At 46.3% G+C, this 51,323-nt stretch overlaps 1 protein-coding gene and 1 non-coding gene across 2 annotated transcripts; both read right to left on the reverse strand.

Moving 5' to 3' along the window:
• Positions 1-3,974: 3,974 nt before the first annotated feature.
• Positions 3,975-4,050, reverse strand: TRNAS-GGA (transfer RNA serine (anticodon GGA)). Its single transcript has one exon. It is a non-coding gene; the product is annotated as a tRNA-Ser (tRNA).
• A 13,214-nt stretch (positions 4,051-17,264) lies between these two features.
• Positions 17,265-41,170, reverse strand: LOC136318341 (Wilms tumor protein 1-interacting protein-like). The gene is given in 5 exon segments (XM_066250694.1): positions 17,265-17,356; positions 33,241-33,288; positions 33,291-33,341; positions 40,039-40,689; positions 40,765-41,170. Coding segments are annotated over 5 exon segments (1,248 nt in total).
• Positions 41,171-51,323: the final 10,153 nt, after the last annotated feature.

Genomic DNA, 51,323 nt, shown 5'->3' on the forward strand with positions numbered 1-51,323 from the left:
TTCTTCCCCCGCAGGACTTGGAGTCCCAAAGTCCACACGGAAGACTTGTCTCCAGGCTGCAGTTCAATCTCTCAGCCATTTTCCCACATATTCCCCTTTTTATTTTTGTATAGCCACATAAGCAGTTTTTACAAGCCTCCTTCTGCACCAATTGTCGGAGAGTTTGTTACGAACATCTGAGGACTAAAGAAAAACGTATTAAAATAATACATATCCCAAGGAGACCTCCCAATAATCCAGTAACCACTGTTTTATCCAAGAAATAGGATTAAGGGATTGCAGACCATCAGAATAGTAGTATGGTTGTAATTAGACACACTCCATTGTAAAGCTTCATGGGAATTGCAAGTCTCATTCTCCTTGCTACAGTCTCGAAGTGCATACCCCTTAGGGGACCAGTTCATCACAGTCCAATAGGAACCAGTAAGTAGCAAAATACTATTAGGCCCTCGACAATCTTCCCAATGCATTTTTTCAATGGATGGAGTCCAAAGTGTAGGAATGGGCAGCTGTAGCACTGCATGCAGCTAAGGGTCCTAGAAGATTAGTAAGTGAATGAATGAGTGATATAGAAAAGGAAGTGGCATTGTCAGTTTACTGTAATTGAGAACAATGATTAATAAGAGGTTGTGGTAAAGAAGGTTTTAACAAAGCTGTTTCAATCACACTAGGGTCTCCATGCAAAAGAGAAAGAAGAGAGCTCATGTGTCATAATTTCCATTTTTGAGTGAAGCCAATTAATATCTTCTAATAATTTCCTTAAATCATTTAAGGTCTTAATGCTATCTGTGTATTTGTACTTTTGGGGATTGTATTGTAGTGCAGTCTACGATAGTGCCTAAATAAGAGATTGGGAGTCTGTTGAATCTTTTCAGGTGCTATTTATAAACCAACAATTTGCACCTGTTTCTCTCAAGCAGCATAGACTTAATTCTTAATTCTTCTTGGTTTCTTGCTGCTACAAGAATATCATGATGTAGCCCTGAGGAATAGGTTCCAGGGCTTTAGCTACAAAGTTCAACAAATAGTAGGGCTGTTAAGCATGCCTTGTTGCAATACCTTCCACTGAAATCTTTTCATTGGCTCTTTAGCATTAAGGGAGAGATCAGGAACCTTTTTGGCTGAGAGAGCCATGAACGCCACATATTTTAAAATGTAATTCCATGAGAGTCATACAAAGACCTGTGTACATTACGCATTATCCAATAAAAATTTGGTATTGTCCCGGAGGACAGCTGTGATTGGCTCCAGCCACCTGCAATCATGAACATGAGCAGTAGGAAATGAATGGATTGTAATACATGAGAATGTTTTATATTTTTAACATTATTTTTTTTATTAAAGATTTGTCTGCGAGCCAGATGCAGCCATCAAAAGAGCCACATCTGGCTCGCGAGCCATAGGTCCCCGACCCCTGCATTAAGGGAAGGTACAGAAAAGGCAAATTTTTCTTAATCTTCCTGTGCCAAAGGTATAGTGAAGAAACAATCTTTTAAACCAATCACTATTAATGGTTACTCCTTAGGTAGTAAAGATGGATTTGATAACCCTGGTTGTAAAGCTCCCGTAGGTTGAATTACTGCATTTACTGCATGTAAATCTGTCAAAAACCTCCACTTTCCTGATTTCTTCTTAATCGTAAACACTGGAGAATTCCATGGGCTAAATGATTCCTCTATATGTCCTTTTTCTAATTGCTCTAATATTCTTGAAGAGCCTTCAATTTTTCTTTAGTTAATGGTCACTGTTTAATCCAAACAAGCTTATCTGTTGTCCATTTTAAAGGCACTGCTTGGGGTTTAGAGGAGGCTTTTGTGAACAGTAGCCACTAGAGAAGATGCAATGGATACTCTATTCCTTGTCTATGGCCTTTTATTTTAGGCTGTCTAAAAGTTTCACTTCACTGGCTTTAGCCCCGCCAGCCTTCAACAATTAGTTTAAGAGGCAGATATAGGGACGGCATTCCATAACACTGTCCTCGTTCCCCATTGTTACCTGTATTTTCCCGAGGATGTCCTTACCACTTACCTGTAATGAACTGAACTGAGGCCTCTGTTTCCCCTCGGGGTCCAGCCGTTATTTCCTTACTTTATTGCTCTGGCGAGCCTTCTTCCAATCAGGTCCCTGTTTGGCAGGTCCCTGTTTGGGCACCACTTGCTGAGACCAGCTCAGCCATGGGTGTACATGAAAGGAAGGCACTGCAGGACTTAAGAAAAACATACAAGACACAACATACAGAAAAGATGGGTACAGCAGACTCCCAGCCTCTAGAACTGAGAGCCCAGATTTCTGCAGCCTCATTGTATTTATTGGTGTCTTTGCTCATCAAGCAAATTAGCAGAGCCCAGGTCAAATTAGTTTACAGTGGATTCAGGTGCAGAGAAAGATGACCAACTGGTGCCCCCCAGGCATGTGGGAAATGGCTATAGGGACCAGCTTCTTCTTATAAACAATCATAGTAGTGCTTGCCAGAGCAGTGTTCTGCCCCCGCAGGACCTGGCATCCCGAAGTCCACATGGAAGACTTGTCTCAAGGCTGCAGTTTAATCTCTCAGCCATTTTGCCACACCCTGAGTAAATATAAACAGATTAAATAAACCCCATGTGAACTGAGAATAAAGTAACAGATATTCATAACAGGTAAAGGGAACATCATGTGCAGTTGTATAGCAATGGCACAATAAATAGGAATTATGCAGACTGCAAGAAAATCATATAGAGTTTGGAGTGATAAGCTTAGTAATCAGAAGCAAGATAATGAAGCCTTTGGTGTATCATACAGAGAAATCCAGGCATTATCCAATGGATAATGGAAAAAAAAAAGATTTAAACAGGAAAGTAATTGTTATGGACAGATTTTAGTATTGTGAAATAAGAGTGCTTTGTAAAATAAATAAATAAATAAATAAAAAACCCCAAAATGTGAAAGTAGTTTTGGAATTAAGTGATGAATGGGTAAAGTCTGGAGAAGTTTTTTGATTCATGTTAGAAAAAGCCTTGATTTCATTAAAGGAACTGTTGGTAGAAATCTGAATGTTAAAAAGATAGTTCTGGTCATCTCACACATGGAAATAATGAATATATTATTAGGAACTGAAAAAAAATGATACTTGTTAAAAAGTAACAAAGAACTTGGCTGAACTATCTTCTAGTGTCCCAAGGAAAGTAGAACTTACTAGTGACAACCTTGCATATTTAGCTAAGGATATATTTTTATATATATATTTTTTGTTTTTTTGTATTTTTCTGAAGCTGGAAACAGGGAGAGACAGTCAGACTCCCGCATGCGCCCAACCAGGATCCACCCGGCATGCCCACCAGGGGCGATGCTCTGCCCACCAGGGGGTGATGCTCTGCCTATCCTGGGCGTCGCCATGTTGCAACCAGAGCCACTCTAGCGCCTGAGGCAGAGGCCACAGAGCCATCCCCAGTGCCCGGGCCATCTTTGCTCCAATGGAGCCTTGGCTGCAGGAGGGGAAGAGAGAGACAGAGAGGAAGGCGCGGCGGAGGGGTGGAGAAGCAAATGGGCGCTTCTCCTGTGTGCCCTGGCTGGGAATCGAACCTGGGACTTCTGCACTCCAGGCCGACGCTCTACCACTGAGCCAACCGGCCAGGGTATTTTTATATTTTTTTAATTTTAATTTTTTTTCTTTCTTTTTTTTTTTTTTGTATTTTTCTGAAGCTGGAAATGGGGAGAGACAGTCAGACAGACTCCCGCATGCGCCCGACCGGGATCCACCCGGCACGCCCACCAGGGGCGACGCTCTGCCCACCAGGGGGCGATGCTCTACCCCTCTGGGGAGTCGCTCTGTTGCGACCAGAGCCACTTTAGCGCCTGGGGCAAAGGCCAAGGAGCCATCCCCAGCGTCCGGGCCATCTTTGCTCCAATGGAGCCTCGGCTGTGGGAGGGGAAGAGAGAGACAGAGAGGAAGGAGAGGGGGAGGGGTGGAGAAGCAGATGGGCGCTTCTCCTGTGTGCCCTGGCCGGGAATTGAACCCGGGACTTCTGCACTCCAGGCCGACGCTCTACCACTGAGCCAAACGGCCAGGGCCTAATTTTAATTTTTTAATTTACTGTGTTAATATGGTTTCAACTGTCCCACTCAGTGTGACTCCCTCTACACACTGCATCATGCCCTCAATGCCCCATGCAAAGTCTCTTTCCACCTCCATCCCCCCTACTCCCTCGTACCTTACCTTCACACCCCCTTTCACTTGTTCGTATCTTCCTTAATTTATTTTTTCAATGTCTTGTAATTTTTTGAGTACAAGACTTTTACCACCTTGGTTAAATTTATTCTGAGGTACATTATTTTTATTGTTGTTGCAACAGTAAATAGGATTGCTTCCTTAATTTCTCTTTCTGACTACTCATTATTGGTGTATAAAAATGTCACTGATTTATGAATAGTAATTTTATATCCTGACACTTTGTCAAGTTTTTTTGTTTATCAGGTTTAGTAGTTTTTCAATAGAGACCTTAGGGTTTTCTATGCATTTCATCATGTTAGCAAATGATGGCACTTCTACTTCTTCCTCTTCAACTTGGATGTCTTTTCTGATTGCTGTGGCTAGGACTTCCAGTACTATGTTGAATAAGAGTGGTGAAAGGGGACACCCGTTTTAAGTTCCTGATACTAAGGGGATTGCTTTTAATTTTTGTCCATTGAGTATTATGTTGGGTGTGGGTTTGTCATATGTGGCCTTTAATATGTTGAGGTATGTTCCCTGTATTTCCAGTTAGCTGAGAGTTTTTATCATAAATGGGTGCTGGATTTTATAAAAAAAAAATTTTTGCATCTATTGATATCATGTGACTCAGGGGGTGACACTGACTTAGTTGTCTGGCATTGAAGCCAGAGCTTTTTTCTTCACATTCTTGAGAATATGACTGGTGCTTCTGCCCCAGGGAAGACTCAGTAGAAGCTGTCCAGACTGAGGGCAGACCAAAACTCTGGGTTTCAAAAACCATACCCACTGAATTCCTTATGTCTACCAGGGGTCATCAAACTTTTTATAAAAACCGCCCACTTTTGCAGTGCTGGTCAACCTGGTCCCTACTGCCCACTAGTGGACGTTCCAGCTTTCATTGTGGGCCAATCGTGGTGCCATTTGGTTGCTCTGCTACCACCCACCATGAAAGCTGAAATGCCCACTAGTGGGTGGTAGGGACTGGGTTGACCAGCACTGCAAAAGTGGACAGTTTTTTTTTTTTAATAAATTTTTATTAATGGTAATGGGATGACATTAATAAATCAGGGTACATATATTCAAAGAAAACATGTCTAGGTTATTTTGTCATTAAATTATGTTGCATACCCCTCGCCCAAAGTCAGATTGTCCTCCGCCACCCTCTATCTAGTTCTCTGTGCCCCTCCCCCTCCCCCTAACTCTCTCCCTCCCTCCCTCCCATATCCTCCCTCCCCCCACCCCTGGTAACCACCACACTCTTGTCCATGTCTCTTAGTCTCGTTTTTATGTAAAAGTGGACAGTTTTTATAAAAATGTTTGCTACTGAGGTCAGTGAAAAAACTCAGGACAGACTGATACTGGGGTGCCAGAGTGGGAACCAGTATACTCACCACCTTTCCCAATTCCTGCTTAGCTCCAAGCAGCCAGCAGAGAGAGGCAACGGGAGGTGGATCTAGAAACCTTGGGCCTTTTCCTGACTTGCCCCAGGCCCAGGGCTGGTAAAAGCCAGCCTAGGTGTGCAGCTTAGACCTTCCATGTGCACCTAAGCCCAGCAGAGGCAGCCACAAACTCTGGATTGCTTATAGCTCCAAAAAGGCTGCTGAGGGCCCGCCAGTGGCAATGTTTTACATTGGTCTGCTCGGGGTTCCCTCCCAAAAGACCCAGAATCAACACATTTAGTGGCCAGCTACAGACAACATCAGATAAAAACCCAAATGAGCATTACTAGCAGCATATCCAAAGGGAGAGCTTGTCAGGCATCAAACCCAACTGAGGCAAATTTTGCTTTCTGGGGTCAGCACCTGGACAGCAGCTCATTTGAATCAAATGAGATAGACTCGCAGGGGTCTCAAACTCGCGGCTCACGGGCCGCATGCGGCCCGCCGAACAATTTTGTGCGGCCCGCAGACTAATCCACGAAGTTCAAAATATTTTGGATAAAATTAAGTAAGCCCGTGGATTAGTCTGCGGGCTGCACAAAATTGTTTGGCGGGCCGCATGCGGCCCGTGGGCTGCGAGTTTGAGACCCCTGATAGAGCCTCACAGTTAGCTGGCTAAAGTCCTGGATACCCTGCCCACTAAGCTAAGTTCCACAGGAGGAAGGGAGAGAGGCTGAGATCTCAGACAATCAAAGTGTGTTACTTGGAGCCTTATTGTTGAGACTGTATAAGGGGCTTAGCCACCATTGGAGGAAGAGTCACAATCAGCCCCAGTGAAAGACTCTCTCAATCTTCCTCCCTATGACCAGGGGCTCCTTAGGTAAAAGAACTTTGACAGAGGGGACAGTCAACCCTACCCAACCTGAATCTGCTGCTCACCTCTCTGGGGAGAAATAGAATTGGAGTATCCAGCAATAGCTGACCAAGTAGAAAGTCCCAACCTCAGTTGCCCCAAACCACCTAACTTGCAACTTGTGGGAGACCTGGTGGGGTAAGGTCAGTCTGAGACCACTCTACAGCCTTTGTACAGAAGACTCTGTGAAAATACCAGGCAGCTTTAAAAGGAGGTGGAGCAGCTGAGGCAAATCTTATAGAACTTGAGCCCTTATATAAAGCTGCTGTCAGCCCTAAGCAGGACAATGTCAGTCCTTATACACAGGTTGGCTCTTCCCACACACATGCAGGCACAGAAATTGCAGACACAAACAGTAAACAGAGTGGTATCTCCTGACAGGGAGCCCATGGTGGGTTACAAACAGCATCTGATATCAACCTGTATCTGAGCCCCACCAAAAAGGACCCAGAACCAACACAACCAGTAGTGAGTTGCAGACCATATCAAAGCTTGACTCAACTGGCCACACAAGTGGCACACCCAAAGGAGAAGTTCAGCTGGCACCAGACCCTGCTGATAATAACTACACCACAGAGGACAGACACTACATAGTATCTAATAAATGTAATCAAGGTTGACCTCTAAATCCAGCCAGCCTAAAAGGTTAACTCCACACACAAAAGGACCAACAGCATCCAAGATGCATGTACCATGGGAGGGTAAATATCAAGAAACATTCCTGGCTCAAAAAGTTCAAGTTGCTTGAAGGTTAGTATCACTGGACCCGCCTTCTTCATAAAAACATCACAACAAATTCAAGAGTCAGAACAGAGCTACCTCATAAACAGAAAAAATGAGCAGACAAAGAAGTTTGACCCAAATGAATCAACAAGAGAAATCCCCAGAAAAAGAAGGAAATGAACTGGAAGTAACCAAACTACCAAACACAGAGTTTAAAATAATGGTTACTAAGATGCTCAAGGATCCTAGAGTAAGAATGAATGATCAAAATTAGAACTTAAACTAAGAGATAATAAGCATTAAAAGGACATTGAAACCATAAAAAAGAATCAGTCAGAAATGGCAAATACAACATCTGGAACAGAAACTGCACTAGAAGGAATCAACAGCAGGTTGAATAAAGTAGAGACTTGAATCAGTGATTTAGAGTACAAGATAAACATAAACACAGAAGCAGAGCAGCAAAAAGAAAAGAGGTTCAAGAAGGCTGAGGAAACTCTAATCGACCCCTAAGACAACATGAAGTGAAACATCCACCTCACAGGGGTTTCTGAAAGAAAAGAGAACAAGGGATAGAAAAATTGTTTCAGGACATCATAGCTGAAAACTTCCCTAAATTGATGAAGGAAAAAGTCACACAAGTTCAAGAAACAGAGAGAGTCCCATTAAAAATGAACCCAGAAAGGCCCACATGAAGACACATCATAATTAAAATGCCAGCCTGACTAATGGTGGCACAGTGGATGGAGAGTCGACCTGGGACATAGGTCCCAGGTCAAAAACCCTGAGGTCACCAGCTTGAGTGCAGGCTCATCTGTCTTGAGTGCAGGCTCATCAGCTTTTGCATGGGTTCATCGACATGATCACTGGCTTGAGTAAGGGGCCACTAGCCTGGCTAGAGGCCCCCATCCTGTAATCAAGGCATGTATGAGAAGCAATTAATGAGCAACTAAAGTGCCACAAGTATGAGTTGATGCTTTTTATCTCTCTCCCTTCCTCTCTCACACTAATATGTAAAAATAAAATGCTAAAGACAAGACACACACAAAAAAGAATCCTCAAACCATCAAGAGAAAAGCAATTAATTACCTACAATGAAGCCCCCATTAGGCTGACATCAGATTCTCAACAGAAACACCCAGGCCAGAAGAGATGAGCAAGAAATTTTCAAAGTGGTGCAAAACAAGAACCTACAACCAAATCTACTCTATCCAGCAAAGCTATCATTTAAAATGGAAGGAGAAATAGTTTTCCTGAAAAAAAAGGCTAAAAGAGTTCATTACCACCAAACCAGTATTTCAAGAAATGTTAAAGGACCCCTTATAATAAGATGAAAGGAAAAATAAATAAAGAGAAAGTGGATTATAGGTTTAAAGAATAAAATAGCAATAAATAAGTACATATTAATAATAACCTTAAATGTAACTGGATTAAATCTCCAATCAAAAGACAGAGAGTAGCTGCATGAATAAGAAAACAGGACCCATACATATGCTTTCTACAAGAGATACACCTCAGAACAAAAGATACACATAGACTGAAAGTGAAGGGATGGGAAAAAAAAATCCACGCAATGGAAATGAAACACAAAGCTAAAGTAGAATACTTATTTATGACAAAATAGTCTTTAAAATAGAGGCAAAGAAGATCACCACATAATGATAAAAGGAGCAATCTCAACAAGAGGATATAACCATTATAAATATGGTACTCTTATACCCAATATAAGAGTACCTAAATCAATAAAACAGATTTTCATGGATATAAAAGAAGAGATTGACAGTAATACAGTAATAGTAGGGGATTTTAACTTCCCATTGAGATCAATATATAGAAACTCCAGACAGAAAATCAGCAAAGAAACAGAGTCCTTAAATATCACAATAAGTCAACTGAATTTAATTAATATCTTAAAAACATTACCGCCTTTGACTAACCTGTAGTGGCGCAGTGGATAAAGCATCACCCTGGAATGCTGAGGTCGCCGGTTTAACACCCTGGGCTTGCCTGGTCAAGGCACATATGAGAGTTGATGCTTCCTGCTCCTTCCCCCCTTCTCTCTCTCTCCTCTCTAAAATAAATAAAAATTTTAAAATCTTAAAAACAAAAATAACATTACACTCAAAGCAGCAGAATATACATTCTTTTCAAATGTACATAGTACAGTCTCTAGGATAGGCCACATGTTAGGACACAAAAAAAGTCTCAAATTTAAGAAGACTGAAATCATATTAGTCCTGGCTGGTTTGCTCAGTGGATAGAGCATTGGCCCAGTATGCAAACATCCAAGATCGATCCCCAGTCAGGGCACACATGAAAAGCGACCACTGTTTCTCTTTCCCTCCCTATCGTCCCTCTCTCTTTCCTTCTTACAGCTGGTGGCTTGATTGGTTTCAGTGCCAGCCACAGGCACTGAGGATAGCTCGGTGGATTCAAGCATCAGCCCCAGACAGGGGTTGCCAGTTGAATCCTACTCAGGACACATATGGGAGTCTGTCTCACTATCTCCCCTCCTCTCACTTAAAAAAAAAGAAAAAAGAAATCATATCAAGCATCTCTGACCTCAATGGTATGAAACTAGAAATAAACTACAATAGAAAAACATTCAAATACTTGGACGCTAAATAGTGTATTATTAAATAACAAGTGGGTAACAATGAGATAGGAAAAAAATCTAAAATTTCCTTGAAACAAATGAAAATGAACATACAATAACCAAAAATATATAGGACACAGAGAAAGAAGTCCTTAGAGGGAAGTTTAGCATTACAGGCATAGCTCAAGAAACAAGAAAAATCTTAAATAAACAATCTAACCTTGCACCTAAAATAACTAGGAAAAAAAAAAGCCCAGAAGAAGTAGAAAGAAGAAAATAATAAAGATCAGAGCAGAAATAAAGGACATAGAGGCTAAAAATCAATACAAGAGCTGGTTCTTTGAAAAGGTAAACACCATTGAAAACCTGCTTCACCAGACGATCAAGAAAACAAAAGGACCTAAATAAATGAAATCAGCAATAAAATAAGTAACAACTGACATCACAGAAATACAAAAGATTGCAATAAAACAGTAAAAATACAAAAAAAAAATAGACAACCTGGGCAAAAAGGATAAATTCCTAGAATCATACAATCTGAAAACCTGAGCAGACTGATTAAACAAATGAAATTGAAACAGTTATCAAAAAATACTCGGCAAACAAAAGTCCTGGACCAGATGTATTCACAGGTAAATTTTACCCAACATTTAAAAAAGAACATCTAGGTCCTGGCGGGTTGGCTCAGCGGTAGAGCGTCGGCCTGGCGTGCGGGGGACCCGGGTTCGATTCCTGGCCAGGGCACATTGGAGAAGCGCCCATTTGCTTCTCCACCCCCCCTCCTTCCTCTCTGTTTCTCTCTTCCCCTCCTGCAGCTGAGGCTCCATTGGAGCAAAGATGGCCCGGGCGCTGGGGATGGCTCCTTGGCCTCTGCCCTAGGCGCTAGAGTGGCTCTGGTCACGGCAGAGCGACGCCCCGGAGGGCAGAGCATTGCCCCCTGGTGGGCGTGCCGGGTGGATCCCGGTCGGGCGCATGCGGGAGTCTGTCTGACTGTCTCTTCCCGTTTCCAGCTTCAGAAAAATAAAAAATAAAAAAAAATAATAAAAAAGAACATCTATCCTTCTCATGCAATTCCAAAAAAATCAAGAGAATTAAAGACTTCCAAGATCAATTTACAAGACATGCATTATTCTAATTCCAAAACCCAGGTAAAGACATTATAAATAAAGAAAATAAAAAAAACCCATAGGCCAATATCCCCTATGAACATAGATGCTAAAATTCTCAACAAAATATTAGCAAACTGGTCCAGCAACACACTAAAAAGACTATACACCATAATCAAGTGGGATTTAAACCAGGGAAGCAAGGCTGGTACAATACTTGCAAATCAATAAATGTGATTAATCACAGAAACAAAAATGATAAAAATTACATCATCATATCAATAGATGCAGAAAAAGCATTTGATAAAATGCAGCACTCATTTATGATCAAAACTCTCACCAAAGTGAAAATACAGGGAACATATACCAACATAATAAAGTCTATATGTGACAAACCTACAGCCAACATAATACTCAATGGGCAAAAATTAAATGCAATCCCCTTTAGATTAGGAACAAAACAGAGATGTCTCTTTTTACTACTCTTATTCAACATAGTACTGGAAGTCCTAGCCACAGCAATCAGACAAGAATAAGAAGAAATAAAAGGCATCCAAGTTGGAAAGTAAAACTGTCATTATTTACTGATATACTGTACATAGAAAACCCTAAATTCTCCGCCAAAAAACTAGACCTGTTAAAGAAATTCAGCAAAGTAACAGGATATAAAACTAATATTCAGAAATTAGTGCAAATCAAAACCACAATGAGATACCACTTCCCACCTGTTAGATTGGCCATTATCAACAAGACAGGTAATAACAAATGTTGGAGAGGCTGTGGAGAAAAAGGAGCCCTCATGCACTGTTGGTGGGAATGCAAATTAGTATAAACATTATGGAAGAAAATATGGTGGTTCTTCAAAGTACTAAGAATAGAACTACCATATGATCCAGTAATACCTCTACTGGGTATATATCCCCAAAACTCAAAAACATTGGTACATAAAGACACATGCACCCCTATGTTCATTGCAGCATTGTTCACAGTGGCCAAGACATGGAAACAACCACAGTGCCCCTCGATAGAGAACTGAACAAAGAAGGTGTGGTACATATATACAATGGAATACTACTTAGCTGTAAGAAATGATGACATAGTATCATTTATGACAACACGAATGAAACTCTAGAACATTATACTGAGTGAAATAAGTAAATCAGAAAAAGCTAAGAACTGTATGATTCCACACATATGTGGGACACAAAATTGAGACTCATGGACATAGATAAGAGTGTGGTGGTTACCAGAGGGAGGAGAAGGGGGTGGTGGGGGGAAGGGCATAAAGAGAAACAAATAGGCGTGACGGAGGATAATTTGACTTTGGGTGATGGGTATACAACACAATTGATTGTCTAAATCAGTGGTTCTCAACCTTTCTAATGCCGTGACCCCGCAATACAGTTCCTCATGTTGTGGTGACCCCAAACCAAAAAATAATTTTGGTGGCTACTTCATAACTGTAATTTTGCTACAGTTATGATTCGGAATGTAAATACCTGATATGCATTATGTATTTTCTGATGGCTTTAGGCGACCCCGCTGGGGTCGCGACCCACAGGTTGAGAACCGTTGGTCTAAATGATGTGGAGATGTTTACCCAAAATCTATGCACTCTTGTTGATCAATGTCACCTTGTTAAATTTAATATTCTAAATTAAAAAAGGAGAAAAAAACCACAAGTGTTGGCATGGAAGTGGAGAAAAGAGAATCCTTCTAACCCCTTTTTGGGAATGCAGACACAGGCAGAAACTGTGGAAATCACTATGGAGTTTCCTCAAAAAATTAAAAATAGATCTACCTTTTGATCCAGTGATACCACTCCTGGAAATATATCCCAAGAATCGAGAAATGCTAATTTGAAAGAATATATGTACCCTCATGTTCATTGTAGCTTTATTGATAATAACGAAGGCGTGGGAAAAGCCCAAGTGTTCATCAGTGGATAAGTGGGTCAAGAAGTTGTGGTACATTTACATAGTGGAACATTACTTGGCCATAAAAAAGAGGAAATCTTACCTTTTGCAACAGCATGGATGGACCTGGAGATTATTATATTAAGCCAGTTAGAGGAAGACAGATACCATATGATCTCACTTATATGTGAACAGAATAAACCAATGGGGAAAAAAAGAAATAGAGGCATGGACACATGGAGTGCATGAACAGCAGTCAGAGAGGAGGAAGGGAGAAACTAGATGAAACAGGTGAAAGCATTAGCCAAAATACATATATACATAACACAGAGACACAGACAACAGGGTGGCAGCAGCCAGAGGGAAAGGAGGGGTTGGTGGTAGGTAGAGGTAGTTGAAGGAGGGGAAATGGGGACGGAAAGAATTTTCTTGGGGTGGAGGATGCATGATGAGTGTGCAGATAGTGTTATATTTAGTTGTACACTCGTAACCTGTATGGTTTTGAGAACAAATGTCATCCCAATAAATTCAGAGTGAGAGATAACCTGTGATGCATCTGGAAAACTAAATATTAGTCAGTTCTAAAAAGAATTGAGCTATCAAGCCATAAGCATTCAAGGAAAAACTTAAATGTTTATTACCAAAGGAAAGAAACCAATCTGAAAAAACTACATGCTATATATGATTCCAACCATATTGCTACTGTAGACAGTCACGGAGTGCCGGGGAACCTTCCCCACTGGCCAAGATGGCGTAGGGGGAGGTTCTTACACCGAGCATGCCAAAGCTAGAAAAATGGACCGGGCCCAAACCTGCCAAAACTAGCAAGAAAACTGATAAGTAGAAAAGGCCCTCCTCTCCCTATTCTGATAAAAACCACAGGCTTCAGCAGGAAGGGGAGATGGTCTTTGAGACAGGGGTCCACCATTACCGTAGGTTGTGTACGGCACCTGAATAAACCTCTTTCCTTTCCACCAGTATTTGTCTCACAACTTTGACTTTCGTCGCAGCAGGCAGCTGAACCTGCATTTCATTTATAATTTGACATTCTGGAAAAGGCAGAACTATGGCAACAATATAAGATCAAAACTTGCAGGGTTGGGGGAAGGGGACAGACGAAAAAGGGGAGCATTGTATACTAAAATGAATACTTATTATACATTTGTCCAAACCCATAGATTGTAAAACAAACACAAAAAGTGAACCCTAATGTAAACTAGGGACTTTAGGTGGTTATGACGTAGCAATGTAAGTTTATCAACACCAACAAGGTACCACTCTGAAAGGGGATGTCAGTGGGTGAGAAGCTGTACATGTGTGATGAGAGGGTATCTCTGTGGCTTCCTCTTAGTTTTTCTGAGAACATGCAATCACTTTAAAAAATAAAGTATTTTTTAAAATCTACCTGTGCTTTTAAAAATTGTTTTTAATTGTGAAATTTTTAAAATACACAAAAGAGCAATAAACAAGAACAATCATCACCTGTGTTTAATGATTGTTCACATAGTGACATATTTGATTTATGCATATTTTGCTGAATTACTTTAAATTCGATATGATGGCATTTCAGCCCTATTTCAAGTCACATCATCTTTAAAAAATGACACCTGACAAAATGGCACCACAGCTAACAAAATTAACAGTAAGTCCTTAAAATAATCTAATATCCCATCTATATTCAATTGTAGGTAATTGTTGAACAACTAAATATGATTTATGGCTGTACAAAATTCTAACATACGCACAAATCATAAATTATTTAGCAATGCATTCATTATAGGGTATTGATTTAGGGCAGAATTATTGCAAACACCCTTGCCAGTTCTAAGTCTTGGGATTCTAGTCCAGGGTTTTTTAACATGAAAGGGGCTTTGTTACAATGTTTGTATCTTACAAAAATTCCTACCTTGAAATCTAATTCCTAATATTATGATATTTGGAGTTGGAACTTTTGGAAGTAATTAGGTCATACAAATAGTGCCCTCATGAATGAGATTGTTGCTGTAAGGCCAGTAGTCACGGCCACCATCACAGCTTCCTGGCCCATGCAGGTTCGCATTAGATTCCAACAGATGGTAATGCAACAACGGAGCCAAAAACTGGTGGGCCATTACCTTTAATCCTAGCTTGTACCCGGCGAGCAAGTAAAAACACACACTGGGCTCTAAAACCCACTTATTCAGTGCTCACAAAGCTTATCTGAGTTTCCTAGAATCAAACAAGATTCTTCTCAACAAGTACACAAGAGAAGGGGGGAGGAGCAGGAAGCATCAACTCCCATATGTGCCTTGACCAGGCAGGTCCAGGGTTTCGAACTGGTGACCTCAGTGTTTCCAGGTCGACACTTTATCCACTGCACCACCACAGGTCCCTATGGCTCTTTTGATGGCTGCATCTGGCTTGCAGACAAATCTTTAATAAAAAAAATAATGTTAAAAATATAAAACATTCTCATGTATTACAATCCATTCATTTCCTACCACTCATGTTCATGGTTCGAGTGGCTGGAGCCAATCACAGCTGTCGTCCGGGACAACACCAAATTTTTATTGGATAATGCATAACATACATGGGTTGTTGTATGGCTCTCACAGAATTACATTTTAAAACATGTAGCGTTCATGGCTCTCTCAGCCAAAAAGATTCCCGACCCCTGAGCTAAAGTATCCCATTTCAGGAAGTGTGAACAAATTTTTGTGGACTTTCTTTCCGAAGACAAACACTTTGTTTACTGTCATGACATCAGTAGTCTTCTCAGCCAGCTAGGTGTTACCACTTACAGTCCAACAGAATGGCGGCTATTTCTTGACAGCTCTAAACGGAGTCTGAAATATGTTCTCCTACACAAAGGTAATGCTTATGCAGTGGTTCCAATCCAACTCATCTGCGAGAAGATTATAATGACATAAAAATTGTCCTCAACTTTCTGAAGTGTGAGGAGCATAACTGGATCATTTGTGTGGATCTTAAAATAGTAAATTTCCTGCTAGGACAACAGAGAGATTTCACGAGGTATCCTTGCTTTCTGTGTTTGTGGGACAGCCAAGCTCAAGAAAGAACACTGGACACAGAAGGAGTGGCTGAAACGTGAAGCTCTGGAAGTAGGGATGCAAAATATTGTTAATGAACCTGTAGTTAATTGAGACAGAATCATTTTTCCCCCAACTCACATCAAACTTGGCTTAATGAAGCAGTTTGTTCAGGCTTTGAATAGAGAAAGTGAATGCTTTCAACATACTATTTCTGCTTTTCCTGCCTTGCCTTTCAAGAAGATAAAAGCAGGTGTATTTGATGGACCTCAAATTTGAACCCTTATACCTGACAAAGAATTTGCCAGAATATGAATAAGGAGGAGAAAGCAGCATGGCAGTCTTTTGTGGCAGTTACAAAGAACTTCCTTGGCAACAAAAAGCAGAAAACTATAAACTTCTGGTTCAAAGGATGCTGTTGGCTTTCCATGTCATTGTATGTAACATGAGCGTTAAAATTCCGTTTCTGAACAGTCACCTTGATAAGTTTCCCGAAAATCTTGAAGCTGTTAGTGATGAGCAGACTACTGCTGGAGCATCAAACAAGATTCTTCTCAGCAAGTACACAAACACAAGAGCTACAAACACAAATTTAAAATAAGTGTTTTAATATGTTCTATTTCAAAATTGTAGACAAATTCTGATGCAGTCATATCTTTCAGTGTATTAGTGTATTTACTGCATTATATAAGTTATTATATTTTCACAAAGATGATGCCCAAGAAGACATTCTACTTCATTATGTTAAACTAAATGTTGAAAATTTTACAATAAGATGAAAACCTAAAATCTGGAATTGCAAAAAAAATTGTAGCTTACAGAGAAAAACTAATGTCAGATTTGAGATCAGCACACTCGAATTAGGTAAGAACAAGTGTTTTTGTGGATGCAACAAAAATTTTATTCCCCGGTGTTATTAACGTTCCAGCGCGAAGGATCTGGGGCTCCTAGTTCCAGAGGGAGAAGCCATACTCTCAGGGCAGTAATCGGCTCAAGCGTCCAAGGGGCAGGCTGGATTTGCCCCAGAGCCAAAACCCGGATAGGGCTAGGGCCCAAAGCAGTTCTGCACAGAGAAGGGGGACGGGAGGCATGGAAGGGATAAGCTCCCTAGGGTAAGGGAGGGATGATTCTAAAGACTGCCCGGGCACCAGCACAGCATGAAGGTGCTGTTGTCAGGAAGCTCCAGAGGGGGAGCCTCCTGGGAGAGGAGACCTCTTGTGATGTTTGTCCAAGGGGACCAACAAGCCAAGAAGCTAGCAGTTCACGTTAATCTTGGCAGCTCAATTGCGTTATAACCAGGCTCACAGGCTGAAAGATTACCATACTTCCCCATGTATAAGACGCACCTTAATTTGGGAGCCTGAAATTTGAAAAAAAAAAAAAAGTTTTACATAACTTTCTTGAACTCAAGTTTTATTCATCATAAAATTCATACAACTCCTCATCACTGTCAGAACTCCCATCCATTAGCTTGTCCTCCTCTGTGTTTGGTGTCGAGTCACTGACTTCAACAATGAGCGCAAAAATAAGAGCAAAAAAGCAGGAAATGCAAGTAAAAAAAAATCTGCAACCACTGTATAAGACTCACCCAGTTTTTAGACCCCAAATTTTTTTTAAAAGGGTGTATCTTATACAAGGGGAAATACAGTATACGATTTCACTCATTATGGGATATAAAACTGAGACTCATAGACATAGACAAAAGTGAAGTAGTTACCAAAGAGAGGAGGGGAAGGGGAAGGGAGCAAAGGGGGTCAAATATAAGATGACACCTGACCTGTGGTAGCGCAGTGAATAAAGCATCGACCTGGAAATGCTGAGGTCGCTGGTTCGAAACCCTGGGCTTGCCTGGTCAAGGCACATATGAGAGTTGATGCTTCCTTCTCCTCCCCCCCTTCTCTCTCTATCTCTCCTTTCTAAAATGAATAAATAAAATAAAAATAAAATTTAAAAAAAAGAGGGTAGAGAAAAGGTAAAGAAAAAAATATATAAGATGACAAAGTGGTTTGACTTTGGGTGACGGACATACAACATGATAAATAGTTCATGTGGGCCCTGGCCGGTTGGTTCAGCGGTAGAGCGTCGGACTGGCGTGCAGGGGGACCCGGGTTCGATTCCCGGCCAGGGCACATAGGAGAAGCGCCCATTTGCTTCTCCACCCCCTCCCTCCTTCCTCTCTGTCTCTCTCTTCCCCTCCCGCAGCAGAGGCTCCATTGGAGCAAAGATGGCCCGGGCGCTGGGGATGGCTCCTTGGCCTCTGCTCCAGGCGCTAGAGTGGCTCTGGTCGCAGCAGAGCGACGCCCCGGAGGGGCAGAGCATCGCCCCCTGGTGGGCAGAGCATCGCCCCTGGTGGGCGTGCCGGGTGGATCCCGGTCGGGCGCATGCGGGAGTCTGTCTGACTGTCTCTCCCCGTTTCCAGCTTCAGAAAAATACAAAAAAAAAAAAAAAAAATAGTTCATGTGCTGTGGAGATGTACACCTAAAACATATGTGTTCATGTGGACCAGTGTCGCCTCATTAAATTAAATTTCTAATTTAAAAAATAAAATGGGTTTTTCATAAGCAGTATACAATTGAAATTTTTAAAATTCAGTCTGGAAGTCTTTGCTGTTTAACTGGCAGTGACTGGATCATTCACATTTAAAAAATTATTGAAGTGAAATTCACATAATATGAAATTAGCCATTTTTCAGTGAACAATTTAGGAGCATTTAGTACACTCACAATGTTGTGCAACCACCACCTCTATCTAGTTCTAAAACATTTCCATCATTCCAAAGTAAAACCCCTTACTCAATGAACAATTTCTTCCCTCCCCTCAGCCCCTGGCCGCCACTAATTTCTGTCCCATCTTTATGGATATGTCTATTTTGTATATTTCACATAAATAGAATCATAAAATATGTAACCTTTAGTGTCTGGCTTCTTTAGGATAATGTTTTCAGGTTCACCCATGTAAGCATTATCTGTACTTTATTCCTTTTTACGGTTGAGTAGTATGCCACTGTATCTATTTGTCACAATTAGATTACTTGTTCATCTGTTGATGGACATGTTGAATATGTATACCTTTTGGCTATTTTGAATAATGCTGGTATGACATGCATGTATATGTACTTGCTTTCAGTTTTTTTAGGTGTTTACCTAAGAGAGAAAGTTTTGAGTTGTGTGTTAATTCTATGCTTAACGTTTTTGAGGAACTGCCAACCTGTTTTCTATGGTGGCTGAAGCTTTCCCCTCCCCTCCCCTCACCCTCCCCTCCCCTCCCCTCCCCTCCCCTCCCCCTCCCCTTTCCTTTCCTTCCCTTTCCCTTCCCCTTTCCTTTCCTTCCCTTTCCCTTCCCCTTCCCCTTCTCTTTCCCTTCCCTTTCCCTTCCCCTTCCCCTTCCCCTTCCCTTCCCCTTCCCTTTCCCTTCCCTTTCCCTTCCCTTCCCCTTCCCCTCCCCTTTCCTTCCCCTTCCCCTTCCCCTTCCCCTTCCCCTTCCCCTTCCCCTTCCCCTTCCCCTTTCCTTTCCTTTCCTTTCCTTTCCTTTCCTTTCCTTTCCTTTCCTTTCCTTTCCTTTCCTTTCCTTTCCTTTCCTTTCCTTTCCTTTCCTTTCCTTTCCTTTCCTTTCCTTTCCTTTCCTTTCCTTTCCTTTCCTTTCCTTTCCTTTCCTTTCCTTCCTCCCTTCCAATTGAGAGGGGAGATAGACTCCCACGTGCACCCTGACCAATATCCATCTGGCAACTCCCATCTGAAGCTGATGCTCACATCAACCAAGCTATCCTCAGCACTGGGGGCTGACATTTGAACCAACTGAGTCACTGGCTGCAAGAGGGGAAGAGAGAGAAGGGGGAGTGGGAGAGGAAGAGAAGTAGGTGGTCGTTTCTCATGTGTGCCCTGACTGGGGATCAAACCCAGATGTCTGCATGCTGGGCCAATGCTCTATCCACTGAGCAAACTGGCCAGGTCTGGCTGAAGCATTTTACACTTCTACCAGTAGTGTACAAGGTTTCCAATTTCTCTACATCTTCACTAACACTTATTTTCCTTTTTATTTATAGCCATCCTAGTCAATGTGAAGTGGTACCTCATATGTTTTTTAGATGATGGTAAGCATCTTTTCGTATGCATGCTGGCCATTTGTAATCTTTGGAAAAGTATCTTTTCAAGTCCTTTGCCCAAATTTTCATTGGGTATTTGTCTTTTGGTTGTTGGGTCATAAAGAGGATATAATATATGTCTTTATACATAATTATCCTATACCTAATTTGCAAATATTTTTTTCCTATTCTGTAGGTTATCTCTTCACTTTTTGGTAATGCCCTTGAAGCATAAATTTTAAATTTTTATCAAGTCAAATTTATCTAACCATTGTGATGTGAGCAAAAGAAATGATTATCATTCCTGTGCTTGCTTTCTCTGCACTCCTGACTGGGGAATATTGAGAATTTAACATCCCTTTTTTTTCCCCAAAATGGAAACTACTTGTTCAAGAAGGCAGAGCTATCCCACCAGCCCCGGACTGCTTATATGGGGGAAATAAATATGTAATATTTAGGACACTGTATTTTGAGGTCTTTATTGTAGTAGCTTAATCTGCACCCTAACTTACTTATACAGTGTGTCATACAAATATTACCATTTTTCATTTGTGCCATGACAAAGGTTGGGAAACACCATGATTTGAACCATTTCTTTTTGGTTCTTTTTGCTAGTCCCTCCTCTTCAGTATCATCAAGGGGGAAAATCCGTTCTCTTTCACCTATCCAGGTATTTAGTTTATTCTGGTCCCAAAATATAGATTGAATGCTTTCAATTCTTACAGAAAAAATATTGGCCATCTACTGAGTGCTGGCCATAGGAAGTCATTGCCTTGCCTTTGGGAGCCATCTAAGGTAAGGTTTTGTGGGTCTTAGTACTGGAAGACCCCAGGATGTCCCCCTCCACAAATCCTCCAGTAGCCCAGCACCCATGACAGGCTGTACCTGAATCATGGATTCCTAGATGGGAGATGAGAGTACCACCTCTTTTAAGAAGACGGGCATTTTCATTGTTTCTGCAGTCCTCACAAGTCTTTCTCTCCTAATTGCAGTCTCCCAAACTTACCATATTTCCCTATGTATAAGACATACCCTTTTTTGAAAAAGTTGGGGTTAAAAACTGGGTGTGTCTAATACAGTGGTTGTGGCATTTCAAATGCCATAGATGGAACTGAGGATGAGATAATATATGAAGACACTGATTAGTTATCAGACACAGATGAGGACAAGCTAATGGAGGGGAGTTTTGACAATGATGATGAGTTTTATGAATTTTATGATGAATAAAACTTGAGTTTAATAACTTTATGTAATACATATTATTTTCAAACTTTGGGACCCAAAATTAAGATGCATCTCTTACACAGGAGAGTTTTATACATGGCGAAATATGGTAAATGGTGAAAAACTGAAAAGTTTTCCTCAAAAATCAGGAAGAAGACAAAGCTGCCCACTCTCTCCATTCCTATTCAACATAGTGCTGGAACTTTGAGCCAGAGCAATCAGAAAAGAGAAAGAAATAAAAGTCATTCATAATAGAAAAGGAGGAGTAAAGGTTTTGTTATTGCAGACAACATGACCCTGTATATAGAAAACCCCAAAGACTCCACAGAAAGACTATTAAAAACAACAAACCAATACAGTATGGTCGCAGGATACAAAATCAATATATGGAAGTCTATTGTTTCCATATATACTAAAAATGAAACTTCGGAAAATGAACTAAAAAAATTCCTTTTACAGTTGCAACAAAATAATAAAATACCTAGGAATAAACTTAACAAACAATGTAAAGGATCCATACACTGAAAACTACAAAGCATTCTTAAAAGAAATAAAAAAAAACACAATGAAATGGGAAAATAGTCCATGTTCATGGATAGGAAAGATCAATGTAGTTAAATCAGCCATATTACTCAAAATAATATACACATTTAATGCAATTCCCATGAAAATTCCAGTGTCATGTTTTAAAGAAATGATACAAAAAACCACCCAGTTTGTATTGAACCATAAAAAACTCTGAATAGCCAAAGAAATCCTGAGCAAAAAGAATGAAGCCAGAGGTATTACAACACCTGACTTCAAATTATACTACAGAGCCACAATAATAAAATACCACAGTATTGGCAGAAAAGCGGACATATAGAACAATGGAACAGAATCAAGAGCCCAGAAATAAAACCACATATATATGGATAAATCATCTTTAACAAAGAAGCCAAAAACACACAATGGAGAAAAAAAAGCCTCTTCAATAAATTGTGCTGGGAAAATTAAAAAGCCACATGCAAAAGAATGAAACTTGACTACAATCTGTCCCCCTGCACAAAAATTAATTGAACATGGATTAAAAACCTAAATATAATATCTGAAACAATAAATTAGATAGAAAAAAACATAGGTACTAAACTCATGGACCTTGGCCATAGAGAAAATTTATATATTTGACCCCAAAGGCAAGGGAAGTAAAGGCAAAAATAAATGAATGGGACTATGTCAAAATAAAAAGCTGCTGCACAGCAAAAAAAAAAAAAAACCCTGATAACAAAACAAATAGACATCCAACTAAATAGGAGACGATATTTGCAAACAACAGCTCTGATAAAGGGTTTATATCCAAAATATATAAAGAATTTACAAAGCTCAGCAACAAACAAGCAAGAATTCCAACTAAAAGATGGGGAGAGGACCTGAACAGACACTTCTCCCAAGAAAACATATAAATAGCTAACAGATACATGAAAAAATGCACATCTTCACTAGGAATTTGAGAAATGCTTATCCAAACTACAATGATATACCACCTCACACCAATTAGATGGGCTATTAACAAGACAGGTGAAAACAAGTGTTGGAAAGTGTTGGAGAAAAAGGAACCCTCATTCACTGCTGATGGGAATGCAAATTAGTACAACCATTATGGAAGAAAGTACGGTGGTTCCTCAAAAAGTTAAGAATAGAATTACTATATGACCCAGCAATCCCTCTACTGGGTATCTACCCCCAAAACTCAAAAACATTGGTACATAAAGACATGTACCTCCATGTTCATGGCAGCATTGTTCACAGTGAGCAAGCCATGGAAACAACCAAAGTGTCCCTCAATAGAGGACTGGATAAAGAAGATGTGGTACATATACACAATGAAATACTACTCAGGCACAAGAAATGATGACATAGGGACTCTTACAACATCACTCTAGCTTGAGAACATAATACCTAGTGAAATAAGTAAATCAGAGAAAGCTAAAAACTATAGATTTCACACATAGGTAGGGTATAAAACTGAGACTCATTGATATAGATAAAAGGTTACCAGAAGGAGGGGGGAGGAGACTGAGGAAAGGTGTAAAAAAAACCAAATAAAAGGTGATGGAAAATGGTTTGATTTTTGGATGATGAGTATACAACACAATTGACTGCTCAAATGCTGTGGACATGTTCACCTAAAATCTATGTATTCTTGTTGATCAATGTCACCTGTTAAATTTAATTTTCCAAATTAAAAATAAATACATAAAAAAATTTTAAAATGTTAAGGGTTACCCTGGCCAGCTGGCTCAGTGGATGGGGATTTGGCCTGGCATGAGAACATCCTGGGTTCAATCCTCAGTCAGAGCATACATGAGAAGTGACCTTCTGTTTCTCTTCCTCTTCTTCTCCTCCTTCTCTCTGTCTTACCCTCTTGCAGCCAGTGGCTCAATTGGTCCAATCGTCCTCGGTTGATTCAAGCATCAGCACCAGCATTGCTAGGACATCATGGTCAGGGTGCATGCAAAAGTCTGTGTCCCCTGTTGTTACTTAAAAATTTTTTTAAGGGTGGTACACATATACTTTGGAGAATTTTTTTTTTATTTAGTCATTTTAGAGAGGAGAGGGAGAGACAGAGACAGAGAGAGAGAAGGGGAGGAGGAGCTGGAAGCATCAACTCCCATATGTGCCTTGACCAGGCAAGCCCAGGGTTTTGAACCGGTGACCTCAGCATTTCCAGGTCGACGCTTTATCCACTGCACCACCACAGGTCAGTACTTTGGAATATTATTCACCCAAAAAGATGAAATCTTACCATTTGTGACAGATTTGATGGACATAGAGGAAATTATGCTTAGGGAAATAAGTCAGTCAGAGAAAGACAAATACCACATGATTGCACTTTTATGTGAAATCTAAAGAGCAGTATCAACGAACAAACAAAACAGAATGAGACTCACAGATACAGACAGCAGACTGATGGTTGTCATAGGGGGCAGGGTAGAGTGACTGGATTAAAAAGTGAAGGGATTGAGAAGTACAGAATCAGAGTTACAGAATAGTCCCAGGGATGTAAAGTAAATTACAGAAAATACAGTCAACAATATTGTAATAACCACGCACGCTGCCAGGTGGCAACCGGAAATATCTGGTGAACACTCTGTAAAGTGTACGGTTGTCTAACCACTGCGCCCTACACCTGAAACTAACACAAATCCATATGAAAGGAAAGTGCACTGAATACAGAGAGACCGTGGTTTGCCAGGCCTACAGTGCACACAGATGCGCTCAGACAGGCTTCCCGGACTCTCTCTAGAATTCTCTGGTTATGAGGTCACAAGGGCAGAGGCAGATGCCAGACCCCACGGGTGGATCTTGTCTCACTCTGTGTGAACGTTCACAAGGATGAAGAAGCCTTTCCGCTTTCCTTCTGCCTCCGGCAAACCCCGTCCCCCTCCCACTCCCCATGCCCCTTCCCCCTCAGCTTCTTTCCAATTTCCTACTGTCACCAAAAATCCTCCTCCCCCTCCCACTCCCCATGCCCCTTCCTCCTCAGCTGGTTTCAGATTTCCTACTATCACCAAAAATCCTCCTCCCCCTCCCACTCCCCAAGCCCCTTCCTCCTCAGCTGTGCTCACCCACATCCTTCCACAGGACCACAATCTGGGCTTTTGTCCTCGTCTTCCTCAAGCTCCCCCACCTCACCAAACCAAGTTCCCACTTCTCCCCAGCAGGCCCCCTACTCCCATGAAATGCTACAAGCCCCGCAGCCTCCACAGAACCACTAGGCTTCCCATGAACCCCTTCCCCCCCAATCCTGCTTCCTCTCTTCTCCTCCACCCTGGCCCTGCCCATCACTCCTCCTCTAGCCCACAGCCCCCTTCAGGCCCTTCTGTGGCCTCCAGACCCCTGGGGCGATGGAGCACCCGCCCCTCTACCCCTTTCCCCACCAAAATCCCTGTCCTGAGACACCCTGCAAACTGTGCCCAGGGCCAGGAGCCCCTGCCACTGCTCACACAGCTCTCTCGAAGATCAGCCTGTTGGGCACCTACCAGGAACAGGGATGAGAACATGGCAGAGAGAAGCTCCAGGTAATTCTGGTGGGCCCTCCAGGGACCCAGGAAGCCCCTCTTTCTTTGCAGCAAGTTCTCAGCCATCTGGGCATCAGGCCCATGTCACCCAGGGGATGCCCCCCCTGGGGATTGATCCACAGGCCAAAGAAAATGTAACAAGCTCCTGTGTGTCTACACTTTGTCCTCCACATGCTCTCTAAGCTCCATTAGAAACGGAGAGCTGGGCTGGTAGACTCAGGGCATCTTCCCTGCAGTGGCCAAGCACAGTCCCCCTCATTCAGAAGAGGAGACTTACCCTGTGCCTGGGACACGCCCCACTCCCCTAACCAGCCCCCCAGTAGACAGTGACCAGGGCCTCTGGCAAAGCAAAGACTCTGCATGGGGGATGTGGCAGTGGGAGGAGAGGCGAAAACCTGCTGTAAGGTTTTGGATCTTGGAAGCTGGGGAAGGCAGTGACGCCTCTGGGGCAAGTCACCCTGGTCTCTGAGGTCCTGGACACTCAGAGGGCAGTTGTTGAGCTCTGCAGTATGGCTGGCCTTCAGTGTCTAGCCGGGTGAGGACTGTGGTCCTGCAGTCCTTCTGGGGGCAGCCGTGAGCTTCTGGGGATGTGGGAGAAAAAGCAGCTGAAGGTCAAGGCTCCCTGGAGGGGTCTTTCTGAGGGTTCGTGATCTCCACACCCTCCTTCCTCCCTTCCCTGCAGAATGCAGGGTGGTCAGAGATACTCCCATCTCCCTGCACTAAGAGAAGAGAAGAAAGGCCCAACGGGCCAGAAGTAGGGGAATCCCCACTGAAATACTCCGTTAGCTCTGCTGGGTCAGGCAGCTCAAGACTGGACGGCCACATCCCTCTGCAAGGCCTCCTAGGAAGGTGAGTCTTGGGAGTGCCCACTGAGTGTGGGGAGGCAGACCCCCGAACACTCACAAACAACCTGGGCTGCCTGACCGCCCCAGTGGGGTACATCCTCGGCTGGCCTCCCTGACCACAGCCTGGGGTGCTTACGGTCCAGAATGATACTTTCTTTTGGACCCAGAAGAACTCTGTCTAGATATAGGCCTGGCTGCCCAGTGAATTCATGGCGGAAGACACACCCTGCGACTGGCGCCCCTTCCCCTGGATGCACAGGGTTTGAAGACCAGGTAAGCGGGATTCCTCCTGCTGCTGGCCTTCAGTTTGCAAACAATTAGGAAGTGAATGCAGTCAGCCTGCAAACTGGATCTTTGAGCTCTGACTTCTAATGTCAAAAGCAGGTGGGGAGCCAGGTCCATTTTTCTCCTATGTGCAATGACTAGGGATCAAATCTGTGACCTCTGCAAGCAAGACGACACTGTATCCACGGAGCCACCTGGCCAGCGCACAGCAAGACTTTTTTCATTGGCTTACATATTTACCCAGAATTGACAAAACAGGTAGTCTGTAATTTCCTTTCAGTTTAATGTTAGGTCCTAAGGCCCAAACTAAAATCAGGCTCATCTTCAAGAAACCAATTTAAATGTTTGTTAAATTTGTGTTCAATGTGTTAGCACGTGGTTTAAAACTGACCAAGAAACAGGAACGAGGGAGAAAAAAGGAAGACTAGCGAAACATTCTTGTGGCAGCAAAGAACTAGCTTATTTTAGACCAAAACAGTCACCGCTTCTAAACCTTTACATAGAGGCATAAGACAAATCAGAAAGATTAATTCCCTAACTGCCTCTAGCAAAACAACTTATTAAGCCTAAGATACTTTCAGTGATAACTCAGTAAGAGTCTAGTAATTTATGTTGATATCATGAGAAATCCATCACGGGGGATCCCCTGACTCAAACGCTTGGTTTCCGGGAGCTGAGATCCACCCTCCGATGCTCTCCTGGTCCTCTGAACCACTCCCGCAGGTAGAACCTCTTCAGGAATCGCTGCTGCCCACAGGATGTCCTCGGTGTCCCTTTCCAAGACTCAGTCCCGGACGCTGGCTCACCTTCGAGGCTCCTTCACACACTGCCTGGACCTTCCTTTGGCTTTTGTGACTTGCCCTCCTCCTGCCTCTGACCAGCTCTGCGCCGTCTCCAAGAGTTCCGCTCTTTCTGCCACCTGGTTTCACCGAGCTCTTTCCCAGAGTTCACCTCTCCGTTATTTTCTCACACTGCACATCAGGTCCTGCAGAACCCCGAGCTTCCTCTGCTCTGCACACACAGCTCCTCAGTAATGTTTCCTTATTAGTGAACTGAAGCAGAATTTTAAAGTTGGAATTTATAGATGTGATACACTAGCAAGTGTGTCCTTAAAACCTTATTCAGAAAACTCAACTAGTTCTGCTTTTACAAACAAGCTCTTAAAAGCTTGAGGAGAAAATTTATTCTCTGTGACTAGGTAGATTTTTATTATAGGACACCTCTGTTTGTAACTTGATTTTTATTTGCCCATATACAAAAATATTCACAATGTCATTTTCCTCTCACCTCTAGTATTTGCCTTCCTGCATAATCCCCATTCATGTGTCCAAACCTTGCTTTAGTAAAATTTCCATCAAAATTTCTCTTCTTTTTCAAATTTATTTTCTAAATGTTATGTCTTATGTATTATTCCACATAGTTAAACAAGGGACACAATGCCTTCATGCCAGATACACTGTAATTAACCAGGTTTCATTTTTATAGGCACTATGTTTGCCATTCCTCATATATCATAATCTACAGGATTTCTTCCTTAGAAGCTTTTATTGGGTTTAGGACTTTTTTAAAAATCATTTAAGTAACAACTTTCCAATAAAAGGCTGCAAGTACATATTTAAATTCTTCAATTACACCCACGTTGTTGGGAGCTCAGGGGGCTTCACACTGGCTAGTGGGCTGCGATGAGCCTGAGCACCGCGCCACCCAGAAGGAAGGTGACTCTAAGCCGCTAGCACCCTGGCTCCATCCCCTCTGAGTGTCTGTCTTGAACAGCCTACCACCACCTTTCCTGCTAAGGGCCCCTGGAGGGCCTGGAGGCCAGGATGGGGCCACCGGGATGGACAGGGGCCATGTACGAGATACGAGGTCACGGAGGTGCACAGGGTCGGTGGGAGGTTCAGGGCTGCGCCTATCAGTGTTTAGCTGTGTGCTTGGTTGCCATATGCGGGCAACCAAGAGTGGCGAGGTAATGCACAGCCTGTGTCTGACTGTGGTCAGTAACCTTTCCTTGAACACGTGTTCACTACGGTGATGAACTTGCAGTGCCTGGCAGCCCTCTCTGAGGGAGAGAAGACAGTACAGTACACGTTCCTGACTTCAGCTCTCTTACACCTTGGGTTTGATTTGTCTGTACTGTAAAGACCTGTGTTCTGGGGTATCAGTGTGTTTCTATGAGTGTGTCTGCAGCACCATAATCATGTAGGGGTGTCTTTGGTGCGGTGAGTGTGTCTGTGTGTCCATTCATCTTGGGTGGGTGTACACAATTCCGGCTGTGAGCCCATGAAGGTCTGAGGAGAGACCACAACACACAACACAATTATTCTGGACCAAGGAACTGAACTGATGGGGCCAAGATCCTTTATGGCAAGATGGTCTATTACCCACTGGAGGCCCCTAGAAGCCAGATAAGAAGGAGCAGCTTCCTGGTGGAGAAAGTAATGAGCAGACAGGTGAGTCTCATCATCTTTTGCTGCCTGGGGCCCTCACCTGAACAGGGTCTGATCTGGGCCTGGGTGGCCTGGGCCCGGGACCACACACTCTAGTTTCCTGAGACAGGCCATCTGCGACGTGTTCCAGACATTCCCACATGCGGGCAACCAAGAGCGGCCCGAGGTAATGCACAGCCCGTGTCTGACTGTGGCCGGTAACCTTTCCTTGAACACGTGTTCACTATGGTGATGAACTTGCAGTGCATGGCAGCCCTCTCTGAGGGAGAGAGGACAGTACAGAACCCTCCCCCAGGTGTTTGCTCTGAGACTCGGGCACCCCTGTAACGAAGGGGCATGTGGGTCCCTTTCTCCAGCGGGAAGAAAGAGGTTGCCAAGTGCTTCCCAGGAGCCAGAGAGCAGCCGTGCATCCTGGGCACAGTCAGCTGGAAGCAGGGCCCTGGGCCAGAAACCCAACAGGACAGCGTTCTTCCCTTGAGGGTGGAGTCTGGGAGAGAACCCTCAGACTGACGGAAGGGGCCAGTCCCCAGACCTCCATAACTGACCTGAGGTGGCCGGTCATGCACGTTTGTCTGGGGTCTATGCTGGTTTTAACACCAAAAGTCCAGGGTCCCAAAAATCCCCATGGCCTGGGCACCCACGATACAGGCACAGAAACCCAACCCAAGTACCAAACTGGGGCCTCCTGAGGGAGCACTGCCTCTCGCCCAGGAGGTGACCTCGGGCCCCTCACAGCATTGTGGGGGGGGGGCAGTGACCAAGGGGAAGCCTGACTATCAGGCTCACCCCCGAGACTGGCCAAGGTTGTGTTAGCCCGCGGCTCTGGCCCATGTCCTCCTTCCCTGGCACCAATGGCTCAGGGTTGGGCTTTCTGAGGAGATTCAGCTGTCAGCAGCTTTTGGTCACCTTACCTTTGGCCTCCAGACCTGCATCCTTGAGGTCCTGGAGCAATCCCAGAAACCCAGGGGCAGAGAGTGTGGCTGGGGACCCATGCACAATTCACACCAGCTCATTCACTGCTTCTGGTGAGAGAGGGAGACAGTCCCGGGCCTCATGTAAACCCAACAAACGTGATTCTGGCTGTGTTAGAAACCAGCAAGTTCCATCATGTGTGGAGGGAGGTCACCGGCCTTTTGTGTTACAGTGTGCAGAGAAGGAACAGCCAGGGCAGGGACACCCCTCCCCACTCACCCCCAAAGCAGCACAAGTGCCAAGGCTGGGAGATTAGTGCTGAGGAGAATGTGGAGAAAATAACCCTTGTGTGCTGGTGGTGGGAATGTGAGTTGTTGCAGCCACTATGGAAAACCAAATAACGTTTTTCAAAGAAGTATAAATAAAACTACCTTATGATCTAGCAACTCCACTTCTAGGTACATATCCAAAGCAAATAAAAACTATTTCAAAAATCTATCTGCACCCCATGTTCACAGCATCATTAGTCACAGCACCCAAGACATGGAAATACCTGTGTCCATCGATGATTGAATGGAGTACATATCTACAATGGAGTATGACTCAACCATGAAAAGGTGGAAATCCTGCCATTTGAGGCAACATGAATGATCCTTATGGGCAAAAAACTGAGATCATAAATACTGTATGGGCCCTGGCCATTTGGCTCAGTGGTAGAGTGTCAGCCTGGCGTGTGGATATTCCAGGTTCAATTCCCAGGCAGGACACATAAGAGATGTGACCATCTGCTCTCCACCCCTCCCCCTCTCCCTTCTTTCTTTCTCTCTCAGCCCCCTCCCCTTCCACAGCCATGGCTCAACTGGCTCCAGCAAGTTAGCCTTGGGCACTGAGAATGGCCCCATGGCCTCCACCACAGGCACTAAGAAAATGGCTCAGGTGCAGAGCAACAAAGCAACAGCCCCAGACAGTCGGAGCATCGCCCCCTAGTGGGCTTGCCGAGTGGATCTCAGTGGGGGCACATGCAGGAGTCTGTCTCTGCCTCCCTATCACTAAAAAAAAATTCTCTGTCTTGTTAGAGGTGTGAGTTGTATAAATATGTACACTTATCCAAAATCTTTCTGCTATATGTTTAATATCTGTTTGCTGTACTATATAAAAATTGTGCTTGAAAACAAAAACAAACGTAAAACGTGCAAGAGATAAGAAATGGTCAAAGAACGGTGGGGACACGTCAAAGGGCACAGAAGCCAACTGGAAGAGACTTCCACTGGCCAAAGTTTAGACAATTTGTGCATCAGAAAGAATAATGACCATATTGTAACATCTTGCAAGAATAACAATCCTTAAGTATATATGAATATTCATAAGACCTGGGCGGGTTGTTTCAGTGGATAGAGTGTCAACCTGGCATGCAGACATTCAAGGTCAATCTCCAGGCAGGGCACACATGAAAAACAACCATCTGCTTCCCTTCCCCTCCCTCTCCCCTTTCTCTCTTTCTTCCCCTCCTGCTGCCAGTGGCTCAACTGGTTTGAGAATCAGCTCCGGGTGCTAAGCATAGCTTGGTTGATTAGAGCATTAGCCCCTGACAGGATTGCCGGGTGGATCCCAGTCTGGGCACATGCAGGAGAGTCTGTCTCACTATCTCCCCTTCTCTCACATATAAAAAGAATACTCGGCCCTGGCCGGTTGGCTCAGCAGTAGAGCGTCGGCCTGGCGTGCGGGGGACCCGGGTTCAATTCCCGGCCAGGGCACATAGGAGAAGCGCCCATTTGCTTCTCCACCTCCCCCCTCCTTCCTCTCTGTCTCTCTCTTCCCCTCCTGCAGCCAAGGCTCCATTGGAGCAAAGATGGTCCGGGCGCTGGGGATGGCTCCTTGGCCTCTGCCCCAGGTGCTAGAGTGGCTCTGGTCGCGGCAGAGCGACGCCCCGGAGGGGCAGAGCATCGCCCCCTGGTGGGCAGAGCGTCGCCCCTGGTGGGCGTGCCGGGTGGATCCCTGTCGGGCGCATGCGGGAGTCTGTCTGACTTTCTCTCCCCGTTTCCAGCTTCAGAAAAAAAAAAAAAAAAAGAATACTCATAAAAGAAAATATACATTATCCCTCATTCAAGTTTAAAACTTTCTTAATAGAACATATTCAAACATTCCCTGGGGAAATGCATCATCAATAAAGACCTCAAGGAATTCTCACAGGCATATTCCCACAATCAAAAATTACAAAATGAGAAAACAAGGATCACGACCAAGAGAGAGGAGAAACATTAAACAGTAGAAGTAGCCTGACCTGTGGTGGCGCAGTGGATAAAGCATCGACCTGGAATGCTGAGGTCACCAGTTCGAAACCTGCACTTGTCTGGTCTAGGCACATATGGGAGTTGATGCTTCCTGCTCCTCCCCACCTTTCTCTCTCTCTCTCTCTCTCTCTCTTTCTCTCTCTCTCTCTCCTCTCTAAAATGAATAAATAAAAAAATTTAAAAAAATTAAACAGTAGAAGTAGGAGTTCAGAAGATATCACATAGTGAAAATATTAGATGCATAATATATTATAGGCATGTCTAATATGCTTACAAAATAAAACCAGATGTCTAAAGCAAGAGACTACAAAGATTTCATAGAGAGGACGTCAAAAGCAACACTTATAAAAAAGATTCATTAGACTTTATAAAGAATTTCTTCTCATCAGAAGACTTCATTTAGAAAGTAATGCAATTATGTTAGGTAAAGAATTTACATCACACATAACCAACCAAAAACTTTTATCCAAGATGCGTGAGGAACTCCTACAATAATGGAAAGATAAGTGTTTTTCTGCTGTTGCAAAAACAGCTTCTCAAAATGATTTAACACTGTGCCTGGCCCTGGCCGGTTGGCTCAGCGGTAGAGCATCGGCCTAGCGTGCGGAGGACCCGGGTTCGATTCCCGGCCAGGGCACACAGGAGAAGCGCCCATTTGCTTCTCCATCCCTCCGCTGCGCTTTCCTCTCTGTCTCTCTCTTCCCCTCCCGCAGCCAAGGCTCCATTGGAGCAAAGATGGCCCGGGCGCTGGGGATGGCTCTGTGGCCTCTGCCTCAGGCGCTAGAGTGGCTCTGGTCGCAACATGGCGACACCCAGGATGGGCAGAGCATCGCCCCCTGGTGGGCAGAGCGTCGCCCCTGGTGGGCGTGCCGGGTGGATCCCCGTCGGGCGCATGCGGGAGTCTGTCTCACTGTCTCTCCCTGTTTCCAGCTTCAGAAAAATGGAAAAGAAAAAAAAAAAAAAGAAAAACAAAACAAAACAAAAAAACAAAAAACACTGTGCCTGTATCATACTTTTATAAAATAAAATATTAAAGGCCCTGGCCAGGTAGCTATGTTGGTTAGAGCGTTGTTCTGATACAACAAGGTTGCAGGTTCAATCCCTGCAACCAGTCAGGGTACATACAAGAATCAACCAATGAATGCATAAATAAGTGAGTGGAACAACAAATCGATGTTTCTCTCTCTTTCTCTCTTTCCTAGGTGGTCCATGGTGCAAGAGGGGCCAGAAAGAGGTTACCTACCACAGGAGTCACAGGTGAAGCAATCAGTATGATACAGGCTCCCCATTGCTGGCACACTTGCCTTGCTCCGTAGATACCAAGCCCACACTTGATGCAAATGCCTGTGGGAGAAGAGGCAGGACAGAGCAGTTAGTACCATAAATATGCAGCTGGTGCATCCAAATCCCAGCCCTAATGCTCCCCACCAGCCCGACCTTGGGCAAGTGAACTTCTCTAGGCCTCCATCATGCACTCACTAATGCCTAACCTGGGGACGATACGGGACCCACTACTTAGGGTTAGTTGCTGTTGCTGTTCAGCAGAGCACCTGGTACAGAGTCATCCTCGCCTCAAAATCATTATGATAGTTTATACCTAGAAAGTCACCCACGGCCTGCTCTTCGGACTACAGAAAAATCCTTTCTTCTGTCTATGAGACAGAAAGAATGAAGACCACACAGACACAAGCAGAGCAGTCACTGACCCTCCCCGGTCATACTGTCCACATCTGAACCGTAAGGCTCACTTATTCTTGTTCAGTCAGGACCCTGACGGCAATGACCTGCCACATGCCCTGCACATTTAGGTGGTGGACATTCTGCCATGCACCAATCAAGTCCCCACCCTCAGGGGCCTGTATTCCAGTGCAAGGACAGAGACCACAACACATAAATATCTAAGGAGGAAGGAAGTGCTATGGAGGAAAATAAGGCTGTTTAAAACTATGTCTGTGTGATTTTTAAGTAGGGCAGTCAGAGCAGGTTCCGGTGATCAGGTGAGATCTGAGCAGAGGTTTTAAAAACATGGGAGGGGTCCCAGCCAGGTGACTCAGTGGATCAGTATTCGTCCTGGTGGACCAAGGTCACAGGTTCAATCTCTAGTTAGTGCATGCACAAGAAGCAACCAGTGAGTGCACAACTAAGTGGAACAAGTTCATGCTTCTCTCTCTCTCTCTCTAAAAAACAGAAAAGTATTTTAAAAATATTTTAAAGAAAAAAGGGGCCCTGGCCGGTTGGCTCAGCGGTAGAGCGTCGGCCTAGCGTGCGGAGGACCCGGGTTCGATTCCCGGCCAGGGCACACAGGAGAAGCACCCATTTGCTTCTCCACCCCTCCGCCGCGCTTTCCTCTCTGTCTCTCTCTTCCCCTCCCGCAGCCAAGGCTCCATTGGAGCAGAGATGGCCCGGGCGCTGGGCATGGCTCTGTGGCCTCTGCCTCAGGCGCTAGAGTGGCTCTGGTCGCAATATGGCGACGCCCAGGATGGGCAGAGCATCGCCCCCTGGGGGACAGAGCACCGCCCCTGGTGGGCGGGCCGGGTGGATCCCGGTCGGGCGCATGCGGGAGTCTGTCTGACTGTCTCTCCCTGTTTCCAGCTTCAGAAAAATGAAAAAAAAAAAAAAAAGGGAAAACGGCCTGACCAGGTGGTGGTGCAATGGACTGAGTGTAAGACTGGGACCCAGAGGACCCAAGTTCCAAACCCCGAGGTCGCTGGCTTAGTGCGGGCTCATCCAGCTTGAACACAGGCTCACCAACGTGAGTGCAGAGCAGCTACATTGAGCGTGGGATTAGACATGACCCCATGGTCGCTGGCTTGAGCCCAAAGGTTGCTGGCATGACCAAGGGGTCACTCGCTCTTCTGTAACCCCGCGGTCAAGACACATATGAGAAAGCAATCAGTGAACTAAGGTGTCGAAATAAAAAACAGATGATTGATGCTTCTCATCTCTCCTGTCCTGTCTGTATGTCCCTATTGGTCCCTCTCTCTGCTTCTCTTTCTGACTCTGTTAAAAAAAAAGGAAAAGAAAGAAAGAAAAAGAAAAAAGGGCCCTGGCCGGTTGGCTCAGCGGTAGAGCGTCGGCCTAGCGTGCGGAGGACCCGGGTTCGATTCCCGGCCAGGGCACACAGTAGAAGCGCCCATTTGCTTCTCCACCCCTCCGCCGCACTTTCCTCTCTGTCTCTCTCTTCCCCTCCTGCAGCCAAGGCTCCATTGGAGCAAGGATGGCCCGGGCGCTGGGGATGGCTCTGTGGCCTCTGCCCCAGGCGCTAGAGTGGCTCTGGTCGCAACATGGCGACGCCCCGGAGGGGCAGAGCATCGCCCCCTGGTGGGCAGAGCGTCGCCCCTGGTGGGCGTGCCGGGTGGATCCCGGTCGGGCGCATGCGGGAGTCTGTCTGACTGTCTCTCCCTGTTTCCAGCTTCAGAAAAATGAAAAAAGAAAAAAAAAAAGGGAAGCTGCTAAGCAGGCACTAGGAAGACTGGGTGGAATCGGAGACCACCCCTTGCAGCACAGGGTGGGGAGCCTAGCAGGCAGAGGAGGGGCGGTACTAGAGAGGCCACCAGCAATGCCAGGGCAAAGCCTGACACTACCCCTAGGAGACTCCCTGACCAGCCCTCCTGCAGACCCAGCCCACAGGTGGCCAGCCCACACAGCAGAAGTCCCCTTCCCAAAGTTACCCAGAGTGTCCCTGTCCCCAGAGGACTTGAAGAATGTTCCACATGCCCTCTGAATCCAAAATCTTCTGGCTGCTCTAGGACACGCTGCCCTCACCCATTCCCTCCTGCGTTCTACCTGATCTCTCTCCATGACATTTAATCGTGATGAAGCCTCTTCCAGCTTTAAAAAGACTTTCTCTTACCATCGGCCACCCATTTTCTTCCTCCCCTCAGTCAAGGAAGAAAGCTTAGTTCTACACTGTCATCTCCTAACTGTGCAAACTCATGACTTCCTCTTCAGATATTGCTGGAAGGGGCCCTCTCCTCTTTGGTTTCCAGGATATGACCTGCACCTGGCTTTCTGGTTGCTCTCCCTTCCCAGTTCTAGTGGGTATTCTCCTACTCTGTCTTGGGTCACCCATGCCTGTTCTCCCAGGGGTAGGAGGACTGCTTCATTTGCCAGCAAACCCAGGCAGGAATGTAGAGGTGGCTGCTGGGGACCTAGGTGAATGGAGGAGAGCCATGGCCACCAGAAGTCACAGCCATGCCTCGGCTATGCTAACGGCTACTGGATGGACACGCAGGCCCAGCATTGCTAACGGTCCTAATTTTTCAAGAAAAGTGAAATATCCAGATTTGTATGTAAAATATTTCCATACTGAAATTATTGACTTAAATGTTTTGAAACTATAGACGGCAAACATACCATATGTGCAGGTCTCCCTGGGCAGTCCCAGACCCTCTCAACACCCCGCAGAGGGCTCTGCCCCAGCCAGGACCCCTCTCCGCACTCACTGCTCCACCTCCCAGATGGCCTCCAGGCCACTCCAGGTCCAGAACAGAGGTCCAGGGTCCTCCATAAAACTGCTCTTCCTCCGAGTTACTGCTCAAGAAATGGCACTTTGGGAGGCCAGGTTTCAGGGAACATCCAGATCGGCTCTCTCCCACCTGCAACTCTGATCTCGGCCCCTGTGCCCTAATCTTGACTGAATTCCCTTCCCTCACTCCCACTACCTGATTCACCATCATCAATACTCATCCCAATGGTCATTTCAACATCCCCATGATGTCACAGCCTGGCCTCCAATCACACATCCCAAATATTGGAGCCAGAATTTTCTTTCTTTTTTTAACTTTCTTAAAAAGATTTTAGAAAATTATATTTAATGGGTAGAAATTGAAAAATAAGAGTACATAGGTTGCAAGTGAACATTTCTATAAGACTTTTCTTTCTAAAGTGAAAATGACCCACTCTCAAACCTTCGTTCTTGTCCATCTACTCTGAATACCCAATCTTTTCTTTCACTTGTCTAAGTTATCAGTCTATTTGGTAAAGAAAATAGAGGTCAGCTGCCTGCGGGACACAGGAAGAATGATGGGCTATGACCTTGCATCATGAGGTTTTTAGTTCTCTTTGACGTTTCCCTAAATATGTGCTGCATCACTTTAACAAGAATATACTGAAGAAGAACCAGAAGCAGGAGGTACCTCAGAAAGTCAGGGAGCAACCCAAGCCAGTAACGCAGTTGATCAGAGTGTCGTCCTGATAGCCAAGACTGTGGGCTCAATCCTCTGTTAGGGCACATCCAAGAATTAAACAATAAATGCATAGACATGTGGAACAACAAATCAATGTTTCTCTCTCTCTCTCTCTCCCTTTCTCTTTCTCTAAAAACAATAATAAAAACAATAAATAAAAAATAAAATCTTTGAAAACAATTCAGGGAGCAGAAAGTTTTAAGCAGAGTCAACTCCACCTATGGAAAGTATTAGTGAGGTCCAAACCCACAAGGCCTGGCAAACACCCAGGAGAGTCACCAAGGTCATGAGCAAGAACTGAGTCAGCCCAGTAAGAGGAGATCAGAGTGGATGAGCAAAGACGATGCTAACCGGACACCCGGCTGAAAAGATGAGATGAAAGGGGCATCCCGACCTCGTGGCCATGCAGCTTTCGGAATTTATGTTTTTAATAAGAAAAACCTTTCTTAGAGAGGAGAGAAAGAGAGAGAGAGAGAGAGAGAGAGAGAGAGAGAGAGAGAGAGAGAGAAGGGGAGGAAGAGAAGGAAACATCAACTCCCCCCATATCATATGTGCCTTGACCAGGCAAGCCCGGGGTTTCAAACCTACAACCTCAGGGATCCAGGTCGACGCTTTACCCACTGCGCCACCACAGGGCAGGGAAGACTCCTGTCCATATTTGTAACCAAAGGAAAAGCACCGGTGGGAAGAGGAAAGGTGAAGATGGGGTTGGAGATGGAAGGGTATTTGTCCTCAGATGACGTGGACATAAGAGCCTGTGGGGAAGGGAACAGGAAGCCACTGGGGAAGACAGCTGCTGACCTCAATTTTCTCAGCAAAGCAGGAAAGGCAGGGCCAGAGGAGAGAGGAAGGTTCCTGAGGGAATTAGAGGGAACTGACCAAGGCTTAGGGCGATGGATGGTGCCGAGAAGACCAGAAGACCATCGCTCTGCCCCTGGCACGCAGCGAAAAAGGGAGCTGCAGCACAGGCACAGAGCTGGGCTCTGCAGGACAGACAGCGATTGGAGGAGGCAGAGGTACTAGTGAGATGCAGGCCACAGTCAGAACTGAAGATGGCAGCAGCACAGAAAAAACAGGGTGTAGCTCTGGGAGTGGGTGGCTGAGGACAAGGCAGAGAGGTCACCAAACTTAAAGAGGTTCCGGAAGCCTGAGGCTGTTGGCTGGCTAAAGGCAAGGGACTCAAAACTCGGTGAGGAGAGACAGAGGGACCATGAGGTCAGCTGGTGCCAGAGCCAAAGAAGGAAGGGGCCAGAGAGGAAGAAACACCCTGAGAAACAGGTTCATCACAGATCCCTGAGCTCAGGCTACCTGCAGACGTCCTTGTGCAAAATTTTATACTATTCAGTTACTTGTATTTTTGAAATCAGAAAAATGTTACCTAAATCTGGCTTCTCTTGGAGAAAAAAAGATAGATCATCCCTCACCTCCCCTTCCCACATGACTTCAATGGGCCAGAACTTAGGGGCAGCTCCCTTTAGAAAGGAGGACCCACTGCTCTTACGGTCTTCACTTCACTGGGACCCCTTCACTTCTCCCATTAGCTGCCTGGGTATAGCCACCTCCATGCCACACAGACTCATGAGTACCTGCGGAGGTCCCCAGAACACACTCCAACAGCTTCTGCAAAGCATAGGGACAGGAGAATGAATGGTCTGTCCACAGAGCAATGGAAAGTCTTTCTCCTCAGAAGACAGTCCAGAGAGGAAACAGCTTCCTAACTCCCTGCCTTTTCCCAGGACACTCCCAGGCCATGTCACAGCAGCCACACCACAAATTCTCACCCTACAGCTCCCAGATGTGCTTACCCTCCCAAAGGCAGGCCCACACACTCCCTTGACCACCAGACGCCTTCTGATCTGCAACCCAAGGGAATGGAGTGGAACAAGCCACATGCTTCTGGCCTGCTTTGCCCACATTCTTCCCTTTGCCTGCAATGCCCCCATCTGACCTGTCACATACAGCTTCCTCCTCCCCCCAGATCCAGTTCAGGGCGGTCCTGAGCTGCTAGCTGAAATGAATGCAGGGAACCCAGGACAGCCTCCATCCCTGGCAGGATGAACACCAGCCTCTCCCTTACCTCCCATTAGAGTCCGCTGCCTGGACTGTCCGCCCAGCAGTAAGGGAGGGAAGGAAGTCCCAGGCATCTTCTCAGAACCTCAAGCCTAAGAGTCCTATTGTTGTCCAAAGGACTAACAGGGTTCCGTGAGACCCAGGGTCCGAATGGGAAATGAGGACTCAGAAACTGGTGAGGTTTGCAAATGCTGTCCAGCAGGATTCCCTCTGGAAACATGCCACATACAAAGCAAAGCTTAGAGAGAGGACAGCCCAGAGACTGGCTTGGTCCCCTCTGCTACAGGGTGGACTCTCCCTCCCTCACACACTCTACCTCCAACAGCTACCATCACCAAACACTCAGGTAAGAGGGGGTCCGGTGGCAACCCGGCCACTCCACCGCCCTGCTTACTGTCTACAAACGACACTGCTGCCGGGAGGGCAAACACCGGGAGGATGGGTCCCTTCACAATTTATCCGACCCTGGTCACAAAGTATCCAGTAGGATGAACAGAAGCAAGTGCCAGGAGTTAAGAAGAAATTAGCCAGAAATGGCTTGTTGTGCCTATTTACATGGCTTTTTCTCCCAGTTGGGGTAAGGGCTTCAACTCACTTTCCCAGAGCCCCTTCTCGGGCTGGGAAATCTACAGGCAAGGCCGGCGGTCCACACTCACACATTTCCGGCGAAACACGCCACCGGCTCCCCTTCTCATCCCGGCCCCTAACAACGCCCAGCCCCAGTCACCCAAGCTGTGCTCGACCGAGCCGGACGCAACCCCGGGGCCGTCCCGACCGCTCACCGAAGTAAATCCGCGCCGTGCGCGCTTCCAGCGCCCGCTCCAGCTCTCGGGTCAACGCCTCCAGCCGCCGCTCCGCCGCGCTCGGGCCGCCCTCTCGGCCCAGGGGCAGCTGGAGCGAAGGCAGAGGGAAGGGGGCCGACCCGGCAGACTCGGGGGAGCGAGTCGCCGCGAGGCCGGGGCCGGGCAGGAGCAGATCGGGGTAAGTGCCGGCCCAACCGCGGAAGCCCAGAGTGGACCCGCTGGAGTGGGCGCTGTCCACCGATGGCGACTCCGGACCGGGACGCGGGTCCGAGTGGCCTGAGCGCGGACTGCCGTGGCGCTGGTCGTAGCCCAGGCTGATGCCGCTGGAACGGGTGCTGCAGCTGCCGCCGTCGGAGCCCGCCAGGCTGGCCCGAGGGCTTCCCGCTGGCTGTGCGCTCATCTCGGGGGCTTGCCGCGCGCCGCGCTCCCCACGGTTCAGTCCGTCCGTCCGGACCTCGGGGCCGCCGGCGTCGCCCTTCCCTCGGCGGCCCAGAGCTGGCACCGCATCGTCTCTGGGCCCGGGCCTCGGCCCCCGCCAACCCCGGCCCGGAGAGTCGCCGGCAGGCTGCAGGTCCCGCAGGGCCAGCCCTGCCAGGAGATGAACCGCCTCGTCCTTGGCTGCCCGTAGCGCTGCATGGTCCCGTCCGCCGGCCCTCGCGCGTCACCTCCGCTTCAGCTTCCCGCCACCGCATCGTCCGTCCGAACTCGGAGCCCGCCCCGTGACCCCTCGCGCGGGGCGTGGCGGGGACCAATGCCGAACTGGGTTGCTGCGCGGGCCACGCGCGGTCCGGGACGTGTTGCGCTCGCGGCGGAGAAATGTGCGCTCGGAGACGCCGGGCCACGCCCCCTCCTCCCGCGGCCCCGCGACTGCGGGGGACTCCTTTGTGGGGGCGGGAATGCGAGGAAGGAGAGGGCACTGCGGCCCCTGGTGTGTGTGGAGTGCAGGTGGCGGCGCCCGGAGCGTGGAGGAGCATGGAGGGGCGCGGAGGCACCGCCAGAACGCCGTGGCTGTTTTTCGGAACTGGCCCTGGGCGGTCCGGAGGCGAGCTGTGGCCCCCATCTTGCGCCTGGACCGTCGGGTCTGTGGAAGGGTCACGGATCCGCGCGACATGAGCTGGAGGCGGCTCCCGCCGTCTCGCCGGAAAAATAGAAACTTATAAACGTTTCCCACAAACTCCCTCGTCCTACTTCCCAGAGCCGCCACACTTTCAGCGACCCTGGCTTTTGGCTGAATCGCTGTGCCAGATCTAGGACCCTGGAAAATCCTCTACATCTGGAGCATATGCCCCCCCCCCCCACACACACAGGATATCGCTTGACCCCACGACCCCTGCCCAACCCTGACCATGTGGTTGCTCACTGCTTTCAGAAACCCCCATCTGTCTGTTGGCGAAGGCGCCTAGTGCAAGAAGCTGGGGTTAATTGGGGACTGCTTCTTGCTTTTGGTTGCTGTACTCAAGACTCCAAGGCCAAGCCAGGCCCAAGCCTATGTCAGGTTGAGCCAGTGGACGGCTAGGCCTCGGCTATGGCCACCACTTTCAGTCACCAGGAGATATTAGGATGCCCTATTTTTTCATCACCTGCTCAAAGGGATGAGGTGGGGCTTTGGGGCCACACGCAGTGAGGGGAGGAAGAGAGGTGTCTAGTGTTTTGTCCCCAAAAACACAAGCCACACAGTCCTTGTCATTAATTTCACACAGCTGATAAGGAATGCAAACCATTATCTGTCAGGACCTCCAGTGGATGAGTCTCTCTTTTCCAGGCCCTCCCCCAGCAGAGAATTCCAGCAGGGAACCCACAGTGACTCTGGAAGCGGGAGCCTGAACCCGGAATTGTCCTGGTGCACACTGACCAGGACGTGGGCCCCACATTGCTGAGGAGCCTGTCATGGCCCATTGTCCTCAGCAGGCAGTTGAGCAGTGTCCCACCCTGCAGCTCCTCCCCAGCACCTCTCAGAGCTTGCAGCATCAACACCACCCCCAGTCCCCATGCTCAGGGTAATGGGGCAGGCACAGGTGAGGACAAGCGTTTGGGGGAGCAATTATCCAAAGAGCTGGCGATTAAAAAGTGACCTGAGCCTCACCTATGGTGGCACAGGGGATAAAGCATGGACCTCGAATGCCGAGGTCGCTGGTTTGAAATCCTGGGCATGCCCAGTCAAGGCATGTAAGAGAAGTATCTACTATAAGCTGATACATCTCACTCCTCCCCCAACCCAGCTCCTCTCTCTAAAATTATTAAAATCTTTTTAAAAAATTATCTGAGAACACGAATAACCTCAGCAATCTTAAAAAAGAAGAATAAAGTGGGAGGTATCACACTTCCTGATATCAAGTTATACTACAAGGCCATTGTACTCAAAACAGCCTGGTACTGGCATAAGAATAGGCATATAGATCAATGGAACAGAACAGAGAAGCCAGAAGTAAACCCACAGCTCTATGGACAACTGATATTTGACAAAGGAGGTAAGGAAATACAATGGAGTAAAGACAGCCTCTTTAACAAATGGTGTTGGGAAAATTGGACAGCTACCTGCAAAAAAAAAAAAATGAAACTAGATCACCAGCTTACACCACTCACAAAAGTAAACTCAAAATGGTAAAAGACTTAATGTAGGCCGTGAAACCATAAGCATCTTAGAAGAAAACATAGGCAGTAAGCTCTCCGACATCTCTCGGAGCAATATATTTGCTGATTTATCTCCACAGGGAAGTGAAATAAAAGACAGGATAAACAAATGGGACTATATCAAACTAAAAAGCTTTTGCACAGCTAAAGACAACAAGAACAGAATAAAAAGACCAACTACACAATGGGAGAACATATTTGACAATACGTCTGATAAGGGGTTAATAACCAAAATTTATAAAGAACTTGTAAATCTCAACACGAGGAAGACAAACAATCCAATAAAAAAATGGGCAAAAGAGATGAACAGACACTTCTCCAAAGAGGACATACAGATGGCCAATAGGAATATGAAAAAATGCTCACCATCACTAATCATTAGAGAAATGCAAATTAAAACCACAATGATATATCACCTCACACCAGTCAGAATGGCGCTCATCAACAAAACAACACAGAATAAGTGCTGGCAAGGATGTAGAGAAAAGGGAACCCTCCTGCACTGCTGATGGGAATGCAGACTGGTGCAGCTACTGTGGAAAACAGTATGGAAATTCCTTAAAAAACTGAAAATCGAACTGCCTTTTGACCCAGCTATCCCACTTTTAGGAATATAGCCCAAGGACACCATAGAACGGCTCCAAAAGGAGAAATGCACCCCCATGTTTGTGGCAGCATTGTTCATAATAGCAAAGATCTGGAAATAGCCCAAGTGTCCGTCAGAGGATGAGTGGATTAAAAAGCTTTGGTACATATATACTATGGAATACTACTCAGCCATAAGAAATGATGACATCGGATCATTTACAATAACATGGATGGACCTTGATAACATTATACGGAGTGAAATAAGTAAATCAGAAAAAACTAAGAACTATATGAATCCATACATAGAAGGGACATAAAAATGAGACTCAGAGACATGAACAAGAATGTGATGGCAACGGGGGCGGGGGTGGGGGGTGGGGGGAGGGGGGATGGGGCGAAGAAGGAGAGAGGGGTTGGGGGAGGGGAGGGGCACAAGAAAACCAGATCGAAGGTGACAGAAGACAATTTAACTTTGGGGGAAGGGTACACAGCACAATCAAATGTCAAAATAATCTAGAGATGTTTTCTTTCAACATATGTACCCTGATTTATCAATGTCACTGCATTAAATTTAATAAATAAATTAAAAAAATTTATCTGAGAAACAAAATAAGTTATCAACAATGAGATATTTTACATCATCTCCCCTTTAAAAATGGAAATTTTGCCCTGGCTGGATAGCTTTGTTGGTTAGAGCTTCATCCCAAAGTGCACAGCTGGCCCGTTCAGTCCCTGGTCAGGGTACATACAGGAACAGATGTTCCTCTCTCTCCCTATTCTTCTCTCTCTAAATCAATCAATTAAAAAAGTTTTTTTTTTAGAGAGCGGGAGGAGAGAGATGAGAAGGATCCATTCATAGTTGCTTCACTTTAGTTGTTCAATGTTTCTCATCCTTGAGGGCGGCTGCTCAAACTCAGCCAGCGACCCCACACCCAAGCTGACGACCCCTTGCTCAAGCTGACAACCTTGGGGTTTCAAACTAGGAACCTCAGCGTTCCTGGCCGACTCTCTATTCACTGTGCCACCGCCAGTCAGGCAATAAATTTTTAAGAAAAACATTTTTTTAATGGAAATTCGGTCAAGTGTGCTGAAACTTGCATATATTTTATTGGTAGTGGTATAAATTGGCACATCCTGTTGGGAAGACCAACTTCAGTGTTACTGACATACTCCCACTTGAGAACTCTGCCCAGGCCAGATAGCTCGGTTGGTTAGAGCATCATCCCAAAGCACAGAGGTTGCCAGTTCTATCTCTGGTCAAGGCACACATAGGAACAGATCCATGTTCCTATCTCGCTCTCTCTGTCTCTCTCTCTACCTTTGTCTCTTGGATACAATAAATTAAATATTTTTTTAAATGAAAACTCCTATAAGCAGTAGTGCTCCAAGAATCTATTCCAGAGAAACGCAAAGTGCAGATAACAATGTCAGCAAAAAGTGTTTATCACATTATTTATGTAACCCATAGTGCTAGGATCTCCAGCCTCCTTTTATTTTTTAATATTTTGTTTTTAGATTTTATTTATTCATTTTTAGAGAGAAGAGAGAGAGAGAGAGAAGTGGGAGGAGTAGGAAGCATCAACTCCCATATGTGCCCTGCCCAGGGAAGCCCCGGGATTTAAACCGGTGACCTGAGTGCTCCAGGTCGACATTTTATCCACTGCACCACCAGAGGTCAGGCTCTGCAACCTTCTAAAATGGAGCTCAGAGGGAGATCTCTGCTCTCAAAGGTGTTCCTTAAATAACTGTTCCATCCCTACCTGCCTTACATAAAGCTTCCAAGAGGAGCCCAGAGTCAGCTAAAACTCACTCTAATAACAGGAAATAACAACAACAACTCACATCAGAAACAGAAGCAATTCTGCCTGACCAGGCTGCGGTGCAGTGGATTGAGTGTCAGCCGAGGATGCTAAGGACCCAGGTTCAAAACCTCAAGGTCATCGGCTTGAGCAGGGGTTGCTGGCCTGAGCATGGGATCCTCTCTCAGATTCTCTGTCTCTGTCAAAAAATTTTTTTAAAAAATTGTTTTCTGATGCACGTGTGCGCAGTTAAAGAGGACTGACAGGAACAGACAGGAAGGGAAAGAGATGAGAAGCGTCAACTCATAGTTGTGGCACCTTAGTTGCTCATTGATTGCTTTTCTCATGTGTGCCTTGACTGGGAGGTTACAGCAGAGTGAGTTACCCTTTGCTCAAGCCAGTGACCTTGGGCTTCAAGCCAGCGAGCTTTGGGCTCAAGCCAACAACCTCTCGGTTTCAAATCCGAGTCCTCAGAGTCCTAAGCCGACACTGTATCCTCTGCACCACTGCCTGGTCAGGCAATAAAAAACTTTGGGAGGGAGGGAGAGAGAGCGATGGGGAGAATGAAGAGAAAATGCTTTTATCCGATAGAGGGTTTTACACTAGATAGGAGACTTTAGTTCTATGAGAATATGTCAGCCTGTTTGCGTTCATTTTGGCATTAATTTCATCATCTGAACTCTACTTAGGTGTTATGAAAACCCATAACGGGTTTAGAATTGAGTAAAAAATTTTAATTTAGCTGGCTCAAATTTAGTCTCTTCCCTGTGCGACAGAGGTCTCGAGTAATGTCGATCCTCCACCTTTGATTAGTCAACTAAATAGTTAAGAAAACAAGATAAGTGGCATAGTGGATAGAGAACCGGACTGGGACACAGAGGACCCGGGTTTGAAACCCTGGGGTCACCGAATTGAGCACGGGGTCATCAGCTTGAGTGCAGGGTTGCCGGCTTGAGTATAGAATCATAAACATGGCCCCTTGGTTGCTGGCTGGATGTCAAAGGTCACTGGCTTGAAGCCCAATGTCGCTGGCTTGAGCCCAGAGTCACTGGTTTGAGCAAGGGGTCACTCGCTCTGCTGTAGCCTCCTGGTCAAGGCACTTATGAGAAAGCAATCAATGAACAACTAAGGAGCTGCAACAAAGAATTGATTCTTCTCATCTCTCTCTTTCTGCCTGTCGCTATCTGTCCCGCTCTGTCTCTGTCACACAAAAAAAAGAAAGAAAAAAAAAGATAAAGGTAATAACTGAAATAGTATCACAAGAGGCAGACCTTGTCCTCAAAGGAGGAACACAGACAAGGCATGGGAGGACACAGCTCAGGAATGTGGCAACACTAGGCCACAGCCCAGGCACAGGACCCTCAGAAGAGGCTGGGAATTCTAATCAGCACCACTGGCTCAGGTAAAAGCTGAATTTCCAAACTAATTAGGGATTGATGAAGGGTGAGTAAACATCAAGCCTGGTGAAATGCATCTCCCTGACCTCAAACCCCAGGCTGTCTCCACAAGGCTGACAGTGGACAGGGCACTGATGGCCCAGGCACTGTCACAAAGAGGTTAGAGTCAACTGTGTCGTGCAGGCGCCTATGACAGGTGTGTGGCACATAACATCAGGAAGGTAAGGTAGAGGTTATAGGACAGTCCGGGAACCAGCGGGAAGAGCAGGTATATGTGATGTGGGCAGCTCCATGGGCACAGCAGGCCTGGAGGAGAGTGTGCATTGGTGTGAGAAGACAGGAGTGAAAGGGAGCAGTTGGGCATAGACAGCAGGTGAGCCAAATGTTTCAGGACCATAATCCTCCAGGCCAAGGAGGCCCACAGAGACCTGGTGTCCTTGGGAGCCTCTCAGGTCCTCTCTGTGCTCCAAGGTAACTCTCCTTGTAGGACAGGAAAGGGTCCACTTGACACACACACACACACACACACACACACACACACACACACACACACACACACACACCCCAGGCTGAGGAAGGGCAGTCCAGCAGGGCCAGAGAAGAAAAGCAGAAAGGGGAAGGCCCCCCTTCTGTTCCAGCTATTTCCCTTGGGTTCACCAAGACTCCAGACACATCCTGGGCTCTCTGTCTCCAGGATCCAGGAACCTCAGGAGTGCCTCCTGCCTCAGACTGCTCCTGCTACCCCAGGAGACAGTGCCACAGACTTCCTCCCAAGATGGCTCAGGAACTGCTTCTCCATCTCCACCCCAGATGATATGGCCTCTCCCATCTCTGAGCCCCTCACCCAGACCTGTTCTGAGCAGTCACCCGTCCCCAGAGCATGTGTACTCACTCAGGCCTCTCACAGGCAGGGGTCCATCATTCGCATTCGGGGCCTACACAGACCCAATGCCCACACACCACACAGGGCCAAGTCCTCCAGAGCTGTGCTGGGTGGAAAGTCATCTGTGAGCGTACTCCCAGACGCATGCTGAGTCCCCAGCGCAAAGCCCTCCCAGAACCCACTACAGGCTGAGCCCACTCCTTTCCCGCAGCCCTCGTGCATAGGGAGCAGCTGCTAACCAGAAGGGCAGAGCTGGAAAACAACCTCAGGAACGGGGTGACAGTGGGAAGAGATGGTGGCGAGCACCACCGCGCTCAGCCCAACCACCACGACAGCCCCGACATTTGCTGCTGTGAATTCCTGTGCCCAGCCCCACCCAGGTCCCATAAATCACTACCCCAACTGCCCATCCATCCTAGCCCTCTCCTGATCAAGGGACTCCCGTTTACCTGCAGTTAAGGAAACTCTTATCTGTGTCTCTTGACCAAAGAGGGCAGGAAGCACTACCAGGAAGGGTCAGCACCATCGGCTCCTCTCCTAGGACCATGAGGGCACTCCAGGTTGAAGACCTAACTCAGAACTCTCTAAGAGCCCACCATCCCAACCCAACATCTCTCTCTCTCTCTCCCTTTCTCTCTCTCTCTCTCTCTCTCTCTCTCTCTCTCTCACACACACACACATAAACACACACACACACACACACACACACACACACACAGTGGATCCAGCACTCAAGGGTCTTGCTTCCAGGCATGAGCACTGAATGGCCAGCCTTGCACAAGGGCCCTGTGTATACTGCCTGGACACACACACACTTGGTGCACCGTGCATAGCACTCAAGTAAACCCCGGTTCTTGGTTCTTTATGTCCGACCCTTGGCTCCTCATTGGGCAACTCAGGCTGTACTTGGACTTGCAAATAAATGGGGGCGGGAAGTCTTAAGTCTAGATCCTAAAGGCCAGGGCAGGTCTGATTCAGGCTATGGTACCAACCATGCACCAGGCACTCTGGAGACCCAGACAAACACTGACCTGGAGTGCACACCAGCTAGTGAGGAGATGGACATCAAGAAAATAAGAACTTCTAGGCCCTGGCCAGTTAGCTCTGCGGTAGAGCGTCAGCCCGACGTGTGGAAGTTCCGGGTTTGATTCCCAGCCAGGGCACACAGGAGAAGCACCCATCTGCTTCTCCACCCTTCTACCTCTCCTTTCTCTCTCTCTCTCTCTTCTCATCCCACAGCCAAGGCTCCATTAGAGCAAAGTTGGCCCGGGTGCTGAGGATGGCTCCATGGCCTCCATTCATGGAGGCCATGGAGGAGAATGGCTCCAGTTGCAACAGAGCAACGCCCCAGATGGGCAGAGTATCGCCCCCTTGTGGGCATGCCGGGTATACCTGGGTTAGGTACAACTTGTAATGTGGCTTTAAGAGCTCTAGAGCATCATGTTATCAACACATACGAACGTGACAGAAATGCCTTATGTTGACCTGCTGCTCTGTTTTGTCTAAGTATATCTTTTATCTGGTTCTAATTTCCCATTTTAAAGTTTGAACTATCCACCTCCTAAGGCAGGGGAGGTCAACATTTTTATACCTACCACCCACTTTTGTATCACTGTTAGTAGTAAAATTTTCTAACTGCCCACCGGTTCCACAGTAATGCTGATTTATAAAGTAGGGAAGTAACTTTACTTTATAAAATTTAGAAAGCAGAGTTACAGCAAGTGAAAGCATATAATAATAATTACTTACCAAGTACTTTATGTCGAATTTTTGCTAAGTTTGGCAGAATAAATCTTTATGAAACAACTTACTATAGTTAAATCTATATTTTAATTTATACCCTGGTTACTCCACTACTGCCCACCATGAAAGCTGGAATGCCCACTAGTGGGCGGTAGGGACCAGGCTGACTACCACTGTCCTAAGGTATATTATCCAACAAACTAGGGAAGAAGTACATGATCCGAGATTTACTCATTTTCTGCTGCTCTTGGAAATATGTGGAGGACTATAAAAGTGGAGGCAGATCCGGAGAAGGAAAACGAAGGCAATGAAGTTATGAGTGATCTGACCAGCCAAGGAAGTGCTCTTCCTATGTAAGAATTCACTCAGAAAGTTCCGTGAAAGACACCTATGGGAGACTATCCCTTAAACCTTTAGAAGTGACTGGAAGAATGATGAGAGGATACCTGCTCCTATGTCTGTAACTCCCACATGATTATGTGGTGACTGAGTGCACACATTTCTCATTAGTGAACGAATATCAAAGCCCAATGAAATTATCCTGTTATTAAACATACGATAATAATAGAAATTTTGTTTTAGCCATCTATTTTCTTATTCTTTTAACAATTTGAGAAAGTTCCCAGGATACTATGAGTAAAGGGATACAATGAATGTGGCTAAGTCTTTAAATTATTTGTACAAACTTGAGTGTGATTCTCAAAGGATCTCTTACTAAGAAACCTACTTTGACTTAATTATAGTGGGCACAACACGTGGCCTGGGAGTCTGAGTCCTGCTGGGAATCCCGCCTGCAGACCCAGAGACCTCAAACAAGTCGGCTGAGTGCAGGCTTAGTGGCCAGGCTGAGAGGCCATGGGCAGGCTGAGTGGCCAGGCTATGTGGGCAGGCTGAGGGACCATGTGGAGTGGGCAGGCTGAGTGGCCAGGCTATGTGGGCAGGCTGAGTGGGCAAGCTAAGGGGCAGGCTGATTGCGCAGGCTGAGTGGCCAGACTGTGGGTCCAGACAAAGGGGCCAGGCTGAATGGCCAGGCTGAGGGGCCAGGCTGAGGGACCATGTGGAGTGGCCAGGCTATGTGGGCAGGCTGAGGGGCCAGCCTGATGGGCCAGGCTGAGTGGGCAGTTTGAGGGGCCTGGCTGAGTGGCCATGTGGAGTGGACAGGCTGAGTGGCCAGGCTGATGGGCCATGCGGAAGGGCCAGGCTAAGAGACCATGTGGAGTGGGCAGGCTGTGGGTCCATGTTGAGTGGAAAGGCCGTGGGACCAGGCTAAGTGGACAGGCTGAAGGGCCAGACTGAGTGGCAAGGCTGAGGGGCCAACTTGATGGGACAGGCAGAGTGGGCAGGCTGAGTGGCCATGTGGAGTGGGCAGGCTGAAAGGCCAGGCTGGGGCCATGCAGAGATACCATGCTGAGGGTCCAGACCAAGGGGCCATGTGCAGTGGGTAGGCTGAGGGGCCAGGCTTAGCGTACAGGCTGAGGGGCCATGTGGAGTAGGCATGCAGAGTGGGCAGGCTGAGTGGGCCGGCTGAGGGACTAGACTGAGGGGTCAGGCTAAGTGTTTATGCGGAGTGGCCAGTCAGAGCAATCATGCTGACGGGCCAGGCAGAGTGGGCATGCTGAGTGGTCATGCGGAGTGAGCAGGCTGAGTGGTCATGTGAAGTGGGCAGGCTGAGTGGCCTGGCTGAGGGGCCTGGCTTAGTGGTCATGAGGAATGGCCATGCAGAGTGGGCAGTTGAGTGGTCATGTGGAGTGGGCAGGCTGAGTGGCCAGGCTTAATGTGCAGCCTGAAGGAGTAGGCTGAGTGGGCAGGCTGAGGGGTTATGCTTAGTCTCTATGCTAAGGGGCCACACTGAGTGGCCATGTGGAGTGGGCCGGTTGAGGGCCTAGACTGAGGGGCCAGGAAGTGTTTATGTGGGGTGGCCAGTCAGAGTAATCATGCTGACAGGCCATGCACAGTGGGCAGGCTAAGGTTCAGGCTGTATGAGTTGGCCGAGGGGCCGGGCAGGTTGCCAGGCACAGAATGGCCAGGCTGAGTGACAAGTCTGAGGGGGCCAGGCAGATTGGGCAGGATGAGGTGCCATGCAAAGTGGCCATGCTGAGAGGCCAGGCTGAGTGGCCATGCGGAGTGGCCAGCTGAGTGGGCAGACTGAGTGTCCATGTGGAATGGGCAGCCTGAGTGGCTATGCTGAAAGGGCAGGCTCAGGGGCCAGGCTGAGTGGCCAAG

This window comes from Saccopteryx bilineata, unplaced genomic scaffold (assembly GCF_036850765.1).
Source record: "Saccopteryx bilineata isolate mSacBil1 unplaced genomic scaffold, mSacBil1_pri_phased_curated manual_scaffold_48, whole genome shotgun sequence".
NCBI lineage: Eukaryota > Metazoa > Chordata > Mammalia > Chiroptera > Emballonuridae > Saccopteryx > Saccopteryx bilineata.